Here is a 70772-nt window from a genome sequence, read left to right on the forward strand (position 1 = left end):
CTTCACTCCTTTGGAGAACAGTGGCCTGAAAATTTGATTAGAGATGTGGGTTAGGATTTGGGGTAGAATGTGTGCGGGGCTGAGACGGGAGGTACTGAGGGGATGTGGTGGGGCAGTGAGATGGGGATGCTGAAGGGATGTGATGTGGGCAGTGAGATAAGGGTGCTGAGGGGATGTGATGGGGGCAGTGAGATGGGGGTGCTGAGGGGATGTGATGGGGGCAGTGAGATGGGGGTGCTGAGGGGATGCAGTGGGGGCAGTGAGATGGGGGTACTGAAGGGATGTGGTGGGGGCAGTGAGATGGGGGTGCTGAAGGGATGTGGTGGGGAAGTGAGATGGGGGTGCTGAGGGGATGTGGTGGGGGCAGTGAGATGGGGGTGCTGAGGGGATGCAGTGGGGGCAGTGAGATGGGGGTACTGAAGGGATGTGGTGGGGGCAGTGAGATGGGGGTGCTGAAGGGATGTGGTGGGGGCAGTGAGATGGGGGTGCTGAGGGGATGTAGTGGGGGCAGTGAGATGGGGGTGCTGAAGGGATGTGGTGGGGGCAATGAGATGTGGGTGCTGAGGGGATGTGGTGGGCGCAGTGAGAAGGGGGTGAGGGACTGTGGTGGGGGCAGTGAAATGAGGGTGCTGAGGGGATATGCTGGTAGGGCAATGAGACGGGAGTGCTGAGGGAATGCAGTGGGGGCAGTGAGATGAGGGTGCTGAGGGGATGTGGTGGGGACAGTGAGATGGGAGTGCTGAGGGGATGTGATGGGGGCAGTGAGGTGAGGGTGCTGAGGGGATGTGGTGGGGGCAGTGAGATGGGAGTGCTGAGGGGATGTGATGGGGGCAGTGAGAAGGGGGCGCTGAGGGGATGCAGTGGGGGCAGTGAGATGGGGGTACTGAAGGGATGTGGTGGGGGCAGTGAGATGGGGGTGCTGAGGGGATGTAGTGGGGGCAGTGAGATGGGGTGCTGAAGGGATGTGGTGGGGGCAATGAGATATGGGTGCTGAGGGGATGTGGTGGGCGCAGTGAGAAGGGGGTGAGGGACTGTGGTGGGGGCAGTGAAATGAGGGTGCTGAGGGGATATGGTGGTAGGGCAATGAGACGGGAGTGCTGAGGGAATGCAGTGGGGGCAGTGAGATGAGGGTGCTGAGGGGATGTGGTGGGGGCAGTGAGATGGGAGTGCTGAGGGGATGTGATGTGGGCAGTGAGGTGAGGGTGCTGAGGGGATGTGGTGGGGGCAGTGAGATGGGGGTGCTGAGGGGATGTGATGGGGGCAGTGAGGTGAGGGTGCTGAGGGGATGTGGTGGGGGCAGTGAGATGGGGGTTCTGAGGGGATGTGATGGGGACAGTGAGATGAGGGTGCTGAGGGGATGTGGTGGTAGGGCAGTGAGGTGAGGGTGCTGAGGGGATGCAGTGGGGGCAGTGAGATGGGAGTGCTGAGGGGATGTGATGGGGCAGTGAGAAGGGGGTGAGGGACTGTGGTGGGGGCAGTGAAATGAGGGTGCTGAGGGGATATGGTGGTAGGGCAGTGAGGTGAGGGTGCTGAGGGGATGCAGTGGGGGCAGTGAGATGGGAGTGCTGAGGGGATGTGATGGGGGCAGTGAGGTGAGGGTGCTGAGGGGATGTGGTGGGCTCAGTGAGAAGGGGGCGCTGAGGGGATGCAGTGGGGGCAGTGAGATGTGGGCGCTGAGGGGATATGGTGGGGGCAGTGAGATGGGGGTGCTGAGAGGATGTGGAGGGGGCAGTGAGATGAGGGTGTTGAGGGGATGTGGTGGGGGCAGTGAGATGGGGGTGTTGAGGGGATGTGGTGGGGGCAGTGAGGTGAGGGTGCTGAGGGGATGCAGTGGGGGCAGTGATTTGGGAGTGCTGAGGGGATGTGATGGGGGCAGTGAGGTGAGGGTGCTGAGGGGATGTGGTGGGCTCAGTGAGAAGGGGGCGCTGAGGGGATGCAGTGGGGGCAGTGAGATGTGGGCGCTGAGGGGATGTGGTGGGGGCAGTGAGATGGGGGTGCTGAGAGGATGTGGAGGGGGCAGTGAGATGGGGGTGTTGAGGAGATGTGGTGGGGGCAGTGAGATGGGGGTGTTGAGGGGATGTGGTGGGGGCAGTGAGGTGAGGGTGCTGAGGGGATGTGGTGGGGGCAGTGAGATGGGAGTGCTGAGGGGATGTGATGTGGGCAGTGAGGTGAGGGTGCTGAGGGGATGTAGTGGGGGCAGTGAGATGGGGGTGCTGAGGGGATGTGATGGGGACAGTGAGATGGGGGTGCTGAGGGGATGCAGTGGGGGCAGTGAGATGGGGGTGCTGATGGGATGTGATAGGGGCAGTGAGATGGGGTGGTGAGGGGATACGGTGGTGGGGGCAGTGAGATGGGGTGGTGAGGGGATACGGTTGTGGGGGCAGTGAGATGGGGTGGTGAGGGGATACGGTGGTGGGGGCAGTGAGATGGAGGTGCTGAGGGGATGTGGTGGGAGCAGTGAGATGTGGGTGATGAGGGGATTTGATGGGGGCAGTGAGATGGGGTGATGAGGGGATGTGGTGGGGACAGTGAGATGGGGGTGCTGAGGGGATGCAGTGGGGGCAGTGAGATGGGGGTGCTGAGGGGATGCAGTGGGGGCAGTGAGATGGGGGTACTGAAGGGATGTGGTGGGGGCAGTGAGATGGGGGTGCTGAAGGGATGTGGTGGGGAAGTGAGATGGGGGTGCTGAGGGGATGTGGTGGGGGCAGTGAGATGGGGGTGCTGAGGGGATGCAGTGGGGGCAGTGAGATGGGGGTACTGAAGGGATGTGGTGGGGGCAGTGAGATGGGGGTGCTGAAGGGATGTGGTGGGGGCAGTGAGATGGGGGTGCTGAGGGGATGTAGTGGGGGCAGTGAGATGGGGGTGCTGAAGGGATGTGGTGGGGGCAATGAGATGTGGGTGCTGAGGGGATGTGGTGGGCGCAGTGAGAAGGGGGTGAGGGACTGTGGTGGGGGCAGTGAAATGAGGGTGCTGAGGGGATATGCTGGTAGGGCAATGAGACGGGAGTGCTGAGGGAATGCAGTGGGGGCAGTGAGATGAGGGTGCTGAGGGGATGTGGTGGGGGCAGTGAGATGGGAGTGCTGAGGGGATGTGATGTGGGCAGTGAGGTGAGGGTGCTGAGGGGATGTGGTGGGGGCAGTGAGATGGGGGTGCTGAGGGGATGTGATGGGGGCAGTGAGGTGAGGGTGCTGAGGGGATGTGATGGGGACAGTGAGATGAGGGTGCTGAGGGGATGTGGTGGTAGGGCAGTGAGGTGAGGGTGCTGAGGGGATGCAGTGGGGGCAGTGAGATGGGAGTGCTGAGGGGATGTGATGGGGCAGTGAGAAGGGGGTGAGGGACTGTGGTGGGGGCAGTGAAATGAGGGTGCTGAGGGGATATGGTGGTAGGGCAGTGAGGTGAGGGTGCTGAGTGGATGCAGTGGGGGCAGTGAGATGGGAGTGCTGAGGGGATGTGATGGGGGCAGTGAGGTGAGGGTGCTGAGGGGATGTGGTGGGCTCAGTGAGAAGGGGGCGCTGAGGGGATGCAGTGGGGGCAGTGAGATGTGGGCGCTGAGGGGATATGGTGGGGGCAGTGAGATGGGGGTGCTGAGAGGATGTGGAGGGGGCAGTGAGATGGGGGTGTTGAGGGGATGTGGTGGGGGCAGTGAGATGGGGGTGTTGAGGGGATGTGGTGGGGGCAGTGAGGTGAGGGTGCTGAGGGGATGTGGTGGGGGCAGTGAGATGGGAGTGCTGAGGGGATGTGATGTGGGCAGTGAGGTGAGGGTGCTGAGGGGATGCAGTGGGGGCAGTGAGATGGGAGTGCTGAGGGGATGTGATGGGGGCAGTGAGGTGAGGGTGCTGAGGGGATGTGGTGGGCTCAGTGAGAAGGGGGCGCTGAGGGGATGCAGTGGGGGCAGTGAGATGTGGGCGCTGAGGGGATGTGGTGGGGGCAGTGAGATGGGGGTGCTGAGAGGATGTGGAGGGGGCAGTGAGATGGGGGTGTTGAGGGGATGTGGTGGGGGCAGTGAGATGGGGGTGTTGAGGGGATGTGGTGGGGGCAGTGAGGTGAGGGTGCTGAGGGGATGTGGTGGGGGCAGTGAGATGGGAGTGCTGAGGGGATGTGATGTGGGCAGTGAGGTGAGGGTGCTGAGGGGATGTAGTGGGGGCAGTGAGATGGGGGTGCTGAGGGGATGTGATGGGGACAGTGAGATGGGGGTGCTGAGGGGATGCAGTGGGGGCAGTGAGATGGGGGTGCTGATGGGATGTGATAGGGGCAGTGAGATGGGGTGGTGAGGGGATACGGTGGTGGGGGCAGTGAGATGGGGTGGTGAGGGGATACGGTTGTGGGGGCAGTGAGATGGGGTGGTGAGGGGATACGGTGGTGGGGGCAGTGAGATGGAGGTGCTGAGGGGATGTGGTGGGAGCAGTGAGATGTGGGTGATGAGGGGATTTGATGGGGGCAGTGAGATGGGGTGATGAGGGGATGTGGTGTGAGCAATGAGATGGGAGTACTGATGGGATGTGATGGGGGCAGTGAGATGGGATGGTGAGGGGATACGGTTGTGGGGGCAGTGAGATGGGGGTGCTGAGGGGATGTGGTGGGAGCAGTGAGATGTGGGTGATGAGGGGATTTGATGGGGGCAGTGAGATGGGGTGATGAGGGGATGTGGTGGGAGCAATGAGATGGGAGTACTGATGGGATGTGATGGGGGCAGTGAGATGGGGTGGTGAGGGGATACGGTGGTGGGGGCAGTGAGATGTGGGTGATGAGGGGATGTGGTGGGGGCAGTGAGAAGGGAGTGAGGGAATGTGGTGGGGGCAGTGAGATGGGAGTGCTGAGGGGATGCAGTGGGGGCAGTGAGATGGGGTGCTGAGGGGATGTTGTGGAGGTAATGATATGGTGGGCTGAGGGGATGTGCTGGGGGCAGTGAGATGGAGTGCTGAGGCGATGTGAGGGCAGTGAGGTGTGGGGTGCTGAGGGTATCTGATGAGGGCATTGAGATGAGGTGTTGAGGAAATGTGGGGGGGGTAGTGATCTGCTCTGGTGCTGGGCTGGGGGATCTGAGGGAATGTGATGGAGGAATGATGTGGGATGCTGAGGAGATGCTGGGTGGCAGTGAGGAGGGTTGATAAAGGAATGTGGTAGGTCATTTGGTTGGGTACTGAGGGAATGTGAGGAGGCAGTGAATTGGAATCTGCTGAAGGCATATGGTGGAGCAGTGAGGTTGTTGGTTTCATGGATTCACAGGATCGGTGCTAGACCCCCAGCTTTGGAATAATCCCTTGGAGGAACCCCCTTCCATGCCAAGGGGTTGCTCACTTTCACTTCAGGGAAGTCCACATGGCCTCACTGCCTCCTGAAACTGGACCTAATGCACTTTACCCAGTATTTGCAGTGATTCTCAAACAGCATTATATAAACAATTGGGTTTATTAGTTGACTGGAACATACCATTGGGAGTCCTTAGGCTAGCAACACAGACAAATAATGGTTAAAGAATAGTCCATTCTGGTTAGCCCAGAGTAATTCACCAACCCAGGTGTAATGAATTTCATGTTTAGGCCTTGCATCTCTCTGAGGGCTGTGCCGACCTTACCCCCAGTGTGGACAATCTTAGGTGAACAGAAGAATTCTTCCATTGACCTAGCTACCACCTGTAGTAGGAAGAGAGTCTGAGACATAAGCCCTTGTATCAGAGGCCTAGTGTGAGGCCTGAGACCTGAACTAAAATAGTGGCCAAGCTTTGCTGATATAAAGCAAAAACAGGCTATGAACAGAAGTCAGGCTTTGCCTGTGTGCACACTTACAGAATCTGGCAAGAACGGAGCTGGTATTGCAACAACACGCATACCTGAGATGTGCTAGGCACAGGACACTCACACAAACACATTCCAGAAGGTACCAGAACACACCAGTACCACACATGGAACAAACACATAACAGGAACACACCGAGAAGGATGACAGTGTAATGGACAGACATGTTTTGATCAAACCAACATGTACAAGGTAATGGGTGGTAACTAGCCACATCAGGGGGCAGTAACTGTCCATAGGCACTGATTCCATGGGTGCTTTGGGGGTGGAGCACCCACGGGGAAAAATTGGTGGGTGCTCTGCACTCACCTGCAGCTCCCCGCCCCGCCCCTCTGCCCCAGCTCTGACTCCTCCTCTGAGCGCATCTTGTCTCCACTTCTCCCCTGAGCTCCCAGCTCTTCCCACTGTGAAACAACTGTTTCGCACGGCAAGCTCTGGGAGAGAGGGGGGAAGAGGGAGAATGCAGTGCATTTGGGGAAAAGGCGGGGCTGGGGCGGGGATTGGGGAATGAGTCCAATAGGGGCAGGGAGGGGGCAGAGTTGGGGAGGGGACTTTGGGGAAGTGGTTGGAATGGGGCCAGAGGGGGCGGGACAGGAGTGGAGTCAGGACGGGGCTGGAGGCGGGTGGGGGGCAAGCACCCACCGGTCCTGGGAAAAGTTGGCGCCTATGCCTGTGTCAGAGGAGTAATACGTTACTTGGTTGTATTGGTATATAAAATGAAGTCTCAGAAGGAGTGTCTTTGGCTGGCCTAAGGGATAGCGGAAAGTCTCGCCACTAATGGAGCTAGTCCACTGCAATGGGCATGTGATGCAGTAGGGACTGTCTGTGTGGGGAGTGGGAGAGCAGGGGAGGACTTTAGGAGATGGACGATGCCAGAGCCTGTAACCTGAGCTAGGTAAGGGAGGGGAAAGGTCAACACCTTTGCCCGGGAAGGGGACAAAGGAAGGGAGTGGCAGGAGGGAAGCAGTTGGAGTTTGGGGCTTGGGGCTGTGTGGGCGGAATTCAGGGTATCCTAGCTAGGATCCAAGCACCCTGAAAGCCCAGAAGGACTCGGTGGAGGGGTCCTGACTGTGCCTGCAAGCTCTGCTGTAACCTGTGTTCCTGTTGTCCAATAAACCTTCTGTTGTACTGGCTGGCCGAGAGTCACTGTGGGTCCCAGGAAGAGGGGTGCAGGGCCGGACTCCCCCACACTCCGTGACAACTGGTGGCAGCGGCGGGAGATACTGCACCCCGTGGACGGCGCTTCCTGCAGTAAGTGACTGGGGAGCAGTAAAACGAAGGGGTGGTTAACCCCTGGGAGTGTGTGCCCAGTGAGAAGGACTTTGCAGTAACAGGGTCCCCCGGGGGATTGCAGCGAGCAGTCCCAGGGGCGGAGGAGTCTGCAGCTCGACCCTGGCAGAGAGGTGGTGACCTCAAGAAGGGCTGGTGCACTAGGGGTCCCCCTGGAAACCGTGGGGAGCGGCGAGCACCCCGGCCTGTGAGTGGCCAGCAGGAAGATGTATGCCAAGCGGCGCAAGTGTGACCTGGTGGAGCTGTGCAAGCAGAGGGGGCTGCACCCAGGGAGGCTCAGCAAGGACCAGCTGATTGCACAGCTGGAGCAGGGAGACCGCATGAATGAACGGAGCCCTGTCTCTGAGGGAAGCAGCCGAGCAGATGCAGCGCAGGCACCAGTGTCTGTCCCCGCTGGGAGTGGTCAGCCGGCGGACGAGGGCTTCCCGAGACCCCCCCTTCCTAGGCGTAGAGGAAGGGCGGGGAGGAGCCCAGTGTATACCGAGGGCACCGTGACACCCCCGGCCAGCAGGGGATCTGCCCGGCGAAGCCCACCCCCCAGCAGGGGATCCTCCCGGCAACGCTCGGCATCCGTGGAGCGGATGCGGCTGGAATATGAAAGGGAGCTGAGACGGGAGGAGCTCGAGTTAAAGAGGCGAGAGCTGGAGGAGAAGGCGAACCAGCGTGAACATGAGGAGAACCAGCGTAAACATGAGGAGAACCAGCGTAAACATGAGGAGAACCAGCGCCAGCGTGAGTGGGAGGAGAAGGAGAAACAGCGTAAACATGAGCTGGACCTGGCCCGGCTGAGGAGCAGTGAGGCTCCAGCTGCGGTGAGTGAGGGGGGACCCAAGCCTACAAAGAGCTTTGATAAGCACTTGCTGCCCCGGCGTAAGGAGGGGGAGGACATAGATACCTTCCTGACGGCCTTTGAGAATGTCTGCGAGCTGCACAGGGTTGACCCTGCAGACAGGATTGCAGTTCTCACCCCCTTACTGGACTCCACAGCCGTGGAGGTGTACAGCCGACTGAAAGGGGCGGAGGCAGGGGACTATGAACTGTTCAAACAGGCCCTGCTCCGCGAGTTTGGGCTGACTCCTGAGATGTACCGGAAAAAGTTCCGGAGCCAGCGTAAAACCTGTGAGGTCACATACCTACAACTGGTCAACCGGGCGCAGGGGTATGCCCGCAAGTGGACAGCTGGGGCCCAAACTAAAGAGGACCTGCTTGACCTATTCATACTGGAGCACCTGTACGAGCAGTGCCCGTCCGACCTGAGGCTGTGGTTGATGGACCAGAAGCCGGAGAACCCGCAGCATGCAGGCCAGCTGGCCGACCAATTTGTGGACAGTCGGGCAGGGGATGGCAGGGAGGAGTCTCGAAGGAGCAGGCCTGCCTCAACGCAGAGAGAGAGTCAACATGGGACCTCCCAAAGGGGGCCTATGGAGAACCCCCCCAAAAGGGGAACATCCAGCGGCAGGTCCCTCCGACCCACTCAAGGGGACCCACGAGACATGGGCTGCTATCGCTGTGGCCAACGAGGTCACATACGGGCCCAGTGCCCCAAGCTCTGGGACAGACCAAGCAGACCCAACCCGCAGAGGGTGGACTGGGTAAAAACCCAATCGGAGGAGGGGCTACATTCCCAGGAAAGGGGGGTTGGCAACATACCACTATGGATCTTACCAAAGGCTACTGGCAAGTGCCGCTGGACGCAGATGCCAGGCTGAAATCGGCCTTTATCACCCCTCTGGGGCTCTATGAGTTTTTGACCCTGCCCTTCGGCCTCAAGGGAGCGCCGGCCACCTTCCAGCGCCTGGTGGATCAGCTACTGAGGGGGATGGAGAGTTTTGCCGTGGCGTATATTGACGACATCTGCGTCTTCAGCCAGACCTGGGAGGACCACGTGTCCCAGGTTAAACAAGTCCTGGACCGACTCCGGAAGGCTGGGTTAACAGTAAAGGCTGAGAAGTGCAAGGTGGGGATGGCTGAAGTATCTTACCTGGGCCATCGGGTGGGGAGCGGCTGCCTGAAGCCGGAACCAGCCAAGGTGGAGGTGATCAGAGACTGGCCTGCTCCCCAAACCAAAAAGCAGGTCCAGGCCTTTATTGGGATGGCGGGGTACTATCGAAGGTTCGTGCCCCACTTCAGTGCCATAGCCGGCCCCATCACTGAACTGTGCAAAAAGGGGAAGCCAGACAAGGTGATCTGGACTGAGCAGTGCCAGGAGGCTTTCCGGGCGCTGAAGGAGGCTCTGGTTAGCGACCCAGTTCTGGCAAACCCAGATTTTGACAAACCCTTTATGGTGTTCACCGATGCCTCAGACACGGGACTGGGGGCGGTGTTAATGCAGGAGGATGAAAAGGGGGAGAGACACCCTATCGTGTACCTGAGTAAGAAGCTGCTACCCCGGGAACAAAGCTACGCGGCCATCGAGAAGGAATGCCTGGCCATAGTGTGGGCCCTTAAGAAGCTAGAGCCATATCTCTTTGGGCGACACTTCACCGTGTACACCGACCACTCTCCCCTGACCTGGCTGCACCAGATGAAAGGAGCCAACGCCAAGCTCCTGAGGTGGAGCCTGCTCCTGCAGGACTATGACATGGACGTGGTCCATGTGAAGGGAAGTGCCAACCTGACAGCGGATGCGTTGTCCCGGAGAGGGGACCCTGAACTTCCCCAGGTCACTGGGCAGAGTGACCCCGCTCAGTTCAGTCTCGAAGGGGGGAGAGATGTGATGCAGTAGGGACTGTCTGTGTGGGGAGTGGGAGAGCAGGGGAGGACTTTAGGAGATGGACGATGCCAGAGCCTGTAACCTGAGCTAGGTAAGGGAGGGGAAAGGTCAACACCTTTGCCCGGGAAGGGGACAAAGGAAGGGAGTGGCAGGAGGGAAGCAGTTGGAGTTTGGGGCTTGGGGCTGTGTGGGCGGAATTCAGGGTATCCTAGCTAGGATCCAAGCACCCTGAAAGCCCAGAAGGACTCGGTGGAGGGGTCCTGACTGTGCCTGCAAGCTCTGCTGTAACCTGTGTTCCTGTTGTCCAATAAACCTTCTGTTGTACTGGCTGGCCGAGAGTCACTGTGGGTCCCAGGAAGAGGGGTGCAGGGCCGGACTCCCCCACACTCCGTGACAGGGCATGCATGTGTTAGTGTACCTGTAAGCATTAAGCCAGGGCAATAGGACTGTACTTCTCTGACACCTCTCTAAGGGAAGTGGACTAACTACAGCGTTGGGGGACCCACTCTTGTCAATTTAGTGTCAACACTGAAGCACTGTGGCTGTGCTGCTGTAGTGGTTTAAGTGTAGACATACCCTGCTTCCTTCCTTCTCAGTTCTCAGGTGAGAGAACTCAGGCTTCTTCCAGAAACCAACTGCTTGGATTTGTCTCCACTTAAAACTCTGCAGCAGCACAGCTGTAGCACTTCAGTGATGATGCTACCGACCCTGACAGGAGAGATTCTCCAGTCGGCGTAGGTACTCCCCCTCCCAGAGAGATGGTAGCTGTGTTGACAGAAGAATTCTCCCAAAGATTTAGCACTGTCTACACCTGAGTCGGTGTAACTACATCTAGTGTAGACCAGACCTCCATTCTCACACCTCCCAGTCTTTTTCTCAAGGTGGGGTTTCTGTTCAAATTTCCTGCTGGGTGCTTGGTCGCTAGGTGTCAGTGTCCTGGCAATTGGGTTTTCCATTATCTTCTTGGATTTTCCACTAGTATGGATCAGCCTAGGCCAGTCCTTTTTAATCACCCGTTCAGTCTCCTTAGACAGCTATGCTTTTGGCCTGCCCTGAGAGAGACTTAATCCTTTTCCTCCTACTGGGTAGTAATATACAGTATAGGAGAAACTGAGGCACATATAGACATCATTAAATATTACAAAAAATTCCCAGTTCCTCACAGGTGGTTGAGGGAATATCAGGGGGTTCTGAGAGGGGTTGGTGATATCTATCTATCTATCTATCTATCTATCTATTCCTCTTCACATCCAACTCTCTGTCTTTCACTCTCTCCTCCCTAGTGCCTAATCTACTGAGTTGTCCATCTCTCTGTCTCTGAAGGTTCTTATGTTGGTGCACTCCCCCCCCCCCAGTCTCTTGGGAGTTTTGGCTTCACACTGGGCACTATTTGTGGCTGCATGGGTGGCTACCAGGTGCTGGTGAACACATTTGTGGATCCTGAAAGTTTTGTGAATTTTAACACAACGATTTGCCCCAAAAAGGTACATTGTAAAGTGTAGCCTTCGCTCCTTGTTACTTCTTTGTTCAACAAGTTTCAGTCAACCATTTGGGGTGTAGTGACCATATCATGTGACTGAGGCCACCAGTCACACACCATGAAATATGAACAGCTAATTATGATGCAAACAATTTGTGATGGTCTTGAAGTCTGAAATTCTCCACCCAGACTATTCAGTGACTGTTCATGGGTAATGAAAATCAGGAGCCAGTCGATAAAAGATTTGATAGCTGAGAACAGGCTGAATCCATGACTAGCATCAAGCCTGATTCTGCAACTCTGGCTTCCTAGACTCAGTTCTGCTTCCCAGAAACAGCAGTTGGAAGCAAATGTTGCCATTGAAGGCCCTTAGCATCCTGTGTTTGACATATGTCTCAGAGGATTCCCTCGCACTGATCCTAGGAGATGCTCCCAGCTAATGCACTGCAGCACCAATCTATGTCCCTTAAGCCGCCAAAATCAGTGAGCACTTTTGAATATTTGCACCTAGAGAGCAAAAATTTGGGAGCAGGGGGCAAACCTTGATCCCCTGAGTAAAGTGAAGATTCATATATGTCTTTTGATTTAATTGCAGAGTCCTGCACTTAGGAAAGAAGAATCCCATGCACCACTACTGGCTAAGCAGCAGTTCTGCGGAAAAGGACCTGAGGATTACAGTGGACGAGAAGCTGGATATGAGCCAGCAGTGTGCCCTTGTTGCCAAGAAGGCCAACAGCATATTGGGTTGTATTAGTAGGAGCATTGCCAACAAATTGAGGGAAGTGATTATTCCTTTCTATTCAGCACTGGTGAGGCCACTGGAGGCCAGAGCCACCCCCGCCACTGGAGCCCAGGGCTGGCCCCCCACCATGGCTACCAGCTCAGTCCCACAGCTAACCCCCCAGCCCCAAAGGAGCACCGGGAGGGCGTGTGGCCCCAGCCTCCCCAGTCCCGGAGTGAGGGAAGGCAGGCAGTGCATGGCCCCAGTTCCAGCAGAGCATTGAGGGGCTGTAGCCAGAGGACTGGAGCTGCACGCAGGGAGTGGTCACGACAGGGGTGAGGTCACACCTGGCTGTTTGGGAAGGCAGAGCCTCCCCCAGGCTATGCGACCTGCCATCCACAGTGAGAGAGACAAGCTTTTGAGCTACACAGAGCTCGTCTTCAGACCTGGGAAACTTGAGAAGAGCTCTGTGTAAGCTCGAAAGCTGGTCTTTCTCACCAACAGAAGCTGGTAAAATAAAAGAGATCACTTCACCCACCTTGTCTCATGACTTCTAGTATAGTCAGGGCCTAACACAGCACTTTGCTTTGCTGGGCCCTGAGGAAGGGCTTCCCCTCCCCCTTTCTAAGGTGTCTGTGAACTTCTGCAGGGCTTCGCATCAGATCCCCAATTACGGGATTTCTTTACAAGTCTGTTAATGAATTGCTCCAGCTTCCCCCTGTCCCTTACAAATCAACAGCTCAGAGATGCATCCAGAACCTATTGCTGATGAGGGGCAGCAGCTTTCCCATGTCAACCTATTTTCTGTCAGTTTCTTGGAGAGCCCCTGGAATGCCCCGAGCCTAAATAGCCCTGCTCCTGCCTCAGAGCGGCAATGGAAAAGCCCCACGTCAATCCTCTGGGGAGACTGTCTCTCACTGTCTGGGATGAACCCTGACTCCACTCCCTCCTCCCTCCTGGGGACTGGCAGTGCAGAGCGCAGGTCCCAGCTAAGCCAGTTAAGAGCCGACAGATGGGATCTCATTTCAATCCCGCTCCAGGTTGTGGAGTGGAAGGGATCCGGGATTCTGAGAGTGCCACAAAAGCCACCCAGGTCCTGGAGCTGAATTAGCCTGCTAGCCCTGTATTGGGTGCATTTTGCACTGACACTGGCTCTGGATCCTGGGGGGACAGGGAGCAGAGGACCGTCCTGGGCTGCAATTGCTTTCCTGAGACTCCCCAGACACTGGCAAAAGGAGCCTCCTCAGTAAGTCAGACACACCTTCACTCCATCCTCTTGCAGCTGAAAGTGCCAGGGATGGGCTAATGGAAGTAGCAGGCCTCAGCTGAGACCCTCCTGCCCCCACAATCATCTGGGGTCTTCCCCCAAATCAAGGGACTGTCTCATCTGGACCCTAAGGCCCCAATGCCTTGTCCTGGTGGACTGTGAGGTGACTGGCTTTCAGGCCTGCATGCCTAGCCCAAGGGTCAATTCGTATTGATTCTGGTCCTTAGGCTCTGCCCCAGGAGAAGGGACTGGGAGCTGAGATGCTGCTGGATGTTTCTCAGTGGAGGAGGCCTGCAGCCAGGAGCTGAGTGGATCTGTGGGTTGGCTCGGAGGGGTAGAGGGTGATGTTGATGCCATCTGATGAGGGGCACTGTATACTTTAAGCCCAACGGAGCTGGAGGAGGAGCCAATTTCAGTGGCTCCTGGCTCCCAGTCCAATTCCCCAAGCTCTTGCTGAGAGCCCGTGGGGTGAACTCCACAGGGCAGTGTGACCTACGCAGCACACATGCCTCGTCCCCCAGGAGACTCTTCTGAGCTGGGTCCCAGGGAAAGAGCTGCCAAGTTCTTGCTACATTTAGCCCTCGAGCCCAAGATTCCAAGTGACAGAGACTCCCTCACGCCCCCGGCAGCCGCACCAGTGGCTAATCCCTTACCCCCACCGTTAGGAAGGGGCGATTCTTTCTGGTCTGGATTTATCTGGCTTCATCTTCCAGCCATCAGATCCCATTCTGCCTTTGCCTGCTGGTTAGAGGAGCCCAATGCTCTCAGAACCCTGCTCCCCTGGTAAAGACCATGATCAGGGGAGGGGGAAGTGATTCCCTGTCCTGTCTTCTCTGCAGGAGCCCAGAGTGGATGGTCACAATGGTCCCTTCTGGCCGTGACATCGCTGACCCTACTAGCCCCCTGCTGAGCTTCTGGGACCCATCCCCTTCCACATGTTCCTGTCTGTGTTTTCTCCTTTGTGCAGGCCAGGACTCTGAGTGGCTGTTCTGAGCCTCAGCCTCTTTGTGCTCAGATCTGACACCTCCCCCTCCCCATCTGCATTTGACCTCGCATCCTCTGCAGGTCAGCTTCTTGGTCTGTCCGTCTCTTCCTCATGGCACAGGGACATGTCCCCCTGTTCAGTGCTTCCCGAATGCCCCAGCATCCCTCTCCAGTGTCACATCCAGCCCTGCCTCCCTCCAGATCTCAGTCCAGGCCCATGAGGTGCCATTCACACTTGCTGTGATTTTTAGGGGTAATTATGGCTCAGACAGTGCCAGCAGGCAGCAGTTTGTCCATGGTGTTTTCAAGCCTCTAATGCAGCCTGGGCTATGTGGGTCACATCCTCTCCCAAAGAGGCTTATGTCTCTACAGCCTGTCCTGACAGCTGGGGAGCAGCTCACAAATGGGTGCAAGGATCTGGATCCTGCGGGAGGAGGGGAAAGGAGATGCTGGCCAGGCAGGGGGATGAATCCTGCTGCCCAGCCATGTTCCTTGGGCCTGACCCCTCCCCAGCACATCCCACCCAGTACTGCTTTTTCTCTTCTGGCAGAGGTCCTGCCAGTGTCCTGTATTGCCCTACCCCTTGGCTGCTGCCTCTGGCTCCTCACTCAGCCCCATCACCCAACTGACTCCCTGCCCCTTGGCAGTGTCAATAGCCACATTGTCTGAAAGTCAAGAGGGTCCATCAGTTGCAGCAGGTGCCCTGTGACCCTAGTAGGGGAATCTCTTACTGCAGGAGAGCATGTGCCTTGCTGTGTCACAGAAGTGAGTACACCTTGCCTCCCAGAATTGAGGTCTCCGCCCACTCAATCAGGATCAGGGGCCCAGAGGTGCCCGCTGAATGGGATGGAGAGGGGGCAAAGGCAAGGCACCTGCTGGGATGGCACTGGGGCCCAGAATTGCTGTTGTGGGCCTGTGTCCATGTAATGCAGCACAGCACCCGCACTGTAACATATCATGTACTTCCCCCACCCATATAATAGATAATGGCCTCCCCATTTAACGCAGAATGTCATCTAAATGTAACTGTAAGATCCTACAAGGCTAGAACCTGGGGCTATAGCAGTTCTGAGCCTCTGACATCTCCACAAGAGGCTTGTGCTAGGCTCTGCTGAGGCTGAGCTTGGCAGGATTCTGCTGATTCTGACTCTCGGTTTGCCCTCTGGCCTATCCTGCACTCTGACCTCCCAGTACCTGACTAGGCATGACTCTTAACTCCTGCGCAGACCACTGAGTCTGACTGCCCACATCCTGGTCATGGCGGTTGCTCAGACCATCTTCACCCTGTCTCCAACCCATCCAACCCCTTCACAGATGATGGAAGGGGCAGGCCTCCCTCCAACTAGCAACTCTCTGAGGGCCCAGGACCAGCCTGACCCAGTCGCCCATCTGCAGGTGGAGAACCTCACACTACAACTCATGCTGTGCAGCATGCACTTGAAGCATAGGCCCTGAGTGAGCAACTGGACCTGTCTCAGGCAAAGGTGGCAGAGCTTACTGCCGAGACACAGACCCTACACGAGCACCTCATACGCTCACAAAGAGAAGCAGCAACCCTACATGCCCAAACAGACCGTGCATCATCTGAACCAGCCCCAGCAGTGACACTGCCTGAAAGGTTCAATGGGGATTGTTAGGAATTCCAGGGTTTCCTGAATCAATGCAGACTGCTCTTCCTGCTCTGCCCTTGAGCATATCCCATGGACTAGACAGCAGTGAGCCTGCTGTCTGGCGAAGAGCTCAATTAGGCTTCCCTCCTGTTGGAGCAGAACAGCCCTGCAACCCTTTGCACTCATCTTCGATGCACTGCTTTGCATCCACACAGCCCAGCCAACTTTACCAATTCCACCGGGGGCTCAATGATGAGGTAAAAGACAAACTAGCCCATGTCAAAAACCCAAGCTGCCTTGGCACCTTTTATTGATCTTGCCCTGCACTTTGACTCTCAGCTGCATGAGCAGAAGGAGGAAAGGAGGGCTGACCTGACACCCCCATGCCTGCCCTCCATGCAGAGGCCCATAGAACCAAGTCTCAAACCCATGTAGATCAACCTGGGTTGCTGACATTGACCCCGGAGCAGAAAGACCGCTGACAGTTGAACCACTGTTTTTACTGTGGGGGATCGGGACATGCTCTTGCCTCCTGCCCAGCTTGAAGAACTCAGAACATGAACCAGCACAGCCTGGGTACCACCAGAGCTTCACGCTCCAGAACCACCTCTTCCCTACCCTCAAGTAAAACCCATCCTGGGAACCATAGTGCCCCACTACACTTCCAGTTGCAACTGTGGTTGTAGGTCTTGGGGCAGGCGCAGCAGAAGCCCCCACCCCAATCCCAAAACTAGCAATGATAGACTTCAGGGCCACTGTCACTGTATAGATGTTGAGGCAGCAAAAACCCTCCAGATTCCCCTCCAGCCAAAACCCACACCGGACCTTGTGGAGATTATTGATGGATCACCCCCATCATCGGGATCAGAGACTGCAGAGACTGTCCCCCTAGAGGTCACAGTGGAAGGGCACCAAGACATTATATGCCTCCATGTGATGTGTTTCCTATTCTTCCTGATAGTTCTAGGCATGCCTTGGCTGGCTCATTATGACCCATGCATCTCCTGGTTGCAGAGGAGAATTAGCTTCTCCTCAATACTGTCAGAAAGTGTGCCTCCAACAAAGCAACCAACCCCAACTGATCTGCACGTAGGGCCCCAGGTTGGGAGGAGAGCCTTGGAAGTGGAACTCCAGATAGCAGGGGCTAGTCAGAAGGGAGTGACCCCAGGCCAGAACCTCAGCTCCCCTGACAAGTATCACTACAACTGTCCGATAGACCTACAGCAAAGATGCCCTACGGATGGATATACTTCATGTCTGAACCAGAACTGGTGGTGCTCCATGGGTATATCCAGGAACAGCTTGTTCAAGGGCTTCATTTGGCAGGCTATCTCTCCAGCAGGGCCACCAATCCTCCTTGTAAAGAAGAGGAGAGGAGAGATTAATAAGACTGGGACTTTTTAGCTTGGAAAAGACATGACTAAGGGGAGATATGATTGAGGTCTATAAAATCATGACTGGTGTAGAGAAAGTAGATAAAGGAAGTGTTATTTACTACTTCTCATAACACAAGAACTAGGGGTCACCAAATAAAATTAATAGGCAGCAGGTTTAAAAGAAACAAAAGGAAGAATTTCTTCACACAACGCAGCATCAAACTGTGGAACTCGTTGCCAGAGGATGTGGTGAAGGCCGAAACCATAACAGGGTTTAAAAAAGAACTAGATAAATTCATGGAGGTCCATCAATGGCTATTAGCCAGGATGGGCAAGAATGGTGTCCCTAGCCTCTGTTTGTCAGAAGCTGGGAATGAACTACAGGGAATGGATCACTTGATGGTGACCTGCTCTGTTCATTCCCTCTGGGGCTCTTGTCACTGGCCATCGTCAGAAGACAGGATACTGGGCTAGATGGACCTTTGGTCTGACTCAGTAGGGCCATTCTTATGATATGTCCTTATGTTCACAAAACTAGATCTTTGGGGGGCTTACAGTCTTGAAAAGGTTATGATTTACTGAATATGTTTATTCTGTTTGTATGCATGTATCAATTTTGTATCTGAAGTTAGGAATATAGACTCATAGACTCATAGACTCATAGGTCAGAAGGGACCAATCTGATCATCTAGTCTGACCTCCTGCACAAGGCAGGCCACAGAACCCCACCCATCCAATTTTATAACAACCCCTATCTCAGGACCGAGTTATTGAAATCCTCAAAAATGGTTTGAAGACCTCAAGCTGCAGGGAAACCACCAGCAAGCGACCCGTGCCCCACGCTGCAGGGGAAGGCGAAAAACCTCCAGGGCACCTGCCAATCCGCCCTGGAGGAAAATTCCTTCCCGACCCCAAATATGGCGATCAGCTAAACCCTGAGCATGTGGGCAAGAGTCACCAGCTAGCACCCAAGAAGGAATTCTCCGCAGCAATTCAGTACCCATCGCATGCAACATCTCCCCGCAGACCATTGAGCAGACCTGTCTGGTGGTAATTCAAGATCAATTGCCCAAATTAACGATCCTATCATAACATCCCCTCCATATACTTATCAAGCTTTGTCTTAAAGCCAGGAAAGTCTTTTGCCCCTACTACTTCCTCGGAAGGCTATTCCAGAACTTCACTCCCCTAATGGTCAGAAACCTTCGTCTAATTTCAAGTCTAAACTTCCTAATATCCAGTTTATACCCATTCGTCCTCGTGTCTACATTAGTACTAAACTTAAATAATTCCTCTCCCTCCCTAACGTTAACCCCCTTGATATATTTATATAGAGCGAGCATATCCCCCCTCAGCCTTCTTTTGGCCAGGCTAAACAAGCCAAGCTCTTTGAGTCTCCTTTCATAAGGCAGTTTTTCCATTCCTCGGATCATCCTCGTAGCCCGTCTCTGAACCTGTTCCAGTTTGAATTCATCCTTCTTGAACATGGGACACCAGAACTGCACACAGTATTCCAGATGGGGTCTCACCAACGCCTTATATAACGGTACTAACACCTCCTTATCCTTGCAGGAAATACCCCGCCTGATGCATCCCAAAATCGCATTTGCTTTTTTAACAGCCGTATCACATTGGCGACTCATAGTCATCCTGCTATCAACCAGTACCCCAAGGTCCTTCTCCTCCTCCGTCGCTTCCAACTGATGCGCCCCCAACATATATCCAAAATTCTTATTATTAATTCCTAAATGCATGACCTTACACTTTTCACTGTTGTATTTCATCCTATTTCTATTACTCCAGTTTACAAGGTGGTTCAGATCTTCCTGAATAGTATCCCTGTCCTTCTCCGTGTTAGCAATACCCCCCAGCTTCGTGTCATCCGCAAACTTTAGTAGCACATTCCCGCTCTTTGTGCCAAGGTCAGTAATAAAAAGGTTAAATAAGATCGGTCCCAAAACCGATCCTTGAGGGACTCCACTGGTGACCTCCTTCCAGTCTGACAGTTCACCTTTCAATACGACCCTCTGGAGTCTCCCCTTTAACCAGTTCCTTATCCACCTTACAACTTTCATATTCACTCCCATCTTTTCCAATTTAACTAACAGCTCCCTGTGCGGAACCGTGTCGAACGCCTTACTGAAATCTAGGTAAATTATATCTACCACATTTCCTTTATCTAAGTAATCCGTCACCTTCTCAAAGAAGGAGATCAGATTGGTTTGGCACGATCTACCTTTAATAAATCCGTGTTGCAATTCGTCACAATTACCATTGACCTCTATGTCCTTAACTACTTTCTCCCTTAAAATTTTTTCCAAGACCTTACATACTACAGACGTCAAGCTAACAGGCCTATAATTACCCGGATCACTCTTATTCCCTTTCTTAAAAATAGGAACTACATTAGCAATCCTCCAGTCATACGGCACAACCCCCGAGTTTATCGATTGCTTAAAAATTCTCGCTAACGGGCTCGCAATTTCACGCGCCAGTTCCTTTAATATCCTCGGGTGGAGATTGTCCGGGCCCTCCGACTTCATCCCATCGAGCTGTTCAAGTACGGCCTCTACCTCAGTTGTGGTAATATCCACTTCCATATCCACATTCCCGTTTATCATCCCTCCATCATCGCAAGGTTCCTCACTAGTCTTATTAAAAACTGAGGCAAAGTACTTGTTTAGATGTTGGGCCATGCCTAGGTTATCCTTAACCTCCATTCCATCCTCAGTGTATAGCGGCCCCACTTCTTCTTTCTTTGTTTTCTTCTTATTTATGTGGCTGTAGAACCTTTTACTATTGGTTTTGATTCCCTTTGCAAGTTCCAGTTCAATGTGGCTTTTAGCCTTCCTCACTTTATCCCTACATGTTCTGACCTCAGCAAGGTAGCTTTCCTTACTGATCCTGCCTTCCTTCCACTCCCTGTAAGCTTTCTGCTTTTGTCTAATCCCCTCTCTGAGTTGCTTGCTCATCCAGTTTGGCCTACAACTCCTGCCCATGGTTTTTTTCCCCTTTCTCGGGATGCAGGCTTCCGACAGTCTCCGCAGCTGCGACTTAAAGTAATTCCAGGCCTCCTCCACATTTAAATCCACTAATTCCTCCGTCCAATCCACTTCCCTAACTAATTTCTTTAACTCTTTAAAATTAGTCCTCGAGAAGTCAAAAACCCTAATCGCAGATCTACATTTGTTTATCCTTCCATCTAGTTTGAACTGAATCAGCTCATGATCACTCAAACCAAGGTTGTCCCCTACCACCATTTCTTCTACGAGGTCCTCACTGCTCACCAACACCAAATCTAAAATGGCATCCCCTCTGGTAGGTGCTTCAACTACTTGATGAAGAAATCCGTCCGCTATCACATCCAGAAAAATCTGACCCCTATTATTCTTGCAAGAACTCGTCCTCCAGTCTATATCCGGGAAGTTGAAGTCCCCCATAATCACACATTTCCCCTTTGTGTTTACTTCATTAAAGACATTAAAGAGGTCTCTATCCATATCCCAATCCGATCCCGGCGGTCTGTAGCACACCCCAAGCACTATCTCAGGGGAAGCTCTAGTTGCTTTTTTACCCAGCGTGATTTTTGCCCAGACAGACTCTGTCTTATCCATTCCATCTCTTCTTATTTCGCTACATTTAATTTCATCATTGATGTACAAGGCTACTCCACCACCTTTGCCTTTCTTCCTGTCTTTTCTAAACAGCACATAGCCTTCAATACCCGTGCTCCAGTCATGAGTACTATTCCACCAGGTTTCGGTAATCCCTATAATATCCGGCTTCACTTCCTGCACTAGTAACTCCAGTTCCTCCATCTTGTTACCTAGGCTCCTCGCATGAGTGTACAGACCTTTTAATTTTCGGCGTTTGGCGTCAGTGACATTCTTTCCCCCGTCGTGCACAAACTTTCTACCACCAGCATCACCCGTTACTCTGGTTTCTACTCCACTATTCCTCCTTGGATCAAATCTTGGGGTCGCAAGGGTATCCCCGCTCACTTTGTTTACTTCCCTCTCCAGGTTATATTCTGGCGTGGAGATCTCCCGAACATCTCCCAACCATCTCCCCCAACTTCCTAGTTTAAAGCTCTCTTGATGAGGTCGGCGAGCTTCCATCCTAGAATTCTATTTCCCTCCTTGCTGAGATGAAGTCCATCCTGAGCGAACAGTCGTCTATCTGTAAACGCTTCCCAGTGACCGTACATCCCAAAGCCCTCCTTATAACACCACTCCCTGAGCCATCTGTTGATCGCCATAATCTTGTCACTCCTTCGTCGCCCCGCTCTAGGAACCGGCAGAATCCCACTGAAGATCACCTGAGCCTCGATGTCTTTAAGCCTCTTCCCCAGTCTGGCATAGTCCTCCTTGATACAGTCCAGCGAGTAACTAGCCGTGTCAAAAAATATTGACTATGTATCTTTATTACAAATGTATTTACACTTGGGGAACACCCACTAGACAAGATGCTTTCATTCTGAAAAGCTGGGTGGGGAAGGGCCATTAGAGAAAACAATAGGCCTTAGAAGAAGCTTATCTCGCACCTGGTGGCCTTCCTGAGGATGCTGCAGATAGCCTGATGTGGCTGATGTGACACTACAGGGACATGTGACCAGGTCATCTGGTGCTGGACTTCATCTTGGGATATTAGTGTGGGAACCAAGCTTTGAAACAAAGGGTTCCCGCCATATGCAAAAGCTGTGTAAGGCAGGAGAGTGACATCATTATGGTTCTTCGCTGACTCTCCACCCAATGAAACTCTTGAAAACACCTAAGGAACAAAGTCTGAACTGGGGGAAGTGCTGAACTTGGGCTAAAGGGATTTTTAGCTTGTGAATGGAACACCTGTGTATTACAAGCTGTAAAAAAATGCAGCTTTCCTCTTAAGAATCTGCAGACTGCTTGTATCATCACTTAGGGTGAGGATCTGCTATTTATATCTGATCTATGTAGTATATTAAGCTTAGATTGAGTTTTTGTTTATTTGCTAGGTAATCTGCTTTGATCTGTTTGCTATCATTTATAATCACTTAAAATCTATCTTTTATAGTTAATAAACTTGTTTTTGCTTTGTCTAAATCCAGTGTGTGGGAGTCATAACTCAGGGCAGAAAGCTGTTGTATATTCCTCTCCACATTAAAGGAGGAGGCGAATTTCATGAGCTTACGCTGTACAGTTCCCTGTGCAGCGCAAGGTGGTATAATTTTGGGTTTACATTCCAGAGGAAGGTGTGTGCCTGAGTAGCTGGGGAGTTCCTTAGCTGGAGCCTTCCCATGCAGAGCTGATCATAGTGTTTGCATGTAACTGCAACTAGGTGTGTCCCTACCTGTATGTGTGCTGGTGAAAGTGCAGGCTGGTCACAGCAGTACAGTGTAAAGAGAACCCAGGCTGGTGGGTCAGGGGGCCCAGTTCCAGGTGGAACCTGTCACAGACAGCAACACTTTTTGAGTGGGGAAATTGTCATTTTTAATGTTCACAAATTCCAAAGATGTTTTACTACTGGTAGCATGCAACCTCCAGCATATATCACTCAAACTGAAGTCCCCCATGATCACATAGTTTTTTCCTATACATTTTAGAGATGTGCATAAGGACACAGTCGTCCTATTTCTTAGTGTGATTTGGTGCTATGCAACAGACACCACCTAGTATCACCTCTTGTGTTTTATCTCTTAGGACAGAGATAGTCCATTTTTTTTTGGCAAGGTCAAGTCAATGTCCAAAGAAACATTTTTCACACCACAAGTGTCCATGTTCAACAAATACACACACTGCTGTGTAATATACACAGGGCCTATTGCAGTGCTGTAATGTTCCTTTGCTGTTATGTATGGAGATATACACCTATGTCGTAGAGCTGGAAGGGACCTTGAAAGGTCATCAAGTCCAGCCCCCTGCCTTCACTAGCAGGACCAAGTACTGATTTTACCCCAGATCCTTAAGTGGCCCCCTCAAGGATTGAATTTATAACCCTGGATTTAGCAGGCCCATGCTCAAACCACTGAGCTATCCCTTCCTGCTACCTGGATTGGGGAGCTCCTAGGTCACCCCAATCTTTGACTCTGGGAGCCAACCTTACCCTGCTCTGCTGTGAGAACCCCCATTCCTGCGCTATTCACACACAGCCTCTGGCATGTAAACTGCTCCTTGGATTGTGCATCCAAATGACACTAGCCAATATCTCTGGCCCCAGACACAACCCTAGGAACCTCTGTCTTGCAGTGTCCAGTTATGCCCACTGGACACTGAAAGCTTATATGAGTTTGTCAGTTTAACAAAGAAATTGATATGTACCAGGCTTGTTATCCCAAGAGGAGTCTCTGACATGCTTCAAACCAAACGCACTGCTTCAGGTAGAATAAACAAACACATTTCTTAACTACAAAGATAGATTTTAAGTGATCATAAATCAAAACACAACAAGTCAGATTTGGTCAAATGAAATAAAAGCAAAATGCATTCTAAGTTGATTTTAACACTTTCAGTGCCCTTACAAATTTAGATGCTTCTCAGCACTGACTGGCTGGTTGCCCTTCAGCAAGGTTCTCCCCTTAGAGCAGCACTTCAGTCACTTGGTGGTGATGTCTGTAGATGGAGGTGGAAGAGAGAGGAAGAGCATGGCAAAATCTCTCCGTTTTATCATGTTCTTTCTTCCCTCTTGGTTTTGCCCACCCCTTCAGGGTCATGTGCGGGGGTGAGGGCTCTGGCTAGGGGTGAGGGCTGTGGGGTGGGGCTGGGGATGAGGTGTTCAGGATGCAGGAGAAGGCTCACGGCTGGGGCAGAGGGTTGGGATGCGGGGAGGAGGGGAGGGTTCTGGCCAAGAGTGTGGGCTCTGGGGTGGGGCCAGGGATGAGGAGTTTGGGGTGCAGGCAGGCTGCCCTGGTGCTGGGGCCAGAGGACTCCCCCTAGTCCTCTCCCTGCTGGCAGAAGCTAGCTCTGGGGAAGAGCCTTGCTCCCCCCTGCAGGCAGGCAATACGGAGCCAGGGGAAGGGGTCCTCTCTCCCCTCTGATGGCAGCAGGGAGCTCTGGGGCCGTGGGAGAGGCCCATAGAAGCCCTGCAAACCTCACCTTGCTCCCTTCCCCAGTTCCTGCCCCGTCTCTCCTTTCCGGGTCCCTGCTGCATGGTCTTTTAGAACTGCTGCGTGGCTATTTATAGCCTGCTGCGTGGCCGCGCAGTTTAGCAGGAACATAGGGAGCCCCACTTAGGGTCGATGGGAGCTGCCACTGGCTCGCAGGCCTTGCAATGAAGAACACCGGCCTATTGCTTTTATTTTTAGTGCATTGAATGAAAAGTGAAATCAAACCACTGTATAACCTAAAAATAACCTCCAAGAAAAATGTAATAAATTATATTTGAGACTATGAGAAAGTACATAGATAAGATGTCAAATACATGCAAATATTAGCATTAAAACACTTTCAGACAACTGTTTTAAGTTTTGAATTTGTTTTGAATTAACAAACAGTATGAGCTTTGGTTTTGTCAAATAAAATTATTGTAAGCATATAACCCCCCAATTGCCTCAACCCAGTTCCCCTTCCCTAAGCTCTCCAGCCCCTCAATGGTCCCCCAGCTCCCCTCCCCTAACCCCTGATTGCCCCCACCCAGCTCCCCTCCCCAACCTCCTGATTGCCTCAGCCCAGCTCCCCTTCCTTAACCCCCACATGTCCCCCCAATTGCCCTTCCAGCTCCCCTCCCCTAACCCCTGATTGACCCCACTCAGCTCCCTTCCCCAACTCCCTGATTATCCTCACTCTGCTGCCCTCCCCTAACCCCCAATTGCCACCACCCAGCTCCAGCTGGGGGATGTGGGAGGTATTTGGTGATGCAGGAGGGGGGTGTGAGTACTGGAAGGGGTATTTATGGGTATGGAAGCAGGCATTTATGGAGTGTGGGAGGTGGTATTTGGGGGGTGCTGGAGGTGTGTGTGTATACTGGAAGGAGGTATTTGTGGTGTGTGGGAGGTGGTATTTGGAGGTGCTGGAGGGGGTATTTGGGGGTGCTAGAGGGGGTACCTGCAGCCTCACTTTCAAGGTGGGGGCAGTGTCACTCCCTGTCACAGTAGCAGGATGGATAGTGAGGGCCCAGGATGCAGCACCAGCCTATCAGTGTGCACCTCCCTGCAGGCCTGTCCCCACCCATGGCAGGACCTGGGGCCTGGCTCCTGGCTGGGCTTTGAGGCCGCACAGCAGGGCACGTGGCACAGCCAAGAGGCACTTGGCAGCTCCATTTACCTGGGGGGCCGAGCGGCCCAGATCCCCCCAACCACCCAATTGCCCCAGCTCCCCACCCTCCCCACCCAGAGAGGCTCCTGCCACCCCATTCACTGAGTCTGGATGCCAGAGCCTGCCTGTTCACCCACATGGCACACTCGCACCATCCCTGCACTGCTGCCAGCTGGTGGAGGACAGAGCCAGTGGGGTTGCAGCCACCTAGGGACACACTGAGCACTGCAGCCTGACTCATCCACCTGACCCCTCCTGGAGGGCCCCTGCACTTGGGAGCAGGCATGGCTCCAGCCCCGGTTCAGCTTCAGCCAGTTTGACCTTTGTGGTCCACTCAGAAGTGTCTGATGGTCCGGATTTGGCCTGCGATCTGCCTGTCGACTACCCCTGTCTTATGACATTGACCAATAAGCATTGAAGATCATTTTCTTCTGAGTGGGGGTTATAATGGATCATACATGGAATAGGAGTCAGCAGAGTGATGTAGTTGCGAAAAGGCTAGTATTCTGGTGTGTTAAGAGGAGCGTCACATGGAAAACACCAAATGTAATTGTCTCACTCTACTCCTGTAACACAGCATGGTACCCACATACATCACAAGATGGCATCCCCAGGTAGCATAGCATGGCATCCTCCATGTAACACAGCATGGCATCCCTCCATGTATTTGAGTAGATCGTACTCCTGTATAACACAGCATGGGACCTCCCGACCTGCATCCCCATAGCAAGGTGTTGCACCCTTGAGAACTTTGGTGCCTGCTGACCTATGCCTCATCACAATGAGCTCAACGCTCCCCAGAATCCCCTCACTGACATGATGCTGCATGGAACCCCCCCTTCAGGGAACCCCAGAGAGCAGAGGATCCCATGGCATAAATTTCCCTGCCTGCCTGGCCTGGACCATACCAGCATTCCATGGAACAGGATAGCACATCCTACCAAGGCTCTGCCTTCCCCATCCAGTCCTGGGAGCCCCTATCCCCCTCAGAACACTGAAGTGGGGCCGAGGAAAACCCCCTCCCCATCTGTGGTCCCTGCACCCCCTGTCTGTCCTTTCCCAGGTGCTCTCTGCTCTGCACCAGACTCTCTTTGAGGGAGCAATTGGCCTTTAGCTCCTCTTGGGCGAAAGTGCTACTGTATGTGTTTGAGGGAAGGTCGGCTCGGGGTCCTGATTGGCTGCTTTGAATGTGAAATGAGCTGAATGGTGTCAGGACAGGAGTGTCCCACAGTCCCTGGAGGGGGAGGGGGCCATTTAGGGCGGTTGGCAGATGGGTCCGCTCTGTGCAACATGCCAGAGGAATACAATGTTCAGCAGTGAATCCAGTCATGGACCATGTGCACTGAAAGGAGAGACGCTCTGGCAGGGGAGCTACTGGGAGCTCGAGGGCATCTGGCTCAGAGTCACCAAACTGGAGCTGAAGGCAGGATCAGCCATGCAGCCTGGGAGAACAGAATCCCCTGTGCGTGGGGCTGGCATGTGCCAGTGCACCGGACCCTGCCTGACAGCCCCTGTGCTCCAGCCTCTCAAGCAGCTGAGGCAGCAGCAAGACTCCAGGGGCCTGGCACTAAACCTGGGTATGGAGAATGTCTCCCCCACCCTGCACCCATAGTAGAGTCCGTGCAGAAACATGCAGCACTGCACAAGTGTGTGCACATGGGCAATCAGCCAGCAGCAGCATGGCTGGTGGGCAGGATGAGACAGAGAACCACCACACCTGGGCTCTACTCCCAGCTCTGCCAAGGACTCCCTATGTGTCCTGCAGCCAGTCCCTTCCCCTCTTCATGCCTCAGTTTCCCCGGTAGGTGGAGACGAGGGCCACAAGTGCTCAGTATTAATGCTCTTTGCACTCACCCAGAATCCTTTGTCTGTGGGTTCCAAAAGTGCTCAGCAAAACATAAAGCCTTATGCTCCAGACCATCTCTGCGAGGTAGGTCAGAATTACTGTTCCAAGTCACAGAGAGGGGAGAGCGACTTGCCTAGTGTCCTGCAGACTGTTGGGAATAGAACTCAGGACTCCTGACCCCCAATGCTCTAACCATTTGACTCTGTTACCCCCGTCGTTTCTGTAGGGATGAGCGTGCAGGTGGGCTCAGTGTATGTGTTTTTTCATAGAAAATCTTGCTGCTCTTGGCTAGACAAATGGAGGCACTGTCTTTCCATGTATGTTCTAGTTCCAGTGAGCCAAGAGATGTGCACTGTGTTCTAGCGCCAGTGAGCCAAGAGATGTGCACTGTGTTCTAGCACCAGTGAGCCAAGAGATGTGCACTGTGTTCCAGCGTCCATGAGCTACGAGATGTGCACTGTGTTCTAGCGCCAGTGAGCCAAGAGATGTGCACTGTGTTCTAGTGCCAGTGAGCCAAGAGATGTGCACTGTGTTCTAGCGCCAGTGAGCCAAGAGATGTGCACTGTGTTCCAGCGCCCATGAGCTACGAGATATGCACTGTGTTCTAGCACCCCTGACCCAAGAGATGTGCACTGTGTTCTAGTGCCCATGAGCCAAGAGATGTGCACTGTGTTCTAGCGCCAGTAAGCCAAGAGCTGTGCACTGGCAAACACTGGGAGAGCCAGAAGAAGCCAGAAAATAATTCAGAAAGCAGGAGTCTAAGGATATGTCCACACAGCAAATAAAAACCCATGGCTGGTCTGTGCCAGCCTTGAGCCGACTCAGGTTCACTGGCTACGGGGCTGTTTCCTGTGTAGACTTTCGGGTTTGGGCTGGAGTCAGAGCTCTGGGACCCTCCAGTCCCACAGGATCTTAGAGCCCAGGCTCCAGCCCATGCCCAAAAGTACACAGCAATGAAACAGCTCCTGAGCCCAAGCCCCAAGATCCCGAGTCGGCGGGCACAGGCCAGTAGATATTCCCAGAGATACTGCACTGATTCTGGATTGTGGAGCTTGCTAAACACACAGATTAAATTGGCATTATTAGTAATTGTGTTTCTACAGCACCCCAGTGTGCTGTGCATCTCACAGCCAGGGAATAAAATCCAGCCCATGTCATGCAGAGCTGACAACCTCCACAGGTGAGAGCAGACTGCACGTGGGGGAGCGCAGAATAACAATCAATAAATATTACCATCTTTTTGCTGTGGGCCATCTTCAGTGGTGGTATATATTGGTAGAGAGATGGAAACTGAGTCACAGAAGGAGGAATGGACTCACCCAAAGTCACAACGAATCAACAGCACAGTCAGCTCTCCAGAGCACTAACCATGCCTAGAAAAGAGGCTGCAAAATAAACTGCCCTTGTTTTCCACGGCCTTTGGAACAAACTTGTTGGAATGGCTCCCCGTGCTGATAGGGCTTCATGTGGCTGCAGCTGATACCAATGAAACTAGACAACCAGGCAGAGACTATTGAGAGGGGCAGCATGTGCAGCTCTGGCTTGTGAGTCCAGGTACCTGCGCTCTGGTCTTGATTCTGCCGTTGACCTGCTGTGTGACTGGGGGTAAATAGCTGGCGTCTATTTCCCCTTCTCAATCTGTCTTGTCTGTTTAGGATGTGGGGCAGGAACTGCCTTTCATGCTGCATGTGTGCAGCACCCAGCACAGTGGGACCTGACCTGAGCAGGGCTTGGGCAGCACCTGGCATGATGGCGCCATGAGCTCAGTAATGCCAGCCACAACAGTGGCCTGATCTCAGCTGGGATCAGTTCAGTGCCTGGCACAACAGGCTCTGGTCTCACCTGAGGCCTCCAGGCTCCACTGTAATAGAAATGCTGATAACACATGCTCTGCAATTCAATGGCAGAATATAACTGAAATTTGTTTTGGGCCAATAATTGATCTTAAACTGAGCTTTCCTCCAGGCAGAGGTGGATTATGTTTTGTGGGGCCCTGGGCCAGAGCAAGTGGGGGCCCCTCCTCACTCCCGCCTGCAGTTCCGCTCCCCACTTCCCCAAGCACTCCTGCTGGGGAGGGGATCAGGGCATGGGGGCTTCCCCAATTCCCCGGAAGCAGCGCCTGGTGGGTGGGCAGAGCAGAGCAAGCCCTGGTGCCCCAACCCCACTCCCCGGCTGGAGTGCTGGGTGGGCAAAGCAGGTCGGGGCCTAGGGGCACCCATTTTTCCAGAGCCCCCTGTTGGCCCAGTGGCTAATCTGCCACTGCCTCCAGGCTCCCAGCCAGAGCAGTACAAGAGCCTGAACACCTGTGGAAAGCGAATACCGATGGGCCACAGATGCAGGGTTTGAACCAATATCTACAGAAAAACATGCTCTGCTCCAGTCAATACTGTTGTCCTGAGCCCTCAGGCAGCTCCCCGGAGCCCTGGGGTGCAGCTGATGCAACCGCCAAGGGAAACATTTTCAAAAGCAGCAGTGTCACTTTGGAGCCTCGGTCCCATTTACTTTCAAAGAAATTTAGGCTCTCAAGTGCCTGAGTCACTTTTGAAATGGACCTTAGGGCCCTTTATCACTGGGGCCCGTAGTGTTAAAGCTATTTAGGCATTGCTGACGCTCGGCGCTCGGTGTGACTGATGTAGGCGCCTAAGGCTATGTCTGCACTTCAACTGCTACAGTGGCACAGCTGCAGTGCTTCAGTGCAGCCATTACCTGTGCCAACAGCAGGGGTTCTCCCATCACTCTCCACCCTCTGAGAGGCAGCAGCTAGGCTGACAGGAGGATTCTTCCACAGACATAGCGCTGCCGACACTGGGCCTAGGTCGGCTTCACTCTATTGCTCAGTGGAGTGGATTTTTCACACAGCTGGGTGGATGTAACCTTTTAATGTAGACCTGGCCTAAGTCTCATTTTCAGATGGGATTTAGGCCCAGACACACAAAGGCACTCGGGTGCTGGGATGCTCAGCATTGCAGTGCTAACTTTTAGACACCTAGAAAATCACAGAACAACAATGGCAATTGGGCCCCCAGGCTGCTGTACAATGAGTGGGGAGAAAAGGGTACCTAGAATGCGACCCCCAAAGTCAGCCCACCAGGGAAAGAGTCGCCTAAGCCAGCCAATGGGAGATGCTGAAGGAGGGGTATGTCCTAAGCCCCTCCCCAGACGTAGGCACTTCAATAGGGACTATCTCTGCTAGCCATTCACCACCAAGAAGCCCTCTCCCAGAGGCCCGTGGCCAGTGGCTTAGGCACCTAAGCTCTTTCTCTGAGCAAGGCACATACCTCGCTCCACACAGAAAAGCCACATGAGGAGGTGCTTTTGGACTGGTTTTAGCCCAGTGGTTAACACACTAGCACGGGATGTGGGAGGCCCAGGTACAAGACTCCAGGCTTTGGCAGAGAATATTTGAGCAGGGGTCTGTCTCAGCTGAGTGCTCTAGCCACTGGGATAGGCAATATTCTGATGTGGGACTCCCTCAGTCTCTCCTGCTAAGGGTGTTCCACTTAACCATTGGGGCCAGGATCGCGAGTCTCCCAGCTGGCAGGCATGTGTCCTGACTGCCTGGCTAGCATAGTCACCCTCTTCTTGGCCCTGTGACTTTTATTATTTATCTACAGTGGAACACCTTGGACAGGAGACATTGAAGGAGCCCCACATCAGAGTATCCCATAGGTGAGGGCCCTCTCCCAAGAGAGGGGAGACTCCTATTCAAAGCTTTTCTGCCCCTCAAGCAGATGGAGGAATTAAACCTGGGTTTAATTTACCGGGTGAGTGCTCTACCCCCAGGCTAGAGGCTTCTGTCAATTCCAAGGCCAGAAGGGACCATTGTGATCATCTAGTCTGAACTCCTGTACAACACAGGCCAGAGGCCTGCCCCAAAATACTCTGCAGAGCAGAGCTTTTAGATCAACATCCCATCTGGATTTTAAAATTGCCAGTGATGGAGAATCCACCACAACCCTCGCTAAGCTGTTCCAATTGTCAATCTCTCTCACTTGTAAAAACGTGTGCCTTATTTCCAGTCTGAATTTATCTAGCATCAACTTCCAGCCGTTGGATCGTGTTATACATTTCTCTGCTAGATTGAAGAGTCCATTATCAAATATTTGTTCCTCGTGTAGGTATTTATAGACTGTAATCAAGTCATGTCCCATATAACCCATATAAGGTGGGCACCTTCACCTCCTCTTCCTCTGGATGGATGTTGAATGGGAACTTATCCAGTAGGTAGCTTCTGACCACACCTGCTGGATCAGGGACCATGAGTGATATAGATACTCTTCTGCCTATTTTCCTCTGGTTCATGGATCTCTCTGGGGCTGCCAGGAATATAGGTGCCTAGGGAACTTTTCCCCGATGACGTAGGCACTGAGTTTAGGCACCTGTGGGGTTAGGTGGAAGTTGCAGTGAAGCCTAAAACTGGCCTTAGGCACCGTAGTACCTTTGTGGATCTGGACCTTATCCACTTAGCAGTGCCCAATCCCCCTTTGAAAAAGAGACTTAGGCCCCTAAATTGCAGTGCTGAACTCAGCAGAGCCTAAATTGCTTTCAAAATCTGGGCCTGAGGCATTTTTGAAATTGTTCCATGTTCCCTTTACCTTCCCAGACACTCCTTCACCTCATCCACATTGTCCCATTATCGGTATGTCTACACAGCAAAAAAAGATCCTCTGCAGTGAATCTCAGAGCCTAGGTCGACTGACTCAGGTTTATGTGCTGGGCTTGTGCTGGTGGGCTAAAAATAACCGTGTAGGTGTTCAGGCTCAGGCTGGAGCCCAGGCTGTGAAACCCAGAGAGAGAGGAGGGTCTCAGAGTTCAGCCTCCAGTCTAAGCCTGAACATCAATTTTCAGCCCCAGAACATGAGCCCAAGTCAGTTGACCCGGGCTCAGATACTCCCTGCTGTGGGTCTGGTTTTGCTGTGTAGATATCAAGGGTTGCCAAGTCCCAGCCCCTACTTTGAAAAACTGGCCCAGGACTTTGCCCTCACATTGTTCCCACTGCAAAGTCCAGACTTCCCTTTGGAGAGTAACTGAGCCCCACAACTGAACTCCCCTGAACTATGGGGAAATCCATGTCCACGTACCAACTCTGGCCCTATAACAAACTTTGGAGAGGTTTGCCTGTGGATCTGATTCTCTACTCTGGAGGATGGAAGCAGCACTGGGACACACTCACTGGAGTGTGTCTATTACGCTCGATGGAACCAAGCTGAGTCAATCTCCCTCTGTGCCACACTCCATGCTGAGGCCTCTGTTTCAAAGATCTCTGGCGTGTGACCTGTCCTTAAAGGAGGGTCAGCCCCCCAGTATTATTTATAAGGGGGGAGTAAGGAGGAGCCAGCAATCTAAGCGGAAAGGTGAACATCTTGAGAGAAAGCTCCCAGGGGGCGAGTCCCCCTTAACTCGAACAGATGTAAAGTCTCCTCACAATAGGATTAGTCTGTGGCACGTGGACTCCTCTGGCTCTGCAATGAAAGGGAGCCTGTCTGCAGACAATGGGCCATGATCTCCCCCGTTAGTTCACTGGGGTCACTCACACAGACTCAGCCCAGAAGAGGCCAGGCAAACTGCTGCTCATTCTCTGAGACTCAGACATTTCAGCGGCCGGGGCTGTCCAGAAAAGCAGGGACATTTGCATGTACCCCTCCTGCTACCAGATTCATCTCATTGGTCGGCCGCTCTCCCCCTTTGTACATTTCCCAATAGAGGCAGGAGTCCAAACCTGTTGGAACCATCTGCCAGGAAGGGAGAGGGTGATATTCGATACGGAGCTGGGGGGAGTGTGGCAACAGGCAGATTTATTGGCTGCAATCTGTTCCCTGCATACCCTGAGCATCCAAGCCTAGAGGTGGAACCTAAGGCATCAATTCGCTAATGAATTAATTAGTATTCCCTGTAATCCCAGGATCCCAAGGAAATGTGTGTGTGCACCCTAAATTAATGTAAAGTGTCCTCAGTGTTGGCATAGCCAGGGAATCTTCCAAACAAGGTACTATGTGCTCAAGCCAAGGACACCAAACAGCAGGCCACACAGCCAGATATGGCATCAAATGTTAACAGTGATGGCTGTGCATCATTCACATCACCCTCCTCCCAGGGCCCTGGCTAACAGTAACTTGGATGATGCAGGGATGCAGGCCTGGCTGATAAAAAGGCTGAGTACCCCCCATTCACAGGGAAATGCAAAGAGGTTGAGAACACACGGTGCCCAACTGAAACTGGGACCCTATTGTGCCACATGCTGTACCAACCCTGACTTAGATCAGGGCCCCCACTTATACCAGGCACTGCACAGACCCTGACTGAGATCAGGGCCCCCTTGTGCCAGGTGCTTCACAGACACAGTGCAAGGGCCAACACTTCTGATTTTGATGCAAGTTGCATGATCTTTGGTGCTTTTCTTAAAGACCCAGCTCCAGGAGTCCAGTGATCATATGAAATTCTCAGTTTTCATTGATTAAGAAGAAAGTTTCTCAGTGGTTTGAGCATTGGCCTGCTAAACCCAGAGTTATGAGTTCAGTCCTTGAGGGGGCTACTTAGGGAGCTGGGGCAAAAATCAGTACTTGGTCCCACTAGTGAAGGTAGGAGGCTGGACTCAATGACCTTTCAAGGTCTCTTCCAGCTCTATGAGAGAGATAAAACTCTGGATCATGACCAGCAGGCAAATAAAAAGAACCCTATTTTTATTATTCTTTTAAAACTAACTTCATGCTTATTTTAGACCTGATTCATGATTTTTGAGTTGGCAATGCTGTATGAAATTGTCTCTGCCCCAAAGAGCTTACACTCTAAATAGGCAAGATAGACACAAGATGGGTACTGGAACAACAGACCAACGGACAAGTGGATTGTTCATCACTTGGAGTCTTTAAATCAAGAGGGGTTGTCTCTTTCGGTGTGATCCATTCCGGCGCAACCAGAAGTTGATCCAGGAGGCACTGGGTGCATTCAATGGCCTGTGCTATGCAGGAGCTCTGACTGGATGGTCCTTCCTGGCCCTAAAATCTATGAATTATTTATCTGCTTTTATAGATGGGAACTGAGGCACAGAGTGTCCATGTGACTCCCCCAAGGTCCCACAGGGAGTCTGTATCAAAGCCAGGGATTGAATCAAGGTGTTCTCAGCCCCTGCCCATTGCCTTAACCCACATTATCTCCCAGGCAGTTTCATTTTGTCTGTGATCAGTTTCTAGTCAACCTCATTTTCCACCTCTCCGTGCTCAGCCCCAATACTGTTGAATTTGGATTTTTAAACACAGGGGCATGTTCCATTTGTTTTTAACCTGATATTTTCATGGGCATTTAAAGCCAAAGTCAGGCAATTCTTTGAACGATCCTACTTTGTTTTTAAACAGAATCTAAAGTAATTTGACAACTGCTCTTTGGCTTTCACCTGGGAAGAATTAGCAAATTGAAAATTACTCTTGGATGGGGGGAGGGGAACGTGAGCTACTATTATTATTAATTATAATATTAATAACTATTAATTATAGATAATATAATTAATTATTATAATAATACGAATAATAGAGACCTGTCTTAATATGGCACAAGCCATAGATAGATAAATCAAGAAATTAGCTAGAAGGTCATTATGATTATAGGCCACCAATACAATTTTCAAAAGTATGGAAGTGACTTAGGAGCCTAGGGCCCATTTTCAAAAGTGACTGGGGCATTTAGGAGCTGGAGTCAATGGGAAAATCAGAGGCACTTAGGGGCTTGTGAAGATGGTCCATAGCCTGCTCTGAGGATGCTGCTAGGAGCCCCAGGCCGGGGCCGGCACTGGGTGCCCGGTGCTGTACTAACCCCACGCATTCTGCCTTACAGAGGACAACGCCCCTCCTCGGAGCGGCGCTGGGCCCGGGCCGGACTGCAAGGAGCGCTCGGAGGGGCGTACAGACCCAGCGGGAGGAGCCAGCCCCGGGTTACTCCCGGCCCCTCTGAAAGGGGAGGAGTCACCCGGCCGGCTCAGTGGTGCAGAAATTGCACCCGGGGAAGCTTTCAAAACTGCCGCGGCCCCGGCGCGTTGCGCAGAGCCGAGGAGCTGCCCGAGGGGAGCGTGGTCCTGAAAGTGGCGGAGAAGGAGCAGCCCAGCCTGGCAGGCTCTGATCCTGGGCCGCTTGGGCCGGGCGGGGCAGGCTGGGCCAGGCGCAGGGGGGAAGCCCCGAGGCCGGCGGGGAGGGAGGAGCTGGCCAGAGCCCTGGTGCTGAACCCGCGGGCCGGGCGGAGCGCATGGCGCTCGGTCGCTGACAGCGGCACCGACGGGGACTCGCTCTGCGCTGCAGGCAGGTAAGGCTGCGTCCTCCGGGCTCCCCGCGGGCGGGACAACCAGGGCCCGGAGGTGGGCAAAGGGTGGGACCGCGGCGAGCTGGGACCTACATGGGGCTGGCTGCGGTCGACCCCATCCCTCTAAAGCCGCTAGCGATCGGACCCAGCCCGGCGGAGGCGGCCGCAGGAGCCGGGAGCTGGGGCTGCGCAGCCAGAGAGGGTGAGCGGGCAGCGGGCTCCCCGGGTCCCCGCGGGCACTGCCTGCGCCCAGGGCTCGGCGGGGACCTGAGCGGAGAAAGCGGAGCGGAGAAGGCGGCTTGGCTAGCACATCCCACGCGTCTTCCTAGGAAAGCAGCCGGGGGTTGAGCCCCGAGCCCCGCTTCTGCCCTGGGGGCGCCGGGCACGTGGGGCTGCCCCTCTGCGGAGACGGGCAGACACAGCTCAGCCTGTTCTCTTCAGGAGCTCGGCTCCGCTTTCCAGCGGCTTCCCAAGGGATCTGCCCGGAAAGCTGAACTTCAAACTCCGGACTAGGAGCCCTGGCCCCACCGGGGAGCGGGCACGTGCAGGGGAGCTGCGTGTCCAAGAGGCCCCCCGGCTGTTTGAATAACAGATGCTCTCGGCGAACTGCTCTGGCACAAGGCCCAAAGTGGGGCTGCGTCTCCAAACCATTTGGCCGCTAAGCCGGGAAGCCTGGAGCTGTTTGTGAGCGGAAAGCAGCGGTGCGACCCCACCAATTAATTATTCCTCCCAAATCCTCCCCCCGCGCCAGGCCGATGGTGAGAAACCGTTAGTCACCGACAGCTGCGGAGCCCTTGGGACACAGGAGCGCGTTAGCATTAGAATCCGGTCAGCGGCTGGCAGGGGGATTTGTGTGTGTGGAGGGGGGGGGGTGCAGTGATTAGCCAGGCGAGGCTGGAGCGCTGGACCTCTGGAGTGACAGGAGCCGAAAGTAGCTGTTCCCAGCTGTGCACTGCACGGGGCTCCTGCGTCTACTAACAAGCCCTTAAATGTTTGCCGGGGGTGGAAGTTTGTGGCTTGGAAATTCTTCCACTTCAGAGTGACTGAGCCACCGGCAGATGGAAGTTCCCACTGTGGTTTGTAAAGCAGTGTGGCAGGGCCAACCCGCCGCAGGACACAAACCGAGAGACAGGCAGATGGATGAATGGGCATTTCCCCACCATCTCAGCTCTGCCTTTTGTTGGGGCTGCACAGCGAGAACTATTTTCCTGCCCTTCGGTTTTGCTAAGAGAGTTTGGGAAGGGACAGAACATGTTACAGTCCCCAGAGCAGGAGATTCTTTCTTCCTTTCTCATGTTCCAACCATTCTAAATTTGAAAAGCTCCAAGTTATTAACATCACTTCAAAAGCGAATTCCCACCAACCGCCCCCAGTGTAACCTGCCAAGAGTGCCCAGTTTGTTAGGGCACCACATTATCTGCCCTAACACAAAACACTCCTCAGTGTACTCCAACCCAACTCGACCTCCATCAACTCCCCAGGTCCCTCCCACTTCTGAGACAAGTTTGCTAAGTAATAAATAACTAGCCCAGTGAGCAAATGAGGGATAAACAGTGCTGCGGCAGTAGAAATGAACTAGGCGGGAACCAGCACAGATGCCAGCAAGGGATGTTCAGGGTTAATAGCAAAACATGACATATGTGGGGCTTGAAAGTGCACAGGAATCGGGTGAGGAATCTCTGGACCATCACTGGCAAAGACGCGTGCAGCTGAGCTCTGTCTGCTGGCTGATTGGAGCATTGGGGGGAATGTGTTTCCCTGACCACATCCATCAGCAGAGAATTGCAGAGGCTGCCTTGAGGTCGGCGCATGGCCCAGCTATCCTGCTGTCACTTGACTGGTTTGAATTTCTACGCACTTTTCATCCAAAAGAACTTAATTAAGGAGCCGTTAGCCACTGAGATGCACCCACCTCTGGGGTGGAACACAGTGTCTCCTTAACAGGTCACAGCAACACTATACAAGGGCTTAGGGAGGAAGTAAAGCAGAATGCCATGTGCAGTTGGAGCAGCAGAAGGGATTTAGGTGAGGGGAATGTAGTTACCTAGCTTGGGATTTAATCAGAACACTAGAATTAAACCTCCTGCTCTTGCAAGACATACCACGGGTCGGTGCCTCTCCTCCTGCAGTACAGCACCCCGTAGCCCTGTGGCGAGAGGAAAGGCCCACCTGCTGGTTTCCCAGCAGAGCCTGAAATCCTGCAAGTTCTCCTGCTCAGGGTAGGGGCTCTAACTCCAGACTCAGGCCAAGCCGTCTGCCTTGCTCTAGTGACATTTCAATACAAGGTATGGGCCAAACTGCCCCAGCTCTCAGTGGGATCTCAGCACTCGGGTGATGGGACAACAGAACAGAACCAAACCTTAGGTCCTGTGTGCACTGCATGGTCCCTGCTCCCTGTGACAAATTCCCTCCAGGCCCATGGAGTTGGCCTGAGTAAAGCATGAGTAACTGGGTAATTATCTCTGCTTTAGGGGGAGGAAAGGAAAAGACTGTGTGTCTGGGGGTGGGGGGGGGGGAGTTTAACACAAATCCTACCACCGCAAGGGAAGAGAGAATATTCTGGGAGTGGATCTCCCTGAAGAGAGAGAGGCCAGGGCTGGCTCATGCTCTGATTCATCCCAGATTTTTAAGAGCAGGAGGCACTGCTGCAGGGAAGTTGATCTGAGCCAGTCTCAGATGCACGGGTAAGGAAATATCTGACCCTCAGGGGCAGTGGAAGTTACTGTAGGCCCTGCTCCTGTTCCCACTGCACCATGCTGTTAAGTGGTGCTGCCCCAGAATATCCCCTGAGATGTGCACTGTTACTCACCCTAGAGAGCTGCTGGCCCCCGGTGCCATGTGGAGGGCTGCAACATGGTAGGGATTAGAAGGGTTTGAAATGTGGGCATGTTCATGGGGAGAGGGATTATTATCCCACCAAAGCAGCATTCTCAGCTTGCCCTAGCACTTCAGTAGAGTTTCCTACAACAGTCATCTTCTAGGGCCTTGGATCTTTGGGTCTGTCTCCACTGACGCTGGAAGTGAGCCTCCTAGCCTGGGTGGACAGACATGCTAGCTCCACCTGCAGTAGCAACCTGAAAATAGCAGTGTGGATGTTGTAGCAGCCTCGGTGAGTCACCTGAGTTCAAGCCCATCCAAGCCCCTGCGCCCAAACTTGGGCTGCAAGCCCATGCTGCCACATCTGGACAGCTATTCTGAGCACCAGTGCATGGCTGTCTACTCAAGCTGGGAGGCAGACAGGGCTGGCGCTTCCATTTAGGCAACCTAGGCAGTTGCCTAGGGCACCAGGATTTGGGAGGGCAGCATTTTGCAGTCCTCGGCGACAATTTGGCGGCGGGGGGTCCTTCCACGCTCCGGGTCTTTGGCAGCAATTCTGCGGTGGGTCCTTCACTCGCTCCGGCACCTGCAGCTGAAGTGCCCCGAAGACTGGGAGCGCGGAAGGACCCCCCCTGCCACCAAATTCCCGCTGACCAGGAGCATGGAAGGACCCCCGCCTAGGGCGCCAAAAACCTTGGCGCTGCTCCTGGAGGCAGACTCCCAACAGCAGTTCAGGGTTAAAGCATGAGCTCTCTTTGCCTGAGCTAAAGGAGCAGCTTCCTTAGCTGGCCACCATAGTAGGCTTTTAATCTCATAAACTGACTAGTCTTTAGAGGGCGACAAAGACCTGGACTCAGCCAGAGCAGGTCATACACATCATTTGCATCATGTAATTTTCCCAGATGGGAAGTAATAACACAGAACCTTAAGAGTCTGTGCCCAATGGCATTCTGCTTTTCCTTGAGTTTTCGGTCTCTTGGTTTATCAACTCAAGTACCAACCCAGGCTTCACCCTCAGGGTCTCTGAATATGCTGACCCCTGGGATCGCTGGAGCTGACTCTGCAGCTGGGGTCTTCCCTAGGTCCCATCAGTTCTCAAGCAATTCACAGAGTTCTTCTGGTTCCACCGTTATTCGTATGTTGGTGGCACCTAGAGGCCTAACATCAAAATCAGGGCCCCATTGTGCTGGGCACACCCTCTTCCTGCTCCTGAGATCAGGGACTCCATCATGCCAGGAGCTGCAGAGAACTCCCACTGCCCTTAACTGGTTAAAAAAATGTGGCTGTCTCCCATCTCTTTAACCAACCACACCCGTGCTGGCTCTGAGTGCTGCTAGACCATGGGCTAGTCTGGATCCAGAGCCCAGCTCAGAGGCTTGGGCCCACTTGCAGAGGTTGGACAGGGATAATGCTCAGCCCTGTTTCACATAGAGTTACAGTGATTTAAAAGCCACAGAGTAGCCAGGTTTTCTGTGTGGGAGGGAGCGGGAGCCAGGAATCCAGGCAGAATGCATGGAGGAACTGGAGCTGACGAGGCAGCTCAGCTGCTCTCGGCCCCGCTCCCACTGCAGCAAGCAGCAGCACTGTAGCGGAGGGGTTATGCAGAGATCAGGGTCTGCCTGCCTTCTTGTAAGAGCAGGAGTGATACCAGTGGAGGTACATGGAACAGCAGGGACAACCAGGCTTGTCTGAACTGCTAGCATATGGACAGCGATTGCCAGCAGCCTGACATCCAGCCTGGACCGACTCCCACACAGCGCCTGGCATGCGGGCAGTAGGAGCTGCTGCCAGGGCATCCTCCAGGGCTGGCCTGAGGGCTGCGCTAAGGCTGCTGTAACTCGCATGCTGGAGGAGGGGGCTGTGGGAGTGGAAAGCAGGTGGGGTAGGGCCCTGGGAAGGATACGAGGGCAGGATGCTGTCTGGGGGGCTGGGTTTCTCCTGCTACTTCCCTGTCTTGGGGAATGAGGGGCAAGTTGAACACAATTCATTTGAGAGCGGCCATGAAATCTGCATGGGGGCTAGGTGGGGACAGGAGCTCAGAGCACACACAGGACTAGCCTGCATGGGCACTGCTTCCGGGGGTTCTGAGATTTCCCCTCGGGCAAGAATAAATCTCTCTCCCACGGCTCCATCTAGTGACTCCCCCGCTGCAATGGCCAGGCCTCATTCAGGAGCTAGCCTGTGACTGTGGAATGGTGCCAAGCAAAGTCTGGGCCAGGCTCCACATTGCAATGCTCCCAGCATGGGCACAATTCATGCCTACCTGCCCCTGGCATAGTCACTTACCCCAGGACATCACCCTGCTGCTCTGCTGGCGTTTCATGCCACTGTGCCCTGGTGTGACTGTGGGAGGGGCAGTGGTGAACTGGGCCCAGTGGGTGCCATGTGTCCCCATGCAACACAAGGGCTATGCACCATTTAAGAGTCTTTTATAGACTCTGGGCCAGATCCTCTGAGAGGGCCCGATCCTGCTCCCATTGGAGTCAATGCAGTGACTTAAATGGTGCTGGATCTGGCTGCTGGGGTCAGTGAGTGTAGCTCCATTGACATCAAGAGAGTGACTGATTTACACATGCCAAGTTCTGGGCCCTCACTCCACCCCACCTGCACTTTCTTTTCAGGTCCTTTTCTGACCCTTTTACCTCAGTTTCCCAAGGACCATTACTAAATACAGCCACAGCCAAGCCATTGTCACAGTATGTGCCAAACTGTGATATCAGGTGGGGAGCTGGGTCTGAGCAGTATCCTCTCACTGAAACCATTATTATTGCCATGTGTGTGTATATCTGTGTGTGCTAGGGTGTGTGTCTGAACATGCATGTCTGTGTATGTGGGCACACAAGTATACATGTTAGTGTTCACATGCGTATCTATGTCTGTGTGTAGGTCCATGTGTCTCTGTGGGTGTGTGCATGTCGGGGATGGCTGTTGTTGACAAAAACCCAGCTCCCTTCTGGACATCACACATCTCATGTTGTTACAGCAGCAGCTCAGACTGTAATGGTCAGAGCAGGGGAAGTGCAGACCCTCCACTCCCATCTGCGCTCTGCCTGCATTTTGAGCGCTTGGCGCCGAGTTTGTCAGACGTGTTCACCACAGCCAGCCGTGGAGACACAGGGCCCTGGCACCAGTGGGAATGAGGTCAGAATTGGGCTGTGGCTGCTTTGAGGGTCCCCCTGCAGGTCAGCCTGCCAGATGGTTTTTGTGGGCTTGCTATCATAAAACCAAAAAAGACTAGAGAGGGACCTGGAGCTAATACTATCATCTTGTCTGACACTGATTCTGATCTCCCTCACCTGGGTGCGACTGCACTGCTGCCAGGACAGTCGCATTGGTGTAAAACCTGGTGTGAGTGGGGAGGGAGCTAAGCCCTACAAGTCTCTCTGGTCCTGTATCTTTCAAGCTGCAGCTTTGGCCTGACCCCCGCACCGTCCCTGAGACCCTGGTCTTGGTCATGTGGGTCCCGGTGACTTTGCTCTCAATGGGCTTGGGACTTTGACAGGGCAGTGTGTGCCAGTGTGGTGTGCAGCACCCTCCCCCCGGCCCTGTAGGCATGGGTACTGTTATAGGGGACCCTCAAAGGGTCAGCATTGGGACTGGCTGCAGGAAGTGTGCCCCACACCTTCCCCCAATAGGATTAGGGTACCTTGGTGAATGAGGCCTAATACATGGGTCCAGGATCTCCAGGGCAGTTCAATGACTGGCCTGGAACTGAGGGATCTAGTAACCGGGGGCTCTCTTCTCTGCTTCTTGGCTCTTGAAAAGCTGCCCCGCATCCCCACCGCAGAGCAGGCCTGGCTCCAGGGAACCCCCTGTGATTGCCCATGTTCCTTCTGCCCCAGTTGTGGGGGGGTGGGTGAGCTGCCTGAAAGCTCAAGGCTTCGGCACCCCAGTAACAGCTTAAAGGGATGGGGGCAGCAGGAGCCAACACGACAGTTTCTGAGTCTCTGACACAGAACTGGTGAGGTGGGCAAACCCAGCTGTGAGGGCAGCACCCATCACTGGAACTGCAAGGCCTCACTTGGCCCAGAAACCCCAGCACACAGGTCAGGAGTCGGGGAGGAGGGCAGATGAGACGGCCCATTTCCAAACTGAAATGGGTTTGGCTCTGATCCAGTTGAAGAGATGGAGGAGTGTTGGAGGAATCCACGGGCCAGATCCTGGCACTGATGTGACCTTTTCAGCAGTGGACCAGTGAGGTGTGTGTGAGCAGAATCCATGCGGGCACCAGCGCAAACCGAAGCTGCCAGCTGCCTATTCCTCTGAAAAGTGCCCTGTGATATTTAGTGACCACGGATGCTGGGAGCATGGCTTTGTATTGGTTCCTAAAGATGGTGCTTGCAGCAGCACAGTGCCCCCTAGTGCCTCACTGGGGCACTGGCCATGGATTTGTAGATTCATGGGTTCCAAAACTAGAAGAGCCTGACCTCATGTCTATACAAAGCCCTGCCCCCAGTAACTTCTAGAGCAGCTTTTAGAAAAACTTCCAGTCTGGATTGAAAAATTGTCAGTGATGGAGAATCCACCTCAACCCTGGGTAGGTTGTTCCAGTGGTTAATTACACTCACTGTTAAATATTTATGCCTTATTTTCAGTCTGAATTTGTCTAGCATCAACTTCCAGCCATTGGATCATGTTTGACATTTCTCTGCTAGACTGAAGATCCTGCTATTAAATATTTGTTCCCCATGTAGGTACTTTTAACTGTGACCAAGTCACCCCTTGACCTTTTCTTTCTTAAGCTAATAGACTGAGCTCCTTGAGTCTATCACTATAAGGAAGATTTTTTAATCTTTAATAATTCTCATGGCTCTTCTCTGACTCCTCTTCGGTTTATCAACATCCTTCATGAATTGTGGGCACAGGATTCCAGCGGCGCTCGTACCAGGGCCAAATACAAACGTAAAATCACCTCTCTGTTCCTACATGAGATTTCCCTGTTTATGCATCCTAGGATCACATTCTCTCTTTTGGCCACAGTGTTACATTGGGAACTCAAGTTCAGCTGATTATCCACCACAACCCTCAAATCTTTTTTCAGAGTCTCTGCTTCCCATGATAGAGCCCCCGTCCCCATCCTGTAAGCGGAGCCTACATTCTTTGTTCCTAGCTGTGTACATTTAGTTAGCTGTATTAGCTTGTGCCGAGTTTATCAAACAATCTAGATTGCTCTGAATCAGCGACGTGTCCTCTTCATTGCTAACCACTCCCCCAATTTTTGTGCCATTTGCAAACTTTATCAGTGATGATTTTATGTTTTCTTCCAAGTCATTGATAAAGATGTTAAATAGCATAGAGCCAAGAGCCAATCCCTGTGGGACCCCTTTGGAAACAAACCTATGTGGTAATGATTTCCCGTTGACAATTACATTTTGAGACCTATCAGTTAGCCAGCTTTTAATCCATGTAATGTGTGCCATGTACATTTTATATTGTTCTAGTTCTCTAATCAAAATGTCTGCAGCACCAAGTCAAACGCCTTACAGAAGCCCAAGTATATTTTACAAACACTGTTACCTTTATCAACCAAACTTGTAAGCTCATCAATAAAGATATCAAGTTAGTTTTCCAGGCTCTATTTTCCATAAACCCATTTTGACTGACATTAATCACATCACCCTCCTTTAGTTCACTATTAATCCAGTCCCATTATCCTGCCCAGGAACAATGTCAGGCTGACAGGCCTATAATTCCCTGCACCATCCCGTTTACCCTTTTTTAGAACTGGCACAAATTAGCTTTCTTCCAGTCTTCTGGAACTTCCCCAGTGCTTGGAGGCTCCCGTCCCTGGCTTGCCACTGCTCCCCCGTGACCTTTCGCACGTCACTTAGACTCTCTGGCCCTTTGTTCCCCATCTGCTCTGCCTCACAGGTGGTTCAAGGATCAATACAGTAAAGACTGGGAGGTGCCTACACCCCAGGCATTGCGGGACAGAGGTCTAGCACCCTTGCTATGGAAGTATAGTGTACACCTCTGCCCCCGCATAAACTTGTGCACGGTGGGGAGTGGGGCAGAGATGAGAGTAGGACCCAGGATTGGGATCTGGAGGGGTTAGAATGGGCCCAGGAGCAGGTGGGAACCTTGAGGTGTCTGCTTTCCAGCCTGGAGCTGCCCTCCCCTCCTCAGTATCTCCCTCCCTGCCCCTCAGACCACCTGCCAGGCAGTACAGGGTGGGACATATCTAGTACCTAAGCCCTAAATCCCCTGGTAAGACTAGCCTGGAAATCAGTGCAATCACCAAAACAGGCTCCTTTTGACCAGACCTGGGGAATTCCTTTAACTCTCCAGTTTAAAAAGAAATGTACTAATTTTTCCAGTGAAAACCCGTTCAGGGCCATTAGGGGATGAGACCAAGGGAGCATCTCAGCCAGATTTGGAATTCCTTCTGGGGTAATGCTCAGATTTTATATCCCAAAAAGCTCAGTCAAGCTTGTATTGGCACATGCTAACATTCCTTCTCCTTTAGTAGTGAGCTTATAGGTAGAAGAAGGATGGGCCTATGATGCATGCACAGGGCTAAGGCTTAGCGACTTGGGTTCAAATCCAGCTCTGCCAGTGACTCCCTGTATGACCCTGGCCAAGTCCTTGCAATGCTCTGGGTCTCCGGTTCCAAAATGAGGACAATGACTCACCTATTTCTCCCAAATTATGTTTGTTCAGCCTTGAGTCCTTCAGCGCAGGGCCTGTCTCTCGCTCTGAGTCTGTGCACTGCCTTCATGCCACAACAAGTCCCTGGTCTGCACTTCTGCTGCCTACCACCATAATTGAAACAATAATACGAACAGCTCTGGGAGCCATTGGGGAATGACGTGCATGCTCTGGAGACCCCAGCAGTTCTGAAATACCCATCACAGTGTCTGTACCTGCCAGGGGTCCACAGCATTTGCAAGTATCTGGGAGGCCCAATTTGCCTGGTTCTGGAGAATGTGTGTGTGAGAGGATTGACTATTCTGTCCCCAAAGGCACTGGCCCACCCATCGTGTGCTGGCTGTTTAGTGCCAAGTGCCAGCATAAAGGAAATGCGAGGCAAGAAGCAGAGGCATTGTCAGAGCAGGGATCCATCTAGCCTGGTCTGAGACAGTGCCCAGAGCCCTCTCTCAGGCAGTGCCAGGTACCAGCTGTTTTGGAGGAAGAAACCCCCATAGTGAAGCATGAGTATGGAAACATGGGAAGAGCCCAGTCTGATGTTTGCTAATGGACCTGGAGGTGGAGGGAGTGACTCAACACAGTCCTTTTCTTGAGAACTGCCCAGTATCTCCAGTGACTCCCACATGGTAAAAACGGGACACCCACAGCAGGTGCTGCATTCAGTGCTATGGGTGATCCGGTAGGGGATGCTGCCCACTGTGAGTCAGCACAATAAGCAGGAATATTTAAAGTATATTAGCAACAAAAGGAGTCCTGACAATGGCATTAGTACATTGCTAGATGGAAATGATAAAATTCTCAATAAGAATACAGAAAAAGCAGTAGTGTTCAATAAATATTTCTGCTCTGTATTCGAGAAAAAACAGACAATGCAGTCTCATCTTATGATCATGATAACATTTTCCCCTTCCACTAGTGTATCAGGAGGATGTTAAACAGCTAGTACTAAATTAGACATTTTTAAATTAGCAGGTCCAGCTTATGTACATCCAAGAGTTTTAAAAGAGTTGGCTGAGGATCTCGCTGGACTGTTAATGTTGTTTTTCAATAAGTCTTGGAACATCAGGGAAGTTCCAGGGGACTGGAAGAAAGTTAATGTTGTGCAAGTATATTTTAAAAGGGTAAACAGGATGACCTGGTTAATTGTAGGCCTACTAATCTGATATTGAGCCGAGGCAAGATAAAAGAGCAGCTTTTACAGGACTCAGTTAATAAAGAATTAAAGGAGGGTAATATAATTAATGCCAATCAACATGGATTTATAGAAAACAGATTCTGTCAAACTAAATTGATAGGTTTTTTAATGAGGTTCCAAGTTTGGGTGATAAAGGAAATAGTCTTGATGTAATAGACTTGGACTTCTGTAAGGTTTTGTCTTTGTACTGCACAACATTTTGATTAAGCAGTGGCTGAAAATGGGCAATCAGTGGAACATGAGCTCCCAGTGCAAGGCTGTGGCCAAAAAGGCTAATGCAATTCTTGGGTGCATGAACAGGGGAATCTCAAGTAGGAGTAGAGAGGTTATTTTACCTCTGTACTTAGCACTGATGTGACCACAGCTGGAATCCTGTGTCCAGTTCTGATGTACGTAATTCAAAAAAGATGTTGATACTTTGGAGAGGGGTCAGAGAAGAGCCATGAGAATGAACAAAGGATCAGAAAACCTGCCCTAGAATGAGAGACTCGAGGATCTCAATCTATTTATCTTAAGAAACAGAAGGTTGTAGACTTGCAGTCTACAAGTACCTGTAAGTCGTCTACATGGGGAACAAAGATTTAATAATTGGTTCTTAAGTCTAGCAATGAAAGGTCTAACATGATCCACTGGCTGGAAGCTAGACAAATCGAGACTGGAAAGAAGGTGTGAATTTTTAACAGGGTACAGAATTAACCATTGGAACAATTTTCCGAGGGTTGTGGTGGACTCTTCATCAATGACAATTTCAACATCAAGATTGGATATGTGTCTAAAAGCTCTGCTCTAGACAGGGGTGAAAGTAGTATAAAATTCTTACCAGTATGGGGGCCTGGAGCAGGCCCCTGGAAGGGGCGGGGCCTTGGGTGGAAGGGGCGGGGTCTTGGTTGGAGGTCAGGGCTGGGGATCAGCCTCCTCCAGCCAGCCCATTCGTGCTGCCTGGTCCACGCCGCCCGTGGCTCCAGCGGTGATTTAAAAGGGCCCTGAGTACCGGGGCAGCTGCCCCTTTTGCCCCACTTTCACCCTCTGTCAGCGGCCCTGCCGGTAGGGACCCTACCGGCAGGGCCACCGATGAGGGGGCAAAAGGGGCAATGACATTAAAGCATTGCTGTGGCAAAGGACCCTCCTTAAAGCGGTGCCCCAGCAATGCTTTAATGTCGGCTGCATATGGGCCAGTACCGGCTTTTACTGGTAAGCCGTACCGGCCCATATCGGCCCACTTTCATTGCTGGCTCGAGGAGTTATTGGGGCCAGGTCTCTGGCCTGTGCTATACAATAGGTCAGGCCCTTCTGGCCATGGAATCTATGAAAATCCCAGGCTAATACCAGGACCAGTGGATCCCCCTTCTTTATGCCTGAGTGTCGCTGTGGCTTCCTGGGTTGTGATGTTCCTGTTGCAGGCCCTGCACATTGGTTTCTCTCCCCTCTGCAGCACCATCTGAACAGTTGAGTAGCTCGACATTATTTTGAGGAAAAGCTTTTAGTTGAAATATGAGCTTTCAGAGAAAAAGAATTTTTTGCAAAAAAAAAATTAGTTTTCAATGAAATTTTTCATTTTGCAAAAAAATGTGGAATGAAAAATGTTCAGAATGAAAATTGTTGACAAAAATATTGATGTTTAACTATGCTTTATTTTGAAATAAGGGGAAATTCTCTCAGTGTTTTATTTTCCAACCCCCTTTTCCCACTGGAAAAAGCAGGGCCTCGTACTTTTAAATGTTTCTTCACTTGAAAAATGTGAACAGTTTTGCAAAGGAAAGTCTTACTTCCGCTCACATTTTAAACTCTTTACCCCCTTTGCCTCCCACTTTTTCATTGAAAATAAAAAGAAGAAATGTAAAAAAGTGAGAGAAAGGGGAAAAATCCCTGAAAATTCAAACCAAAATTATTAAAAATGAAGCAAAAAAATTCATTTCATTTTGAAAAAAAATCACTTTGAATATTTCGCCAAAAATGGGAAAAAATGTAAAAGGTCCAATGAACAAAACCTGTTTGTTTTCTGGATTTTTCATGATCCCCCTGCAAATCTAGGTACCAGCCAGTGCTGAGATCCTGCAGCTCAGTGATCAACTTGGTTGAGTTTGGCCAAGGAAGCCCACGTGGGTGTCCCTGGGACTGGTGCTGTTTATTCCCTTCCCTCTAATGGGCCATATCCCTGGCCCTCCTGTTGAGTAGCTTGGGACTCCCACTGTTAGTCACACTGAGCTTGCTCGCATCCATGTAACTCAACATAAGCAAGGGTGGCAGAATCACATTCTGAGTGCTGAGCCCAAGCCCCAGTCTGATGCCAGGGGATTCCATGCTCTGAGAGGTGGCTTCTTTGGGGTGGGGGAGAGAACAGAGGCACTGGCCATTTGTAGTCTTTTTAAAAAAAATAGAGCACTTTTTTCAGCAGCTGGGGTGTCCTGCCCAGTGTCCTGCTCAAACTCCAGCTCAGGAAACTGATCACATTCTTCCTCCATTGTCAGCTGGATACAGGGGGAGGGACAGCTCAGTGATTTCAGCATTGGCCTGCTAAATCCAGCATTGTGAGCTCAATCACTGAGGGGGCCACTGAGGGATCTGGGGCAAAATCAGTACTTGGTTCTGCTAGTGAAGGCAGGGGGCTGGACTCAATGACCTTTCAGGGTCCCTTCCAGCTCTATGAGATAGGTAGATCTCCATATATTATTATATTCCTGGTTGAACTTGAGCAGATCTTTTAGAAAAACAGCCACTCTCGATTTCAAAGTAGACAACGATGGCGAAGTCCCCCAGTCAGTGCTAGCCCTGCACTCAGCACCAGAGCACGGAGGTTTGGAGTTAACCCCATGCAGTTTGTGCCCTTGCTGGTGGGCTGATGGTCTCCCCAGGCCAGAAGCCTGGAGAGCAAATGCAGCAGTTCTTCAGCTCATGATGCAAAGGGGCCGGCAAGCTGCCGCAAGTGGTCATCTTGCATAGGGGGTGCTGTGGCAGGATCAGGTCTGGAGGGGCTGCTGGGCTTTCTGGCCATTCTAGGACAGTGGAACAACCAATAAGGGGCCATTGCAATATAGAACAGCCCAGAACCTGCCTTTCCTTATGCCAGAGAATGGATCAGTCCCTGGCTGCTCCCTAGCACAGAGGAAGGCAATGAAATCTCTAAGACATATCCCCTCATGGCTTGGCTGCATCCAAAGATATGGCCCAAAAATGTTTCCTGTCATATTTGCGCACATTGATTTCATAGGGAAAACATCATGTGACTATTTCCTATTACTATTGCTAATTAGTGCTCACCTGGTCCTTCTGGGATGCGACCCATGTTTGCCGCAATTAACACCCTAATCCACTGCACAAGCCCCATGATGCACATTAAATGTGGGATTTTCCACATTGGATGGGATGGTGGCCAGTTGACCCCTTGCTTGGACGGCACACTTTCAGTAAAGCTGCTTACACTTTAAGCTTTATTAAATGAGTCAGTCAAGCTGACAGGATTTGGGGGGCTGATTAACATGAAACCCAGGCTGTTTTGTGCAGTGTGACTGTATTAATTATGCAGCGGAGGTAAATGAAGTTCCAGGCAAACAAGCTCAGGTTACAAGAGCTAATGCAGAAAAATAAAAACCAGAGCAGCTCACAGAGAGCTCTGCCCCTGCCTCCTACCAAGATCAGGTTTTCACGCTGCCTGGTTTATGCTCTTTAGAAGAGGTGCCTTAAATGACCTGTAAGGACTGAAACAACTCAGTGCATGCAAGACGTTACATCTACCAGAGCTCAGATAGCAAGCTGGAGACCCATTGTGAGAGATCCAGGCACACTATACATCTAATAGGTTCTTGCTGAGATCTATCCCACCCGTCGGAGCCATTTGATTTTACATGTTTACTTATGATGCAGTAGCACTTAAATGCCCCAGCCACGTCAAGCCTGCAGTGTGCTGCACACTGTGAAGATCCACGGGGAGTGGTGGGCCTTCCCCAGGGAGCTTACAACCTCTTGTGACAAAGTTCCTCCTCTACCTTGGTGGGTCCTGCGCTTATTGGCAGATTTGCTCACCTCAGTGATCTTCCCCTCTGGTGGAACCCACAGTCTGGGTCAACTCCTCCTGTGTCTGATCAGGAGTTGGGAGGTTTGGGGGGAACCCGGGCGCGCCCAGGGCCCTGTGGATTGCAGCTGTCTATAGTACCTCCTGTAACAGCTGCATGACAGCTACAACTCCCTGGGCTACTTCCCCATTGCCTCCTCCAAACACCACCTTTATCCTCACCACAGGACCTTCCTCCTGGTGTCTGATAACTCCTTAGTCCTCCCTCTCCCTCTCCTTGCACCTCTTGCTCCCAGCTCCTCACACACCCACCACAAACTGAAGTGAGCTCCTTTTTGAACCCAGGTGCCCTAATTAGCCTGCCTTGATTGGCTGCAGGTGTTCTAATCAGCCTGTCTGCTTTAATTGATTCTAGCAGATTCCTGATTACTCTAGTGCAGCCCCTGCTCTGGTCACTCAGGGAACAGAAAACTACTCATCCAGTGACCAGTATATTTGCCCTCTACCAGACTCCTGTACCCCACTGGTCTGGGTCTGTCACGCTATCCAGACGAGACAGACAAAGGCAGGGTTATTGTCCCTGTTTTCCAGGTTGAGGAACTGAGGCACAGACAGACAAAGTGATTTGTCTGAGGTCATGCAGCAAGTCTGTGGCAGAGCCAGGAATTGAACACAGCTCTTCTGAGTTCTAGGCCTGTGTGGGATAGCTCAGGGGTTTGAGCATTGGCCTGCTAAACCCAGGCTTATGAGCTCAATTCTTGAGGGGACCACTAAGAGATCTAAGGCAAAAATCTCTGGGGATTGGTCCTGCTTTGAGCAGGGGGTTAGACTAGATGACCTCCTGAGGTCCCTTCCAACCTTGATATTCTATGATCCACTGGGCCTTTCTTCCTCTTATCCATCAGCATGGCCTTTCTTTTCATTGCTTGTGTCTGTAGATAGCAAACATTGGTTTCATATCTACAGAATCCAGAGTAAGTACCAGCCCCTGATCTAACAATGCACTGTAACAGACAGACACCTGCCCATCCACCACACCACCATGGCTACATGTTCAGGAGGAATCCTCTGCAAGAGACCTCCTCACTGACTCCCAGAATCTGTTCTATTGTGGCCAAACTTCCTACAAAAGAAGCTTGGATGACACTTTCTTTGGAGCGATGATGCACCCAATTGGCTTGCAGGGTCTTTGCACTGCTAGACAAGGGGCTTGCACAGCACAGCAGCATCCGCACTGCGAGGCCCTGGGCCTAGCATTATGAACATAAGAACAGCCATACTGGGTCAGACCAAAGGTCCATCTAGCCCAGTATTCTGTCTTCTGACAGTGGCCAATGGCAGGTGCCCCAAAGGGAATGAACAGAGAGGTTATCATCAAGTGATCCATGCCTTGTCACCCAATCCCAGCTTCTGGCAAAGAGAGGCTAGGGACGCCATCCCTGCCCATCCTGGCTAATAGCCATTGATGGACCTATCCTCCATGAATTTATCTAGTTCTTTTTTGAACCCTGTTATTGTCTTGGCCTTCACCACATCCTCTGGCAAAGAGTTCCACAGGTTTATTGTGTGTTGTGTGAAGAAATACTTCCTTTTATTTATCAGAGGGGCAGCTGTGTTAGTCTGTATCCACAAAAACAATGAGGAGTCCAGTGGCACCTTAAAAACTAACAGATTTATTTGGGCATAAGCTTTCGTGGATAAAAAACCCACTTCTTCAAATGAATGGAGTGGGAATTACAGATACAGGCATAAGTATAAATTGGAACATGAAGAGAAGGAAGTTACCCTATGGTATTTATGCCTGTATCTGTAATTTTCACCCCATGCATCTGAAGAAATGGAGTTTTTACCCATGAAAACTTATGTCCAAATAAATCTATTAGCCTTTAAGGTGCCACTGGACTCATCGTTTCCTTGTATTTGTTTTAAACTTGCTGCCTATTAATTTCATTTGGTGACCGCTAATTCTTGTGTTATGAGGAGTAAATAACACTTCCTTATTTACTTTCTCCACACCAGTCATGATGTTATAGACCTCTGTCATATTCCCCCTTAGTCGTCTCTTTTCCAAGATGAAAAGTCCCAATCTGATGTACTTGTTAATCCATACCCCTAATAATTTTTGTTGCCCTTTTCTGAACTTTTTCCAATTCAAATATATCTTTTTTGAGATGGGACAACCACATCTGCATGCAGTATTCAAGATGTGATTTATATAGAGGCGATATGATATTTTATGTCTTATTTTCTATCCCTTTCTTAATGATTTCCAACACTCTGTTAGATTTTTTGACTGCCGCTGCACATTGAGTTGATGTTTTCAGAGGACTATCCGCAATGACTCCAGGATCTCTTTCTTGAGTGGTAATAGCTAATGTAGACCCCATCATTTTATATGTATAGTTGAGATTATGTTTTCCAATGTGCATTATTTTGCATTTATCAACATTGAATTCAATTTGCCATTTTGTTGCCTAGTGATCCAAGATTTGTGAGATCCCTTCATAACTCTTTGCAGTCAGCTTGCAACTTAACTATCTTGAATAGTTTTGTAGCATCTGTAAATTTTGCCACCTCACTGTTCACCCCTTTTTCCAGATCATTTATGAATATGTTGAATAGTACTAGTCCCAGCACAGACCCCTGGGGGACACCACTATTTACCTCTCTCCATTCTGAAAATTGACCATTAATTCCTACTGTTTGTTTCCTACCTTTTAACCAGATACAGATCCATGAGAGGACCTTCCCTTTTATCCCATGACAGTTTACTTTGCTTAAGAGCCTTTGTTGAGGGACCTTGTCAAAGGCTTTCCAGAAATATAAGTACACTTTATCCACTAGATCTACATTGTCCACATGCTTGTTGACTCCCTCAAAGAATTCTAGTAGATTGGTGAGGCGTGATTCCCCTTTACAAAAACTATGTTGACTCTTTCCCAACAAATTATGTTCATCTATGTGCCTGACAATTCTGTTCTTTACTATAGTTTCAACCGGTTTGCCTGGTACTGAAGTCAGGCTTACTGGCCTGTAATTGCTGAGATCACTTCTGGAGCTCTTTTTAAGAATTGGCGTTGCATTAGCTATCCTCCAGTCATCTGGTATAGAAGCTGATTTAAATGATAGGTTACAAACCACAGTTAGTTGTTCTGCAATTTCATATTTGAGTTCCTTCAGAACTCTTGGGTGAATGCCATCTGGTTCTGGTGACTTATTACTGTTTAGTTTATCAGTTTGTTCCCAAACCTCCTCTACTGACACCCCAGTCTGGGACAGTTCCTCAGTTTTGTCATCTAAAATGAATGGCTCAGGTTTGGGAATCTCCCTCACATCCTTGGTCATGAAGACTGATGCAAAGATGGCATTTAATTTCTCTGCAATGGCTTTATTATCCAAGAGTGCTCCTTTAGCATCTTGATCGTTCAGTGGCCCCACTAGTTGTTTAGCAGGCTTCCTGCTTCTGATATACTTAAATTGTTTTTTGCTATTACTTTTTCAACATTTGAACCTGCTTTACTGTGTGTTGAGGTGGAGCTCAAACGCCAGGTCCTGTATCAGAGCCTATTCCTGCATGGGGATGCCCTATCCATATGTGCAGCCAGGGCCTAGCTTCCAGAGCTCTGGAGATTGACAGTCCCATCCACAGTCAGTGAGAGCTGCAAGAGCTCAGCACCTCTGAAAAAGGAGCCATGAGAGTCCTGAACACAGAGGTGCTAAGCCAAGCTAGTGCAGAGGCGCCCATCTTCCAAACAGCAACACAATTCCACAACCAGGCAGAAAGAATGCACATACGCTCACACACACACTAAATGGCACACACACACGTCCACACACACGTGCACACACTTTACAAGAATAAACCTTAGCCTTTCCTTAGCTCAGTAATTCTCAACCTTTGCTATGATGGGAGCCCTCTCCCAGCTAGCCAGGACCCCTATCCCCCCGAGTCAGCTGCATTAAAAACTTTGAGGGCCCCATGCTCCAGATCATCGGCCACAGGGCATTTACTGGTGGATTGGGAAGATGGTGGAGCAGGGAATATGCTACCCCTCTCCAGAGGGGCTGAGCTAGCATTCCTGTGTGTATCCTGGGGACTTTCAGGATGAGGTCTGCCTGGTTCATCCCAAGTTGCTCTGTGGAGATCTGTCCCTCTCCCCCCCTCCTGCATATCTCCAGTGTAGGATCTTCTCTTTATTTTTTTTTTCAACCAGCCAAGAAGCAATCAGACAAATCCATCCCTGTTCCACGCTGTGCAGAATGGAGCCCCAGCACTGCCGGGCCGGTCATGAGCCTCATGGAGCCAGACTGAATTCAGACTTGAAACACTCACAGTGAAATTTAAAGGAGTAAAACAAATCCATAAAACTCAGTCACTGGAACCCATGAGACCCTGAATAGCAGATCTGCACATCAGCATAAGGCTTTAGGGCTCTTCTCCTCCAGTACTCCAGAGGTGACAAACAAACTATCACTGAATTCTAATTCTATCCAGCACGGGCAATGGTTCCACAACCATCTGGTATGTCCATGCTTCCCCCCTTAGGCAAAATGAACACTTAACATCCAGGAGTAAGTGGGGGTTGAATCCAGGGGCTGGACACACAACTGTGCATAATAAGGAACACTCTGCTCAGCAGTAAACCTCATCCATGCAGTATGAAAGGGGAATGGAAGGGATGGACAGAACTTGGGGTCTACTGCTCCCAAAATACAGCTCCTTAACTAGATAGTACAGGAGATTCCTCTGCCTTGTGCTCTTGGGAGAAGCTCATCCCAGCTGGCAGGAGTCAACACCACTGAAATCTATGCACATGGTGCCCAGATACCACAGTGATAGGCATGGAATAAAAACATAGATAGAGAGACAGAGAGATGCAGAGATAGATACTGCTTGTCATTCATAGATTTGTTCTGTAACATTAACATTATTGGAAGGTGATCTTGCATTCAATTTCAGATGCATATGAAGTGATGAGTGAGTCCCTGGCTTGGGCCTTATTAACACCCACTGGTTTCTTTGTTGCAGACATCAGAGATGACCAAGACATATGCCAAACCCAAAGAGATGTCAGAGCTTGTCAGCTCCCAGTCATGGATGGATGAAGCCCTGAGCTCCCAAGATGAAATGAAGGAAGAAGACAGCAGACAAGCCCCCTATGGAATGATGGCTGGCTTGAACGAAGAACATGACAGCATCGAGGAGGAGGAAGAGGAGGAGGATGGAGAAAAGCCTAAGAGAAGAGGACCAAAGAAGAAGAAAATGACCAAGGCACGGCTGGAGCGGTTCAGGGCCCGGCGGGTCAAGGCCAATGCCAGGGAGCGCACTCGGATGCATGGTCTGAATGATGCTCTAGATAATCTGAGGCGGGTGATGCCTTGTTATTCCAAGACTCAGAAGCTGTCCAAGATTGAGACTCTGAGGCTTGCAAGGAATTACATATGGGCTCTGTCTGAGGTGCTGGAGACTGGGCAGACCCCAGAAGGGAAGGGCTTTGTGGAGATGCTTTGCAAAGGTTTGTCACAGCCAACCAGTAACCTAGTTGCTGGCTGTCTACAGCTGGGGCCTCAGTCCCTCTTCCTTGAGAAGCACGAAGAGAAGTCCCCAGTGTGTGACTCTGCCATACCCAGCCATACCTTCAACTACCAATCCCCTGGACTGCCGAGTCCCCCCTATGGGAACATGGAAACCCACCTCTTACATCTAAAGCCTCCCACCTTCAAAAGTTTGGTGGATCCTTCCTTTGGGAGCCGCCACCCAGACTGCACCACTCCACCATATGAAGGGCCTCTGACACCTCCCCTGAGCATCAGTGGGAACTTCTCCTTGAAGCAGGATGGGTCTCCAGACCTGGACAAATCCTACACCTTCATGGCCCACTACCCTTCGGTGAGCCTGTCCGGAGCTCATGGACACACGTCTCATTTCCAAAGCACAGTGCCCCGCTACGAGCTCCCCATTGACATGAGCTACGAGTCCTACCCACACCATGTGGTTGGGCCCCAACTCAACGCCATATTTAATGAATAATGAGAAGGATGACAGGTAGACATGAACATATGAGAATCAAGAGAAATGCAGCCAGGCGGTGTAGATGTTTCTGGAGTGAACATGACTGGGACGAGGATATCACTTCTCCAAAGCTGTATGAAAGATCTTTGGACTAGTCTCATTGAGACACCTCTATGAAAATCTCAGCTAGCCCTTTTCACACTGTCTTGACAATTGTTTAGTTGTGCTATTTTGCTGGTTTTCACGTTTGCCCCCGGAAACTCCGTGCCTGTCTCCTTCTTCGTTTATTGACAGTCAAGAGCACACTGGGATGATCGCTTTGGCTCAATGTTTCATAACTGCCTCCCAAAGGAGCTCGAATCAAAAATCAAGAAAGAGAGACAAACACAGACAGCTAGACTAGAACCAGAAAAAGATACTGCGGAAATCTCCATGCCTTCTGGGGGGCGAAGAATGATCAGTGCAGTAGCCACTGGACAAACCTTCTCTTTGTCTGTTGCCATTAGCTTTAGGTCCTTCTTTGGGGTGTCTTGGCACCAAAACCCTGCCTTTGCACCCAGACTTCATCCTGAGGAATCCCACCAACACAATTTAGATGCAATATACTCCCAGAGTGTGGATACTCAGCCACATGATAAATAACCATTGTTCTGAGGGCAGCATGCAGGGTTTTTTAGTTCTGAATGATGAGCACATGGACTATGCTCCTGGGAAAGGCAGTTCAGCTTTTCCCTAGTGGTCTCTCAAGTCCAGCTGTGGCTGTATTGGCTGGGGGAGGTGGCGATTATCTGAACCGGTTACAGACAACACTAACATAAATGTGCAAAAAGACATATGTGGTGACAGGTTCTCCCAGCCAGCTCTTCAATGCGTTTGATATCCTCCCAGCTCCCAAACGTTCCCTGTACTCCTAGCAGGAACAGAACTATTATTCCCTCCTGACGTGTCTAACTCAATGGAGAAAACAAGCTTGAAATCCTGGACACTTTGTCTTCACTGTCCCCTTCTCAATCAGGCACTAGAAGATCGGCCCAGGTTCAAAGCGTCAAGGAAATCAAATCGCCTCCCATATCTATTCCTGTTGCGAGGCTGCTTATCTCCCCTCCCCAGTGAAATCCGGTCCCGCAGGACTTTTTGTGTTGATCAAAACCAGCATGAGATTATCAGAGCCTTGTCTGAGACCATGTGCAGAAACATGTGGTGCAGTTCCATGTAACCTGCGGAGAAACAGAAGACTCCAAACTGTCAGACTCTTTACTTTTCAGAAGACTCTTAGTTGTGCTAAAACTTGGACATAATCATTAAAAAGAGTTTTAAACTCAACCATAGACACATGGCCAGAGCAAATGTTTTACTCTGGTTTGCATTATATTTATCATACCCTGTGTTGCGAAAACAGATCCTGCCAAAATAAGTGTGTCTTAAATTCCTGTCTTATTTATTATTTAACTGGGTCTAATTTATTTTCTTTCCCTTTTACAGAAAATGTGGAACGTGTTAAATAACCTGCTTTTTCCCAATCAACTTTAAAGTGTCTAGTTGGAGTTTAGCTTTGTGGGGAAATGCATGTAGGTTTTTGCAGTGCTGTTGCTCCATGGTTATTTATTAGACATTATTTATTTAATTTATTCTCCCTCTGCTGCCTCTGTGCCCATTTTCTAGTTATTAAACCAAGGAATTGCATGTTTAATGTGGCCCTTTTTTGTTTTTTCGAAGATCTTTGTAGAACCTTGCCCACCAGTTCCTGATTCCGTCCCTAAACACTTCTATACGAGCAATAACTTTTAAAGGCTATGCAATGCAATTATTTGTGTTTTCTTTTCAAGGAAAGCCAGGCAACTATTTTTGGAATCCCACTCTACGACTGTTGGCCTAGAGAGCCCTTTATGGGGAAGCTTCACTATTTTGCAGAGGAAATTTGTATCGAGTTTGGAATTTTGTAACGTCTTGAACTCCAAAGGAACCTATTTGTACAGCCCCTAGATTTATTATTGGTTCATTTTGTTTCATACTAAGAGCAAACTTTCTGTCCTTTTGTAAAGAAAGCAAAATCGGCTTGTTGGCTCAAATAAAGCTGCGGCTCTTGTTTTAAATGGTCTTGCTCAGGGCTGTGGATTGTTCTCGTTTTTTCTCTTTTTCTGCTCTTGCTGAATCCAGGGCAGCTGGCCCGTTGGCTGGCCTCCCACCAACCACGTTGCACAGACTCTTACTCCAGCTGTAACGGTGTTGGTGTCAGGGCCTTGGCCACATCCAATGAAAGCAAGGAGAGTGATTCCCATTGACTTCACTAGGAGCTGGATTGGGCCCTGCACATCTCAGAACAGAGTGTAATGGGTGCTGGGATGGGGTGGGGGGGGTCACACATTCAGAATGGGGTGGGGGGGGTCACATGTGCATGCACCCAGTCTCCATATAGTAGGTTGCACAGTTGAGTTAGCTCCATATTACCCATCTGACAGCAGAGAGGTCCTTTTACCAGGGTTCTGTTCCCACCTCTGCAAGTTTGGCCAAGTCCCTTCTCTCTGTGGCCCAGGTTTGCGATCTATGTTACTGTGTATTTTATAGACACACCTAGAGGCCTCAGGGCTCTAGCAGCACCGCCCAGAGCCATGGCACGCTTAATAGATATTAAGTCTAAAAGGGACTGTTCTACTCATCCAATTGGAGCTCCTGCAAAGCACCGCCCAGAGGTTCCTGCCCTGTGACCGCAAGTCTGGTTGAGCTAGAGCAGATCTTTATGGGTACATTCACACTGCAATAACAGACCCAGCACAGTCTCAGCTGGCCCAGATCAGTTGACTTGAGATCACAAGGTTTGGGCTGTGGGGCTAAAAAATGCAGTGGAGATGTTTAGACTGTGGCTGGAGCCCGGGGTCTGAACCCCATGAGGGGATGGGTCTAAAAGTCCAGGGTACAGCTCAAGATCGAACGTCTACACTGCTATTTTTAGCTTCACAACTCAAGCTCCACAAGACTGAGTCAATTGATCTGGGCTCTGAGGCTTGATGCCATGGGTTTGCTATTGGAGTGTTGCTGTACCTTAGAAAGAGACACCCAGGCTTGAGTCAACGACTCCAAGTGATAGAGAGCCCTCCTCACCCTCAGCAGAACGGCCATGTGCCAAGCACTTACATGTCTCTCACACATTCCCGCACCACTGATAAAAAGAAACAGATTTGAGGAGACACCCTCCCCCACCCAGCACCCATTGCCAGGGGGAAGGGCACTGAGCATTCCCTCAGGCAGTGCTGATCCAGCTTTCTTCTCCCCAGCCAGGCCCAGAGATGGGCAACGACTCATTGGAGAATGCCGTCCTGGGAACAAGCGATTGCCAGGGATGTGGGCTCTGGGCCCTTTCCACTAGGAACTGACTGCCCAGACACACTGCTCACTCCAAACCAGCCAGTGCACAGCCTTCAAAAGTGGAGAGCGACTGAGGAAGATGAGCAAGTGCCATGGGGATGAGGAGCTCCATGTTTTATTCACTGGTTCCCGAGGGGGATTAGCTAGGCTCATTATTCAGCGTGGGGCGATCACAGAGAAAACCCACGTGCTGCTCGAATCACTTGACATCTTGAGTCAGTGAGATCAATCCACAGAGCAAACTGGCCACTCCATGGCTCTGTCCACTGGACAGTTCAGAGCAATCACCCTCCAGCCACGTTAACAGAATTGCCCAAGGCAGGTCAATAACACCGACCATCCTAGAGAGGAGGAAATGGAAGCACAAAGCAGGGAAGTGGCCTAACCAAGCCCCACACAGAGTCAGTGACAGGGCTAGCAATAGAACCCAGGAGTCTTGACTTCGAGCGCTTCCTGCTCCAACCACGAGACACCACTCCTCTCACAAAGGCAGGTAAAGAACCCAGGAGTCCTGATTCCCAGTCCTTTGCTCTAAGCGCTCGAATCAGGGATTGCTACTGACTAGCCCCTTTCTCTAACCACTGTACCACACTCCCTCACACCACTGGGGATGGAACTCAGGATATTAATATAACTCTTATTATAGACAAATGGTAATGGATCATCCTCCCCCTCCCCACGGCACATGACATGTGGCGTGAGGGCCAAAACTCACAGCTTCCTTTGCATCATGGGACCTGCCCAGCAGGGCCCATCTCAGCAGCAGCTGATCCTTATGTAAGGGGACTGTTGTCCCCTTGCTAAAACTCAGTGGCGGGTTTGGTTGGCTAATTCCCAGTACCAAAAGAAAGGGGAAGGGTCAGGGTCAATGGGAAACTAGGACCCTAAGACTGACAGTGCCCAGGGGCAATGGGGAGAGGCCAGCGCTCCAGGTCAGTCTGATTGACAGGGTGGGCAGCCTAATGAGGAAGTCAGAAGGCTGTTGGGTTCCCATCTTCCGTGAGAGCTGGAACTGCCTGGGCCAGAGCAGGTCGCGCTAAGGAGAGAGCAGGGGCCAGAGAGAACCAGCCCTGGGAGCAGCTGGTCAGTCCTGGGAGCAGAGCTGCAGCAACCAGAGCCAGAGGGGCTAGAGAAGCAGCCCAGAGAGCTGGAGGCAGAGCAGCAGCAGTACTGGGGCCATGTGAGGGATGGACTGTGAACTGCCCTTACATGCCAGAGTCGCTGGTTGTGATGTCCCTGTGCCACGGAGCGGGGTGACGGGTTTTCCTTTAACTGGTTCCCTTTTTCTCCTGATTTTTGTAATTGATTGCTGTTTAATAAATTATACTTGCTTTGAACTGTATGTGATGATCAGTGGGTCAGGGAAGCATCCAGAGCAGAGAGCATCCCAGAGTGGGGACACCCTCCCCCCTCTCTACGTGACCATGACGAGGTTGGAGGTGCAGCCCCTCAGGAATCCTGGGTCCAGCCTTGTCGGAGTTAGGAGGACTCTGCCACAGGAGAGTGCAAGGGGAGCCCTAGAGGTCAGACAGGCCTCTGGGTAAAGGGAGTGGGAGTGAGGACTCAGATCCTTTCGCCAGCCCATTCTACCAGGATCATGTATAAGCCAGGAAAGTTCCCCACAATAGTGGGACCATTCCCCCACTTACACTAACAACTCAGTCCTGGCTGCAACAAGAATCTCTGACCTTGGGGCTCCCCCTGGTCTACTCCCTGGTCTAGTGCCATGTGTCCTTCCCCAGCAGCAGCAGGACCCAGAGCACCACAGATACACGCTCCATCAGCACGTGTCCTGTACAGCTCAGTGCCTTACTGCTCCCCAGCCCTGTGCACTGCGGTGCCTGCTGCTGCCGGAAGCCCCTGTCTCCCACGAGCCGAGCCCAATGGGAGCCACCAAAGTTATCTAATCCCTGCAAGATGCACGGGACAGGTTGCTCCCCGCCCCTGATGCAGAGTGATGGGGGAGGCAGAGGGTCGGGGGCCCTCTGGAGGGATGGGCAGCTGCAACCTAGCTGCAAGGGGAGGAGAGAGGGTAGCAAGCAGCAGCAATGAACAGGGACATGTTGGACATGGACATGTTGGATGGACATGCTGGAGGAGCAAGGCTCCCAAGTCAGCCACATGGCTCCCCTGGCCAGGCAGGCCAAAGTCACCTCACTCAGCTGCTCCCACTGCTTCTGCTCCATCACGTCCAGCTGGAGAGCAGAGCTGGAAACTCACCAGCTGGGGGCAGGGTGCCAAGGCCATGTCACTGCTTGCCCAGCCTGAAGGAGATGGGACAACTTGGGTGCTCCCAGGACATAGGGGTGGGACTATGCGTAGGGTCAGTGAGAGCCCTGGAGGGAGAGGGAGACGCACCCCGAGGACAGGACAGGCACTGATATTGTTCCTGCCTCCCTCTGGACTACAGAGGGGAAGTGAGCTGACCCTCTGGCCCCGTGTCCCCAGCTGCCCTTGCTACACACGTATGCACACAGATATACACACACGGATGCACATGCACTCAACTGCACACACACACCTGCACACACATGGATGCACACATACACAGACACACACATGCACACAACTGGATGCACACATACACGGACACACACATGGACACAACTGCACACACATATGGATGCGTATATACACGGTCACACACATATGCACACAGCGCCATACACAGTCTCAGATACACACACACAGACATGGGCACACACACACACTTGCCACACACACCCCAGCCTCAACATGATCACTGCTGTACTAGCAGTACCCAGCCGTGGCAGGGCCATGTCTGGCCATTCCTAGCCGGACGCCTGGCCTCCCCAGATCTGGCTTGCAGGAATCAATTTAGTTTGAAGGGGTAAAGTGCCCGGTCCTAGTGCACACACGCCAGGGCCATGGAGCTGATCACAGCGCAGGGCGGGCATTGCTGGCAGCCCTGTTAGAGTAGTGGCAGCAGGCCAGGCAGGGAAGGACCGTCTCTGGGTAGCAGGCGGATCTGGGGCACAGCTGGACTCTGGGTACAGTTAGTTTTATATTAGCCAAGTAGGAGCAGCAATTGACAACGTGCCCAATTCCCAGCGTTCGGTGTGAGCTCCTCAGCCCCGTGCTGAACTGGGCTGCTCTGGGAGCTCAGCCGCAGCTGCCGGCCAGGCCCCAGCTTGCAGCTGTTCAGAGGCATTCTTTCCCAGAAGAGCTGTGGAAGGGGAAGAAATGAGCAGTAACCACACAATGTGTGTGTGTGAGGGTGTGCTCACCATTGTGTGCATGTGTTTGCATATTCTTTCTGATATTCTCCCTCTGTGTGTATCCAATGTGTGTGTGAGGGGTGCGTGTATATGCATACATGTATCTGATGTGTGTGTTTGTGTGTATCCAATGTGTGTGTCAGGGGTGTATGTGCGCATACATGTATCTGATGTGTGTGTTTGTGTGCATCCAATTTGTGTGTGAGGGGATGTGTGTGTGCATACATGTATCAGAAGTGTTTGTGTGTGTGTATGTGCGCGCATTGTGTCTATCTACTTCCAGTCTGTGTGACTCTGTATCCATCTCATTAGCGGGATCCCACATCACAGGGGAAGGGCAGGCATCCCAGAAAGGGGGTGCAGCTCGGTGAGGGCTGGCTGTGACACTTCCCAGGCTACCCAGGCTGTGCCTGTTCAGCTCTCTGACCCCACCAGCAACCCAAGCATGCCTCTCCCAGCCCAGGTGTCGCTGTCCCTCTGCAGGTTGGCAGTAGGCACACTCTAACTGCCAAGCCCTCTGAACATCTCCTTGGAGAGCCCAGCCCCGGCTCCACTGGTGCCTCCCAGTACTTACAGACAAACTGCTTCCAAAGAGCAGCACGCCCCAGCTTCGAACACAGCACTGAGAGGTGTTCAGAGTGAGAGCCAGTGAAAGGTTACTTAACAAAGTACAGCGATTCCAAAAATAAAAAGTTCAACGAATTGGTGAAAACAACGTGGAGTCCTTGTGGCACCTTAGAGACTAACAGATTTATTTGGGCATAAGCTTTCATGGGCTAAAACCCACTTCATCGGATGCATGAAGTAAAAAATACAGGACCAGGTATAAATACATGAAAGGATGGGGGTTGCTTTACCAAATGTGAGGTCAGTCTAATGAGATAAATCAATTAACAACAGGATACCAAGGGAGGAAAAATAACTTTTGAAGTAGTAGGAGAGTGGCCCATTACAGACAGTTGACAAGAAGGTGTGAGTAACAGTAGGGAGAAATTAGTACTGGGGAAATTAAGTTTAGGTTTTGTAATGACCCAACCACTCCCAGTCTTTATTCAGGCCTAATGTGATGGTATTCCCCCTCCCCGCCAGCTTCTCATGGAAAAGTGCAGAATTCAAGATGGGTTCCAGTATCAGATGACATGGCCACATGCCTCTGTAGGGCCCCTGTAGCCATTCTTCACAGGCTGACCCCAGGTTCGCAGGAAGATTAAGCTCTTTTACAGTTCATTTTTTATCTCTTGCTGATGGGCCATCAGCGCTGTCGGGCTTTTCCATTGTTGTACTTGAAGTGTTAGCAGGGGGCATTACCCAAAGTAGCACAGCTGAAATATAGATACATAATCATATTCCTAACTTCAGATACAGAAATGATACATGCATACAAATAGGATAATCATATTCAGTAAATCATAAGCTTTCCAAGGATACCTTACATGGTCCATCTTGCTTAAAGTACATCTTATGTCCTATTCCTATCACAAACATATTTTAATAGAGAATGTGGAGTATAATCCCATAACGCCTCCTGAGGTTTCTTCCAACTCTAATCTTCTATGATTGTATGACCTGCAGCAGCACCACATGAATGTGAAGGAACTGCGGCGTGTACCACAAGGCCAGGGAGACCAACAGTTGATCTGGTGCTGAGCTGCAGACCTATCGCTTTTACAAAGAGCTGCTTGCCATACTTGGCAGAGACCCCCGACCATCCCCACAGCAGCATGGATACCTCCAAAGAGCCTGAGTCACAGCAAGGATGACAAGGAGGAGCAGGCAGGGGGACATGAGACCAGGAAGTCCACCTGTGTCACGAGCCAGGACCTGTTTGAGGCTCTACCACAGTCCAGCAGACCTGTCAGTGGAGTACGGGTGAGCCTGATGAAGGGGAAGGAATCTTGGGTAAGTGTGTGCATGTATGTCTCATGGCAGTGATGGCTCCCCCAACTTAGCTGGACATAGAGATCCATTTGCATTGATGTACTAGAGGCGGTAGTGGTACAACAAAGAGAGGTAGAGTTGTTATCAACTTTTCATTCTCTTGAAGAGTTAGATGGGAGGGGGCCATGTGAAGCAGCTTGTCTATGTGCACAGGGATGTCCTGTGAATCCTCCTGGAAATCTTGATGAAGCTTCAATGGAAATACTCTACAATCCTCTCCTGAAGGTTTCCAGGGATAGCAGCTTTATTTCTTCCTCCGCAGGAGGACATTTCCCCACGTCAGTCGGTGATAACTTCAGCTGGCACCATGGCACTGCCCAGGCTAGCAGCATAGGGACCCGAGTGGCTTAAGGACGCCAGCAGCAGCTGTGCTTTTTGTGCCTTTGTAATCCTCAGGACTGAGACATCAGCTAAAATCACCTCCGCCAGTGGAACACGGTGCCAGGTTTCAGTGCCACTGGCCTATACTCAGAATTCCATTCAACCCAGCAATCCCTCCTCTTTTCCTTCACCCCTGGCAGGCCCCACATCCCACGGCTGGTGCTGTGTGTGGCACCGGGAACAAGCTCTCCAAAGCAGAAGTGTCAATAAGCAGGTCTTGTTTAAAACTTCAGGGGAGCAAGGGAAGGGGGGATTTTTGAACCTGAACTTTCGCTTTCTGTTGTGACAATACTGACACTGGTAGCACCTCCATGGGTTTTAGCTGCTGGTGCTGTGGTAGCAGCCTGGCAGGTTTCCCCTCCACACCTGTGGAATGCCTGAGCCAGGTAAAGAGGGGAAAGAAGTGGACTTGGGATGACATGTTCACCGAGATCCTGCAAGCCAGCACTGCATCAGACCATGAGCACAGGGCCTGAAGGATAAACACTGCAGACTATAGGCAGAAGGAAAAAAGCAGGACAAAGGCCCAGGAGTTGGAGAGGGAGACGCACCAGGACACGATGGGGCTTCTGCGGCAGCAAACATAGGCCTGGTCTACACTATGTGTTTATACCGATTTTAACAGAGTTAAATCGGTTTAACGCTGCACCCATCCACACAACGAGGCCCTTTATATCGATATAAAGGGCTCTTTAAACCGGTTTCTGTACTCCTCCCTGACGAGAGGAGTAGCGCTGAAATCGGTATTATCATATCGGATTAGGATTAGTGTGGCCGCAAATCGATAGTATTGGCCTCGGGAGGCATCCCACAGTGCACCACTGTGACCGCTCTGGACAGCAATCTGAACTTGGATGCACTAGCCAGATAGACAGGAAAAGCCAAGTGAACTTTTGAATTTCATTTTCTGTTTGGCCAGCGTGGAGAGCTCACCAGCACAGGTGACCACACAGAGCTCATCAGCACAGGTAACAATGCAGTCTCCTGAGAATCGAAATAGAGCTCCAGCGTGGACCGCACGGGAGGTACTGGATCTGATCGCAATATGGGGAGAGGATTCTGTGCTAACAGAACTCTGTTCCAAAAGACAAAATGAAAAAACATTTGAAAAAATTTCCAACGCTATGATGGAGAAAGCCAGGGACTCAGCGCAGTGCAGAGTTAAAGTTAAGGAGCTCAGACAAGCCTACTAGAAAACCAAAGAAGCAAAGGGAAGGTCCGGGGCAGGGCCGAAAACATGACACTTCTACGCTGAGCTGCTTGCAATTCTAGGGGGGTCCGGCACCACTACACCACCCCTGTCCGTGGATTCCGAGGTGGGGGTGATAATCTCAGCTATGGCTGAGGATTCTGCGGACGGGGAAGATGAGGAGGAGGAAAAGGAGGACAAGCTTGCAGAGAGCACACAGCACTCCGTTCTCCCCGACAGCCAGGAGCTTTTTCTCACCCAGACGGAATTACCCTCCCAGCCCTCCCAAGCCAGTAGCCGAGATGATGAAGCCATGGAAGCGACCTCTGGTGAGTGTACCTTTGTAAATATAAAACATGGTTTAAAAGCAAGCGTTTTTTAATGATTGATTTGCCATGAGGGCTTGGGATGCATTCGCAGCCAGTACAGTTATTGGAAAAGTTTGTTAACATGTCTGGGGATGGAGCAGAAATCCTCCAGGGACATCTCCATGAAGCTTTCCTGGAGGTACTTCAAAAGCCTTTGCAGAAGGTTCCTGGGCAAGGCAGCCTTATTCCATCCACCATGGTAGGACACTTGACCACGTCATGCATGTAACAAGTAATCTGATATCATTGCATGACAAAGCCTAGCTGCGTATGGTCCTGGTGATTGCTGGCATTCAAGCAACATCCGTTCTTTATCTCACTGTGTTATCCTCAGGAGAGTGATATCGTTCATGGTAACCTGGTTTAAATTCAGGAATTTAATTAAGGGGACAGAGATGCCATTCCTACTGGGCTGTTTGTCTGTTGCTTAAAAGAAATCTTTCCTTGCCGGTAGCCAAGCGGGGGTGGGGGGGGTGTAATGGTGCTGAACTTTTTCGCGTTTGGCTAGCAGGGATCTTCCCTGCTACCAGCCACGTGGTGGGGAGGAAAGGAGGGTGATTAGCAGTGATCTTCCATGATACCAGCCACGCGGTGGGGGGAAGGGTAAAGCGATCATTCCAAAGAATTGGATGGGGGGGTGGTTTCTGCTGCTGCATCTTAACAGGAAAGCAGCAGCACTGAATGGGATTTGCTTGGTATTTGGGAAAGGAGGGCACTGTGCATATGAAGGCTGCAGAAGCCGAAAGACAATGTCTTACCATGGCCGCATGCAAGCTGAATTCTGATGCCCGGACCTGCATCTGTGAGATCTGTAACACCAGAGCCGCAGGCACTCAATATTAAGATGTAAAATGCGACCTTGTAGTGAAATCACATGTACTACGTAAGGTCACTAGTGTTGTTCACTGTGAAAGAGTATAACCATTGTTCTGTAAAACGTATCTTTTTAAATACTTCTCTCCCTTTTTTACCTCCCTCATGCAGCTGCAAATTTTTCAAGCCTCCCTACTCCATCCTGAAGGCTATCTCAGGTAAGGCAGAGGAAAAAAAAGACTGGAGACTAAATGTTCTTGGAAATCATGAAAGTAACTCGCAATGAAAGAGCTCATCTGAATGCATCTGAGGAAGTGGGTATTCACCCACGAAAGCTCATGCTCCAAAACGTCTGTTAGTCTATAAGGTGCCACAGGATTCTTTGCTGCTTTTACATCTGAATGAGTGGAAGGACGTGGTATCAAATTACATGAAAGATGCCAGTGAATGTGAGGACAGGAGGGACCAACATGAGGAGAGGAGAGAGGCTCGAGATGAGAGGTGGCGGCAGGAAGATCAGAGGTGTAGGCAGGAAGATCAGCAGTGGCAGGACGCAATGCTGGGACTGCTGCGTGATCAAACTGACATCCTCTGATGTCTGGTGGAGCTTCAGGAACAGCAGCAGGGTCACAGAGTGCCGCTGCAGCCCCCATGTAGCCACCTTCACCCCTCACCATGTTCCATATCTTCCTCACCCAGACGTGTAAGAATGCATGGGGGAAGGCTTCGTGCACCCGCCCACTCCACCCTCGTGGACAGCCCAACCAAAAGGCTGTCATTACTTTGAAATATTTTTAGTGGCCTTTTCCTTCCCTCCTATCCTCCTCCCAAACCACACCCGGGATACCTTGTCAGTTCTCTCCCTCTTTTTATAATGACTTTTTAATAAAGAACACATGATTTTTAAACGATAGTGACTTTATTTCCTTAAGCAAGCTGTAATCGAAGGGGGAGGGTGGGTTGCTTACAGAGAATGAGTCAATCAAGGGGGGGTGGTTCATCAAGGGGAAACAAGCACAACAGTCACACCGTACCCTGGCCCGTAATGAAACTTGTTCTCAAAGCTTCTCTGATGCGCACCGCTTCGTGGTGTGCTCTTCTAATCACCCTGGTGTCTGGCTGCACGTAATCAGTGGCCAGGTGATTTGCCTCAGCCTCCCACCCCGCCATAAAGGTCTCCCTCTTACTCTCACAGAGATTGTGGAGCACACAGCAAGCAGCAATTACAATGGGGATGTTGGTTTGGCTGAGGTCTGAGCGAGTCAGTAATGTGCGCCAGCGCGCCTTTAAATGGCCAAATGCACATTCTACCACCATTCTGCACTTGCTCAGCCTGTAGTTGAACAGCTCCTGACCACTGTCCAGGCTGCCTGTGTATGGCTTCATGAACCGTGGCATCAAGGTGTTATATTCTGGTCTGGGAAGTAATTCCCTTGCTGCAGCCGTTTAAACAGAGCAGTGTTCCTGAAGACGCGAGCGTCACGAACCCTTCCTGGCCATCCCACGTGGATGTTGGTGAAACGTCCCTTGTGATCCACCAGTGCTGGCAGCACCATTGAAAAGTACCCATTGCGGTTTACGTACGGGGTGCCCTAGTTCTCCAGTGCCAAGATAGGGATATGAGTTCCATCTATCACCCCCCCCCACAGTTAGGGAATCCCATTGCAGCAAAGCCATCCACTATGACCTGCATGTTTCCCAGAGTCACAACCTTTCGTAGCAGCAGCTTAATGATTTCTTTGGCTACTTGCATCACAGCAGCCCCCACAGTAGATTTTCCCACTCCAAATTGATTCCCGACTGACCGGTAGATGTCTGGCGTTGCAAGCTTCTAGAGGGCTATTGCCACTTGCTTCTCAGCTGTGAGGGCTGCTCTCATCTTGGTATTATGGCGTTTCAGGGCAGGGCAAAGCAAGTCACAAAGTTCCATGAAAGTGCCCTTACGCATGCGAAAGTTTCGCAGCCACTGCAAATCATCCCAAACCTGCAAAACTATGTGGTCCCACTAGTCTGTGCTTGTTTCCCAGGCCCAAAATCTGCGTTCTATGGCTAGAACCTGCCCTATTACCAGCAGGATCTCCAAAGTACAAGGGCCCGTGGTTTGAGAGAATTCTGTGTCCATGTCCTCATCACTCTTGTCACCGCTCTGCCGTAGCCGCCACCTCCTCACCTGGCTTTGCAGGTCCTGGTTCAGCATAGACTGCACGAGAATGCGCGAGGTGTTTACAACGTCCATGATTGCGGTCTTGATCTGAGCAAGGTCTATGCTTGCTACTTTCACGGAGGGAGGGGTGAGGCTGTACCCAGAACCACTTGCGACAATGTTTTTTGCCCCATCAGGCACTGGGATCTCGACCCAGAATTCCAAGGGGCAGAGGAGACTGCGGGAACTATGGGATAGCTACGGAATAGCTCCCCACAGTGCAAGGCTCCGGAAATCGATGCTAGCCTAGGTACATGGATGCACACCGCAGAATTAATGTGCTTAGTGTGGCCGCGTGCACTCGACTTTATACAATCTGTTTTACAAAACCGGTTTATGTAAAATCGGAATAATCCCATAGTGTAGACGTACCCATAGATGCTGCAGATTCTTGTGGAGCTGCAGGTTCAATAGTTCCGGGCTCACCCCCTTTGCAGTCCATGGAGAACTCCATTACAGCACCTCCCTTCCCCTCCCCCCTGCCCTCAACACTCCACATGGCTTCAGGGACTGCATCCCTACCTCGATGACTGCACACCATGGGACAGTCAGGACAATCACTGTTTCACATACACCAACATGCAAGAGCCACAGCTGCTGCATGTGTAGCTACAATGGACATGAATGTTCCTTCCCCTTATCTAAGCTCCGTTCCATACATTTCTTAAGGTTTTAATGAATTTGTGTTTAACTTGCACAGAATTTTTTTGCTGTGTTTTTGTTGCTCAGTAAAACTCTGCTGTTTGGAAAATAACTCTTCTTTATTGGTTCCCAACATACTCTGCAGAATGCCTGGCGGTAGTGAAAGCACCCACGCAGTTGTTGAATTATCTGCAGTAACTCAGATCCCACCCTATCTAACATCTCATCACAGGCCATTGGGCATATTTACCACAAATAGTCAAAGATCAATGAATTGCCAAAATTAGTCTATTCCATCATACCGTCCCCTTCATAAACTTATCAAGCGTAGTCTTGAAGCCAGATATGTCTTTTGCCCCCA

General features: G+C 51.4%; 1 protein-coding gene across 1 annotated transcript; it reads left to right on the forward strand.

Moving 5' to 3' along the window:
• The first annotated feature begins 35505 nt into the window (after positions 1-35505).
• NEUROD4 (neuronal differentiation 4) lies at positions 35506-56293 on the forward strand. The gene is made up of 2 exons (XM_050925973.1): positions 35506-35596; positions 55292-56293. The coding sequence occupies exon 2, from the start codon at positions 55301-55303 to the stop codon at positions 56291-56293; it is 993 nt and encodes a 330-aa protein (XP_050781930.1). The 5' UTR covers positions 35506-35596; positions 55292-55300.
• The last annotated feature ends 14479 nt before the right edge of the window (positions 56294-70772 follow it).

The sequence above is a fragment of the Gopherus flavomarginatus genome, chromosome 16, assembly GCF_025201925.1.
Source record: "Gopherus flavomarginatus isolate rGopFla2 chromosome 16, rGopFla2.mat.asm, whole genome shotgun sequence".
NCBI classification, from domain to species: domain Eukaryota; kingdom Metazoa; phylum Chordata; order Testudines; family Testudinidae; genus Gopherus; species Gopherus flavomarginatus.

Excerpts from the sequence above, each read along its gene's own strand:
- NEUROD4 (XM_050925973.1), top strand. The coding sequence starts at position 55,301 with ATGACCAAGACATATGCCAAACCCAAAGAGATGTCAGAGCTTGTCAGC.